At 41.0% G+C, this 64,133-nt stretch overlaps 2 long non-coding RNA genes across 2 annotated transcripts; both read right to left on the bottom strand.

The window, feature by feature from the left end:
- Positions 1-23,578: 23,578 nt before the first annotated feature.
- On the bottom strand, positions 23,579-34,440 carry LOC106726728. Its single transcript, XR_001362825.1, has 3 exons — positions 34,322-34,440; positions 23,881-23,982; positions 23,579-23,790 (listed from the first exon to the last, which is right to left on the bottom strand). It is a non-coding gene; the product is annotated as an uncharacterized LOC106726728 (long non-coding RNA).
- A 1,899-nt stretch (positions 34,441-36,339) lies between these two features.
- LOC106726727 lies at positions 36,340-48,696 on the bottom strand. The gene is made up of 4 exons (XR_001362824.1): positions 48,617-48,696; positions 46,242-46,442; positions 41,192-41,233; positions 36,340-36,432 (listed from the first exon to the last, which is right to left on the bottom strand). It is a non-coding gene; the product is annotated as an uncharacterized LOC106726727 (long non-coding RNA).
- Positions 48,697-64,133: the final 15,437 nt, after the last annotated feature.

Here is a 64,133-nt window from a genome sequence, read left to right as displayed (position 1 = left end):
AGTGGTTAGGGAGTGATCAGGCTGGCAGGGGAGTGGTTAGGGGGTGATCAGGCTGGCAGGCAGAAGCAGTTAGGGGCAATCAAGCAGGCAGGCAGGCGAGCGGTTGGGAGCCAGCAGTCCTGGATTGTGAGAGGGATGTCTGACTGCCGGTTTAGGGCCAATTCCTGTAAACTGGTTGTCGGACATCCCCCGAGGGGTCCCAGATCAGAGAGGGTACAGGCTGGGCTGAGGGACAACCCCCCCCTCCCGCACAAATTTCATGCACCGGGCCCTAGTTATTATAATTATTATCCTTTTTTTTTTTTAAGTCTAAAGCCTCCCCTTACTAGAACATAGATGTCAACATCAACTTTATTTAGAAAACTTGCAATATAGTGCTTCTGTTTCCATTTATTCTTCAGTATTTAAAACATAACATTCTTACAGTATTTTCTGTTCGATCTAAGTTGTTTTTTTAAAAAATATATATATTTTTTATTAATTTCAGAGAGGAAGAGAGAGGGATAGAAACATCAATGATGAGAGATCATTGACTGGCTGCCTCCTGCATGCTCCCCACTGGGGATCAAGCCCACAACCCAGGCATGTGCTCTAGACCGGAATCAAACCCCAGACCCTTCAGTCCACAGGCCAACACTCTATCCACTGAGCCAAACCGGCCAGGGCCAATCTAAGTTTTTGCTGGAGAACAACTGCATCTGAATGGATAAGGAGATTAAAAAAGAAGAGGGTTGACTTGAAGGTGTTTATACTTATGGCTGCTCTGTAAAGGGAATTACCACTCTTGCAGTGACATAAAAACCTTGGTGGAAATGAAGGGGAAATGGCGCCGATCTTCAGGAAAGCCAATTTAGTGCTTGAATTGAGATAAAGCCTAATTTTAAAAAGCCTAGCTTTTTCAAACACCTAATAAAATGGGGTAAAAGTGCATAGTAAAAATAGTGAATTACTCTTCTTCCTGTCTAACTTAAAGATGCAAAATAAATCAATGTTTAAAGTTAATACCGCAAAGTACACAAACTAACATTTATCTAGTGTTTGACTCTGCTGATAGTAATTATCTGTTGCCTAAGTCGTCCTCCCATCAGAGGATAACTTCTTAAGGTCAGGAGCTGTATGGTCTTCTCTGTTGTTTTCCCTCCAACAAGAACCATCCCTGACACCCAGGCTTAATACATAGGTGAAGGAATTTTGTGACAGCATATTTCCATCACAGAGTAAATCACTCCCAACTAAGGTTTTATTAGAACAATTTGGATGGGTTCACTACACATTAGAACATATGAATAAATATAGTAAAAGTTATTTTTTCTCTCCCTATATAAGGAGTCTATATTCCAAATTTTATAGATCGTGTGTTTTTCTTTGGTCTCCAAAACCTCATCAACTCTGTCCTCAAAAATTTTTATATCGCCCAGCTGGTGTGGCTTGGTGGTTGAGCATTGACCTATGAACCAGGAGGTCATACACAGTTCAATTCCCAGTCAGGGCACATGCCCAGGTTGTGTGCTCAATCCCCAGTAAGGAGTGTGCAGGATGCAGCCAATCAATGATTCTCTCTCATCATTGATGTTTCTCTTTCTCTCTCCCTTCCTCTGTCTGAAATCAATTAAAAAAAAACATACTAGAAAAAAACCCCACATTTTAAAAAATTCTTCACCTGAGGATAGTTTTCCATTGACTTTTAGACAGAGTGGAAGGGAGGGAGAAGGGTGTGGGGGGCGGGGGGGAGAGAGAAACATTTATTAGTTGCCTCCCACATGCATCTTGACTGGGCCAGGGATAAAGCCTGCAACTGAGGTAGGTGCCCTTGACTGGAAATCAAACTTGAGACCCTTCAGTCCAAAGCTCGACACTCAGGGATCAAGCCTGCAACTGAGGTAGGTGCCCTTGACAGGAAATCAAACCTGAGACCCTTCAGTCCAAAGCTCGACACTAATTATTAAGCCAAACCACCTAGGGCAGAAAAAAATTTATATCAATAATTTATACCTTACTGTGGTTGTTTCACCTTCTGAGACTAGGTGAGAGGAGGCAACATTTCATTTTAAATTTTGTTGCTAATGGTAACATGAAAAAATTTTTAATAACAAAAGCAAACAAGAGTATTAAGTAAATTTGGGGTGGTTTTCTAATCATGCAAGTAACCAGTTACTGTGTTTTTTTACAAAAAGTTGTCTTTAGACCTTGTAATACCTATGCCTGCAGGCAATAGTAAGTGTGTTGTCTGAAGACAGATTAGAAAAGTTAAGTGGTGGAAAAAGTGAAAGAAATAATTGGATATAGAGTTATAAGTTTGAACAGAAACTATCATGTATATTTACTGTAAACTGTATTGTTATTATCCATTTTAGCATATACAATTATCTTAATCCAACCAATGGCTCATCATTGTTTTAAAAAGAAACTGGAGTTTAGAGAGTTAGGTGGCTTTTGACTGGCCACACATACAATATGTACAAGAACCAATGTTTTAACTCAAGTCTCACTTCAAAGCTCATGGTTTTAATTATTATGTAATCTCCCATTAAGAAACTTTGATGCTAATTAAAAACTTGGCCAAAAAGCTAATTCTTACAACAGGCTGTACTTGACAGCAATTTTTTTTTGAAATGACTGTTTCATGCAGAAATGCACGCCTCAGCTCAAGAAGCTACCCTTGAATTAAACACTGTTATTCAAAGACCATCGCCCTAAGGGTCCTGCGGGAAGCATTCCTTTGTCAGAGTCCTGTCTGCATTGTATGACCTGCCTTCTCCGATTATGGACAGTCTGTCTTATCCAACTTGGCTATGGAAAAAAAGTAACACTGTCTTATAGAGGCAACAGAAAATCCAGAGCTTTGACAATACCATTAGGGTTAAGTGTTGAGGGAAATACTTCCCACGTTAGGATAATCCTTCTATAGGAGTTAGGACCCAGTGTTCTTCCCATACTCCATACGAATTTTCTTTCAAACTAGATCTGCCCGGAGAAAGGAAGATTTAGCAGGTAGGACAGAAGATGATAGTAGGTCATTAAATTAGAAAAATTAGCCTACTTAATGTGACGCCTGAAGACCTGGGTTTAGGTATTTGCAGCTACAGACCTAGAGAAAATGGCTTAATTTCTTTAGGCCTCAACTTGCTTTTCTGCAATATGGAGACAATACTATCTACCTCTCAAAGTGGCTAAGATGAGAATGCAATAATATACCCGAAGGTGTTTCCTAAACTGGAAAGGACTAAGCGAATATGTTACCACTACAGATAAAAAGTCTTATCAGCATATTATTCCCAATGATGCTTCAAACATGTCCACTAAAGTACTGCTCAGCTCCAGGAAAGTTACACATATTGTGAATTCCAACCAATTGTTTCATAATCTGCTCAAAACTGAGTAGGAGGTGGGTGTGTACCAGAGAACATTTTAATTTTCCATAATTTCCACATTTGGAAAAATTGCAAAGATTTATGGAAAATGAGAGGGGGAGTCACATGCTGAGTTTTAAACTAAAATGTAGGACAAAAAAGAAATAAATGTAAAACAGTTGTCAGATTGCACTGTTCAGACAGACATTAAGATGCTGATTCTTAGAAGTGAGAGTGAACACAGACTCAGATGAAGAAATATTGATCTCAATTTTGATTGGTAGTTGAAATATTAATTTTCTTAATTCATAATCATCACTATTATCTGTACAGTCTTATGTAGTTGATTAATTGAATAGTTGAACTGAGAAGAATCTATATTCAAAGGTTTTTTATGATTTCAAATACTCCCTAAATTATGCCAAATATTCCTTTCCTGCCCATAACATTCTGTCTAGCATCCATCATTTCCTGTTACTTTAAATCTCAATCTGGTCCATTCTCAAATGTAAACCTCTAATTTCAAATCTTATTTAAACCTTATCTACTTCTTACTCCCAGGCAATCCTACCCCAGGGTAGCTAGTCTCCAAAGATGGCCCTTCGTGAACCATGCCCTCTGTTGTCCCCTCCCATATTGAATCTGAGCTGGGCTTCTGGCTCAGGAGGAAGGATGCAATGGCAGTTCTGAGCCTAAATCATAAGGAGGCCTGGCAACTTCTTCCCATCATCACAATCAGTGATGTCACATTATAAGCTTAAAGTCATCCATGGTGGGAATCTTTACACCACAGAAATAAGCAAATATTATAAATCAGTGCCTACCCTATATGGATTGATTGCTGACTGTTAGACATTTTCCAACACACCACTGGCTATAATCCACACCACAGTTCTGTACTGTCTTGGGTCCATCCTGGCTAGTGGGTGATGTCTTAGCTGCATTAGGCATGAAAATCTTAGCCCTCTTAAGGGGTAAATTCATGAGGTTTTGGAGGGTGCCCTGTGAGACCTCCTATTATCACAATTCCTAATGCAGGCAGCTCCTGCTCCACCTCTTCACTTTGGCCTATAGAAGAAAACACTCAGCCTCTTGCCACCTGGTTCTTTTTGCTAGTGGATTCCCTTATTTGTGTAGCAATCTAAAGCAGATCAAGCCCACCATCTTCCCTGATGTCCATCTGACCCACCAGATAAGCAGAGCCTGAAGATGAAGGAATGTGAATACCTAAAGGGTTTTCTGCCAGTTTAAGTGAATGCTCTGAGTTGGGTTCTCCAGAAGAAATTCTGACTTGGGGTTAGCACACAGCAAGTTTATTAAGGTGGAGGTTAAAGAGGAAGAAAAGTTGGGCAGAGGAAGTTGGGTTGGGGTTCCATCACAACAAGGCCTCTCCCTACACTGTGGGGGCTCTGACGCTGGGATGCCCTTCCAAGTTGCTCTGACTGCACTGCTTTGTGGTCTGCCCAGAGGGGCACCTAACCTGGGCCCAGGGGACCCTCTTCAGCTCAGGCAATTCCCAAAGAGCGCTGGCGGTCGACAACCTTCCCACCAGCTCGGGGTGGTGGTGGTGGGGAATCTTTCCATCTCCAGGGAGGATCTGACTATGGCATTGCTCTCACCACAGCTCTTTCCTTGCGCTGCTTGAGTCTCCTTACTCCACATGAATTCTGGGGCAGCTCCTACAGGATTCCCGTGGGCCACTAAGGAAATTTACAGAAGGATGATGAGTGAGACACACTGCTGCCCCACCGCTGCAGTTAGCTCCAAGGCCACAAATGATACTCGTTCTCTCCCGTCTTTGCTAACCACTCAAAATTCCTTTCACCCTTGGCTAATGCTTCTGGTCTATGGGTCTAATCTAGTGGGCAATTCCACATTCTCAGGCTGTGGTTGCTGCATTTATAATGGATAAGTTAACTATATACACTGAGTGGCCAGATTATTTTGACCACCTGACGTTTGTAGGCAAATTAGCTATAATTTCCCGCTGAAGTTGCTAGAGGGCCAGACCATTATAAATAGGGAAGCAGGTTGTTTACCATGACAGTAGAAGTGATATTTTTTTCTGAAGATATGGGTAAACAACGCAATTTAACAGCCTTTGAATGTGGGATATATTTGAATGTGAGTGGCCAGATTATTATGACCACCTCATGTTTGTAGGCAAATTAGCCATACACTGCATCGTATGGGATATGGAAGCCGAAGCCCTATTCAAACACCTTTGCTGTCTGCAGTTACCAAGATAAAACGTCTCCAATTCTCACAGTAAGACAAGGATTGGACAGTCGAGCATTGGAAAAAAGTCATGTGGTCCGATGAATCACGTTTCCAGTTGCATCATACAGATGGCAGAGTGAGAATTTGGTGGAAACAGCATGAAAGCATGCACCCCACATGCATGAGTACAACCCTTCAAGCTGGTGGGGGCAGTGTTACGGTTTGGCACATGTTTTCCTGGCATGATTTGGGCCCTTTAATTCGTGTGGAACAATGTCTGAATAGCATAACATACCTAAGTATCGTTGCTGATCAGGTTCATCCTATCATGTTGATGGCGTATCCCAATGGAGATGGCTTCTTCCAACAAGACAATGCGCCATGCCACGGTGCTCGTATTGTGCAGGAGTGGTTTCAAGAACATGAGGGAGACTTTACCTTGCTTAGGTGGCCCCCACAATCACCAGATCTCAATCCAATTGAGCATTTGTGGGACGAAGTTAAAAGAGCCATCAGGCAGCTGGTTCCACAACCATCAAATCTCACAGAACTGGACAGTGCTATTCATCAGGCATGGTGTCAGATTCCTCGCATCACCTTTCAACATCTCGTGGAGTCAATGCCAAGAAGAACTGCCACAGTATTGAAGGCAAAAGGTGGCCCAACGAAGTACTGATGGGGTGGTCATACTAATCTGGCCACTCACGTTCAAATATATCCCACGTTCAAAGGCTGTTAAATCGCGTTGTTTACCCATATCTTCAGAAAAAAAAATCACTTCTACTGTCATGGTAAACAACCTGCTTCCCTATTTATAATGGTCTGGCCCTCTAGCAACTTCAGCGGGAAATTATAGCTAATTTGCCTACAAACGTCAGGTGGTCATAATAATCTGGCCACTCAGTGTATGTTAATATAGTTGGGCAAAGGAATACTAAGAAAAGCCCAAACGGATCACCTTTGTGCCAAACATAGTCCTCTTTGGCCTCTTGGGGTAACTGCAGTTCCTCCTCATGACTGACAACCAGGGTGGTTACCTCTGCCAAGATGGTGACTCCCCCTTTCACTTGCTAGGCTAGTCCTTTGGCACGAGCTGCCAGCAGCGGTTGGGCAGCAGGCGCAGCTTAGCATGAAGTGGGATTCCTGCTAGGTCTCCTGGTGCACGCGTTCCCTCTTTGGGATCCAAAATTCTAAACTCACAGAGGTCACACTTATGGGGACCAGAGAGTGACTTCCCTGAGAGAGCATTAGAAAGTGCAGTTAGACTAATAAGTAAATCAATTACTTATTATATATCTTCTGTTGGGTATCACCGTGCTAGAAGTATAAAAGAGAATTTTTGCTTTATATAAAATGACAAGTAAAATATATACGCAAGACTCAGTTCCTAAACCATTTATAGCTAGTAAACAAGTGAAATATAAAATAAATCAGTTCAGTGGTCAGTATCAGTGTGAAATTTTTCTGAAATGAATTTGAGCAGATAAATTGGCAACATTAGGATTCCAGTACATTGAGACTTAGTTCTTCCCTTAGATTCCTTCCTGTTTGACTAAGAAGTTGGCCCTGTGTGGGATGAGGAGCCTCTGAAGGAATTTTCAGAGAATTAGGAGCACACAGACTGGAAAATAAAGTACATTAGGTGTGCTTCTTGATATTTGCAACACAAGTTTTCATTATCATTGGGCCCTAAATTTGTAATTCACTCTGACCCACCTTAACACACTGCTCTGCTTTTTCACACTTTTTCTGATGAAGGAAAGAGAGCAACAGCAGCTGCCCATATACACCCCACATTTTCCCCCAGGCCCAGAATGACACTGACACTAATACAAACACTAACAGTAGACTGCTAATGGCAAATTTTAATGTGTGGGATGTGCTAAGCAATCTACATATATAGCTAATTTTAGTTCTTACAGCCATACTATGATGAAGACTTCATTGTTATTTTTATTTTACAAGTAGGACATGGGGGCATGGAAAAGCTAGGAGGAATGATTACTACCAGAAGGAGGAGGGAAAAGGGGAGCTGTATGATTTCTGTTGCATCCTTTAGCTGCTTTTCATTAGCTGCATTGTCTGAGTTCTTTTGCTCTAGTGATTACAACTTCCAAATAAAAAAATCAGGACACAGGGCTTTCACAGATGCTTTTTGTGCCTCCTGAGGGAATACGAGGCAGCCAGAGCTGTGAGACTGAGGAAGTGGAGGGGCTAAGTGTGCAGGCATGGAGGCAGGCTGTCCTCGCCACACCCTGCTGTCACTGTGGACCACCTGGGGACGCTGGGCAAGCCTTGGTTTCCCACCTGCAAAATGAGGTTTAATGAAGTGTAGTTAGGACAGTTAAGCATGATAGCCAATGCAAAGCACTTAACCTGATGCCCCAGTTATGTAATTTCAGTGTCAAAATAGTTCTGCGCTATATTTGAGATGTATAACCCCTGAGGATGCCGTGTGAGCTCTGTTCTAGAAAATGTAAGACCACGATTGTTCTTAAGCCTACCTGAATTTTGTCTCATTCTAGCCCACAGTTCAAGACTGTCACAGTACCTTTCTTTTCTGTCTTATTTTTTTATCCTAAGATCTTATTTTCCAGATTCCCAGAGCTGCTTCTCTCACCAGCTGTTTTTTTTTGGGCCCAGCTGATAAGATAGCGCTTTTTTGTTTGTCTGGATTTTCATGATTTGGTGGCTTCTGTGCTGATTATCTGATTAGAACTCTCTCATTAAAGGCCTTCCCTTTAGCTTGTCGACAAAGAAACGCAGAGTTTTTCCACGTTGAAGTTCGCCCTAATGATTAGTTAGAAATTCTTGAGGCTGAGGCAGTGGTCGCCAAACTCATTAGTCAACAGAGCCAAATATCAACAGTACAACGATTGAAATTTCTTTTGAGAGCCAAAATTTTTAAACTTAAACTATATAGGTAGGTACACTGTTATTAACTTAATTAGGGTACTCCTAAGGCTTAGGAAGAGCCACACTCAAGGGGCCAAAGAACCGCATGTGGCTCGCGAGCCACAGTTTGCCGACCACAGCTCTGGATGGTCATTCTACGGTTCGGTCTAATTAACATATTAGCTCTTTACTATATAGCAGCGGTTCTCAACCTGTGGGTCGCGACCCCTTTGGGGGTCGAACGACCCTTTCACAGGGGTCGCCTAAATACATCCTGCATATCAGATATTTACATTACGATTCATAACAGTAGCAAAATAACAGTTATGAAGTAGCAACGAAAATAATTTTATGGTTGGGGGTCACCACAACCTGAGGAACTGTATTAAAGGGTTTCGGCATTAGGAAGGTTGAGAACCACTGCTATATAGGATATGAACTCTACCTTCATACTAAATCAGAACACCTAACTGACATTGCAATTCATAGTCATAACTTCTGAACTGCGAACCCCTGGCTCTCTGGAGCAGGCTGGGAATCCACACACAGGAGTCTCGGGTTCCTCTTCAAGAACATCTAGGGAAATATTTATGTTCAACCAGATGCAGGTTCTCCCAAAGGAAGCAAAGCTGGGCATTATCATGAACTTCACTTGCTTCTCCTTCTTAAGAAAATAGTCACTTTGGACAGTCTCAATGGAGGTTGCTTACACTCACTGCCTGAGTGAAAAGTCCCATTGTGCTGGATGTAGGAGCTTTTAATTGCACACTATCTCTCCAAAAGAAATTAAAAGCAAACTCTTCTCATTCTCAGTTTTACCAATTTGGTTCCTCTTACAAAACATATTACATAATGTCTACTCAACAGCCCTGAGAAAGACTTCCAAGTAAGGTCACGGAGTAAATGTGGTGCCCTGGTGCCCTGTGGTTGGTCCAGAAGCCCTGGGTTCTAAGCCTTGCCCTGTTATTTACGAGTTGTGAATAGGAAAAGCAATGACATGTAAGAAAGAGACTGGCAGGACCTGGGACAGAGTAGGTAGGTCTCTAGTAAATATTTATTGTTAAAGTAACTTTTACTTTGTGTGCTTTAAAAACCTTACTTAAGTTCTTATCATCTCCCGGAATGGAAGAAGCACGACCTGTTACTTTATAATTTGATATCATATTTAGGATGATAACTTATTCGTGTTAATTTAATTGCATATGTATTGGTTGAATTTTGCCATTTTCTGTACAAATTTCCCAAGAAGCAACCATGGAGATTGGGATTTCCTGCCAGTAAGTTCTAGTCGGCTGTGTGTCTGAGAGCCTCTCTCCAGAAGCCACACGACTGTGGATTCTCGTGGCTCCTGGGGTGCTCGGCAAAGAAGCGCACGGCCCTCCTCACCAGCCGAGATTTGTCCCCCGTCACAGGGCGAGCTGCCACCGAGCATCAGGAACTCACAAAACTGAGTCAGAAAGCGCACAGGGCTCCTTTTAGGGCGGGGCAGGGGTCCCAGGTCTTGAGTGTTTTAGGTGTTAGAGGGCTGTATGTAATCAAAGTATCCAAGCGAAGAAAGCTTCCCATAACAAAGTAAATTTAATAATAATGTAGTAAACAGTCCATATGAGTTAGAGAGCTATTAATTTCTAGGGGGGTGAACAAGACTCAGCTGTTTCTGACCTAAAACATAGCAGGTTTATATGAGCCGCTGATGCTAACACTCACACACATTTACCGTATAACAATCTGTTTTACTAATGGTGTGTATCGGCTGAACTCTAAAAGTAGACGTGATTTCAGTATACTTTCCATATTAATCATGCCTTTGGACAGGAAACATGTCATTGCATTTTGCACTACATTAGGACACCTAGTGCTTTTTGCTCAGAGGAGGCATTCTAGTGGCACTAGTTATTGACTAATTGAAATGATTCACAATCTGATCATATGGAGCATGTGGGAACTTCCTGTTATGTCCAGAAGACTGTCTATAATTTGACCAGCACCCTCATTGCCGGCCTTGCTAAATGAGGGATGTTCAGAGTCCTGGAAAGTTCCAAGTCCTTAATGTTTTGAACTGTTCCCAGAGTGATGATTACTCAGCCAAGGGCCATCTGATTCGAGGCTACACAGAACAAAGCTATTTCCACTGGATTTATTTTTCTTTTACTGATTAAAGAGCCAGGAAAAATGACACCCCTATCAGAGAATCATTGCACCATTAGCCAGAAAAAGCATCTACCATTTTCAGGATGTTGGCCAGTTAGGGCCTTTCACTGGTGCCAGAGGCTTGGGACCCAAAGCAGTCTTTGTGTTTTCTGTCTCTGATGTTTCCTTTTAGAGACAGTAAAGCTTAGTCTTCTCCTCCACGGCTAAATGCATTGCATCAGTTATCCCAAATATTGGGCTGATGTTATCAGCAAGGTCTAAAGACAAACTGACAGCTGATTTCGCTGCGGTTGCTGCTTCACACTACCCATCGGGTTATGTAAAGACGAGCGACCGCAATGTGCCACCTGGAAACGGAACTGCTGTATTGTTATTTGCATTGGGAGGCCCTCGATGAAAGCTTCATTATTTTACAGAAGGAACTAGAGTTCCTGCCTGCCAGCTCCAGGGAATAAAGTTTTCTTTGCTTTTTGTTTCCTGTGGCTTGATTGTCACCAAATGTCTGACCTTGACTCTTGTACAGCTGAGAAAATGAGAAGGTTAAAGGAGGCTGGGAGCTTAGAAAAGGTTGGTAAGGGTAGAGAAAAGGCTTGACTTTTCACCCCATACATTCATCTTGTAATGCAGCCCCCAGCACGTTTTCCAGTCCTTGGCATCTTATTGTCAGAAAGAGAGATTAACAAGAGGGACAGTCAAATCAATGTGTCTTTTTCTGTCGACAGAAATGTGGTGCATGGGCTTTCAAAAAGAATATGCACACAGAGAAGATAATCTCCATGGTATTAGACTGTATTTACACTACTAATAGAATGTAGCTGTCCAGCCTCAGAGAGGCACTTAACCTCTCTTTGCTTCAATTTCCTTATCCCTAAATTGAGCTACAATAGTACCTACCTCATAGGTGACTGAAAGGATTAAATGAGCTAATATAAGTAAAGTACTTAGAACAGGGATGGTACTGAATTTGAAACTGGTTATATAAAGTACCTTTATATATGGTTACATCTATATCCTCAATTTTGCTTCTTGACCTCTAGAGCCTAAAATGTTTACTATCTGACCTTTTAGGAAAACATTTGCTGATCCCTGGCACAGAACAGAGCCTGAAACATCATGAGTGCTTTAAACCTATAGGACATTGTTAATAGTATTGTTTATTACACTATAGTATGTCATACAAAACTATATTCTCACGCTCTCTGAGTTAACTACTTACGCCAAAGAAAAAGACCTCAGTGTTAGCAGAACACTTTCTGCAGCCTGTCCTGTAGGCTCATGAGAGTCCCGGTTCTCAGTCCTTTTAGGGGAACTCTGACTTCACGGTTCAAGGAGGGTTCATTCAAGATTAATGAAGGCCCAGACTCCAGAGGTGAGGGTCTGCCATCCTTACAGATCATCTATTTACTCAAAACTTGGGAAATGGTCTCTGTGTCCTTTTGAAATCTACCAGGAAACAGAATTCTCCAGTGTTCACAGCTGGACACAGTAGTATTTAAATTTTATCCTTAGGTTCTTTTACCTGATTCATTTAAGGGTGGAGAATGCCTCTAAAGGAATTTCGCCAATTCATGTTTTTCAAGTTTCCCCATGGAGTCAATTTCTAACCTTCATCATGCTGGTGAATAGATCACTATTTCTACTTCTCGAAACCTATTTCTGATGTTGCACATGCAAATTTACAAAGCACTGGTTGTAGATCAAGATATAGAAAAAATATCACCTCACACCAGATAGAATGGTTATTATAAAAAAGACAAGAAATAAGTGTTGGAGAGGATGTAGAGAAAACTCTTATACACTGTTGGCAGGACTAATTGGTGCAGCCACTATGCAAAACAGTATGGGGGTTCCTAAAAAAAAAAAATCAATAGAACTACCATATAATCCATTAGATTCATTAGAAGAATATGAAAGCACTAATTTGAAAAGATATATGCACCCCATGTCCATTACAACATTATTTACAATAGCCAAGACATGGAAGCAACCTGTGTCCATCAATAGACGAATGGATAAAGATGATGCGCGCACGCAAACACACACACACATACATACACACACACACATACACACAAATATTACTCAGCCATAAAAAAATATTGCTATTTTCAAGAACATGGTTGGATCTTTAGAGTATTATACTGATTGAAATCAGTCAGATGGAACAGGACCAAAACCATACATTTTCACTCATGTGGAATAGAAAACAAAAAGAAACAAACTCATACATATAGATAATAGGTTGCTGGTCACCAGAGGGTTACCAGAAGGGAGCTTGAGGAGGGCAAAATGGGTAAAGGGGTCAAATATATGGTGATGGATGGGAACTAGACTTTTGGTGGTGAACATGCTATAGTGTATCCAGATATTTAATTAAAATGATGTATACCTGAGACTTACATAATGCTTTTAACTATGTTACCTTAATTAAAAATACAAATTTTAAAAATATATAATGATCACTAGCATGAGCTAAAAAAAAAAAAGAAAAATAAAGACAGAGAACATACCTCTTGTAGCACCATCTTTGGAAAATGGGTTTCCTGATTAGAACACTAGTATATCGGCCAATCTATGGAAAACAGGGTGGAACTTCCTCAAAAAAACCTTAAGAATAGAGCTACTATATGAGTCACCATCCTTCTGTGTATTTATCAGAAAAATGTGAAAACACTAATTTGAAAAGATAAATGCACCCCTATGTTCTTTACAGGATTATTTACAGCATATCATACCGATTAGCATTTGGGTTATGGTTTAACCTAAGTAACATGCTCTTTGTCACACTGCATATGCTAAAGTGTTTAAGCTAAATTACTGACATTGAAAACTAACCTTTTAGAAAATATTTCTCTATGTAGTTTGTGTCTAAACTGGCAAGCTTCTAGATTTCTGCTAATTTCTGTGTACAATTTCTAAGTTTATTAATTTACAATGACATTTTTATCTAAAAAAGAAAGCAAGAAAGCATTGAGTAGTCTCTTTTAAAGTTGACTGATGATTATGTATTTAAAAATCGATAGTTAAAGTGCACTGCACCAAACTTGGGACATAGAGTATATTTTATTTATTTTTAAAAATTTGTTGTTGACAGTATTGCAGATGTCCCCTCCTTTTCCCCAAAGAACATGCCATGCTCTTCTCTGAAGAGGATATGTTATTATTTCCAAATATATTTTATCTTCCATTGTGTGTGCGTGTGTGTGTGTGTGTGTGTATGAGGGGGGTGAAGGGGGAAGTGGGTTGGAGGAAGAAAGACAATAGAAAAGACCCATTCAAGAAGTGAGATTGTTAAAATCCTGTGAACCAGAAAGAAATATAGCAGGAAAGGGAGGAGGAGGAAGAATAGAAAGCTGGGGTTTTTCATTGGTGTCCAAACTGGCAAATATTTTTTTTAATCAATTGAAATGTTTTAGACATGATGCATGCATTGGAGATGAAGTTATGAAATACTGAAGACAGGATAGTCATTTTGGTCATATTTTCATGTGTCTGCATTATGCCTCACCCAGATTATGAGTTCCGGAGGCCAAGAATCCTGCCTTATCTTCTTTTTACCTCACAGTCTCCAGAATAGTGCTCACTCACCTGTGATGCTCAGTGTTATTGTTGATAGCTTTCACACTGACTATACAAAAAATAGTTTATATGGATTTAGTTGTCATTCTCAGACCTCTTTCTTCACCCCCACCCATCCCCCTTTTTGGGCAAGAAGTCATCTGGTTTTATTTGGAAGCTTCTGGTCATATGGTGCAAAGGCATATATGATACAAAACTACAGCAGCTTAGCTCATTCACAAATCGTTAAGTCTTTGCAATTTATTACGAGTCTGAACTTTCTTGAATTCCCATTTCATGTGTAGCAAATCAATATCATTCCCAAGTCAAAGTCACTTCTTTATATGTGAACCCATCACATTTATAGAACTCCACACAAAGCAAAGATGTTCCAACACTCCTCACACAGCTAGTGTCGGCAGCCTGGCAGAAGGCATGATGGACTTTTTTGAGCGAAAGATGCGTGTGGCACATTCAAGTCAGTGTCTTGGGCATAAAATACAGGCTGCACTTTCAGTCCCCTCAGGTAAGACATGACAAACAGGTCCGTGGCACTACTTGTCTGAAGGGCCCTGGAAGCGACTGCACCCTGAGGTGCAGGCCCACAGGCAGGGCTCTGCAAGCAGGGCTAATCTTAGGCAGGAAGATAAATACTGACGAACTTCTCATCTCTTTCATACACAGAGAAACAAAGCCAAGAGGAGAAAGTGAAGATCTAAAGGCATGTCAAGCTTTTTGACTCTTCAATGATCTGGTTCACAGCTCAGTTCTCTCCCTAAACGCACAGGCCCTTCTCTGAGGCCCTGGCCACACCCACTGGCCGGGTTTCTTGGACATCCTGCTCCCTCTGGCCAGGCCTGGGCACCAGGGGCTCCCACTGCCGGTGACCATGAGTGTGCAGAGTGGGAGGCAGAGGCCCAGGAGGGTCCCCGCCCCATCTCTGCCTGTCTGGTTAGGGCCCTCCCCGCCCCATAGCTGCCTGGCATTGCCTGCCTGGTATCACAGCTGCAACCACAGACCAAGCTCTCCTTCCCTGGACCAGCGTCCATGCTGCACCTCCCCTTCGCTGTCCTACTAAATCCCAGAGCCCAGGACCCTCTAGGAACCATATCCTGAATTCTGAAGCTGATACTTTATTTAAAATGCAGTCTGTTTATTAGTAAGGCGAGAACAGAAGACAGCTAAAATGGAGCCTCCCTGGGTCTCCCACTCTCACACTACTGCCAAGCCGACACCATTGGTCACATAAGTGTGGGTCGTGGGGACTGCCTGGGCTTGTTGCTTTAGTGACTGTGCCTGCTGCATGTCAATGCTGTTCCACTCACAAGTTGACATTAGTCTGCACCAAAAGGGGGAATAAAAACAGTAGCCTGGAGCAAACAGGTTCCTTCGGATGCGCACTGCTCCCTCCCTTCCCCGCCGCGAGGAGGAGGGCTTTTCTGAGCTGCCCAGGAAGACAATGGACTGAGATAGACTGATCCTAGGAGCAGCCTGCAGGGCACCCTGCTGGAGACACACTGGCCTAATGGATGTGCAGGTTGCAGAACAAGATGACAGGAGAGTCAGAACTGCAAACCCCTGCACCCTTGCAAGGGTCCAGCATGACCCCCACACTGTTATGCCAGAGGCTGCCTCACCTGCCCTGGTGGGTCATGGTGACCAGATGTCCCTAGATGTACCAGGGACCCCTGACAGCGATGCTGAAGGATGGGATAGCCCAGGGTGGGCAGACCAGCCTCCCCCAGCCCAGGGTGTGCCTACATGTTGACCTCCCAGCTATAGAAACAGCACACCCAGAACACCAACGGGACAAACATGTCCTCTCTAACACACTACCAGGGCAGAGTCCCAAACACGCTTCAGTCTAAGAAAACCCCAGGCAGGCGGAGTGCTGCGGTTCCTGAGAGCAGCCACAGAGCTTTCCTCCTGGGAGGAAGGACACCTGGGCACGTGGCCTTCCCTTCCAGCTGAAAGCCGTGAGCAAGGCTGTCCCAGCCCAGTCCGCTGGGTCAGCTGCTGAAAGTCTCGGCAGATTCCACGCAAAGCTGAGGGAATGCCAGGGGTCCTTCCCTGGGAAGCAGAGGCCCTGGGAAAGGGTGAGGCAGGGCTAGCGGGAGAACCTTAGGCAAAGGGAACTGGAATGTTTAAGCGCAGAAAGGGAGGCTGTGTTGGGCTGTCCGAGAAGGTGAGGTTGGGAGAAAGAGAAGGCAGTGATCCTAAAACCATTTCAACTTATAGGGCTGCCCTGAAGTACGCACTCAAAGCTCTTCCATGTGTCCTGTGAGCTCCAGCTAACACTCACCTGTCCAAGTCACTAATTCCATTGCACTCTATTCCATTTACTAGAGGTACCGGTTAATAATGCGGATTTTTTTCAATAGATGGAGTTACACATATGTTGATATATATGCGATTTGATATGTATGCTATTTTGTTGTATTGACAGCAAGCTTCAAAACTTCATATGTCAATCTTTCTGAAGGTATTAACATCATAGATATTTTTACACTTAAAAATGTCGAATTTCGTGCCAAAAAAAAGAGCATTTGTGGGAAGTTTTAATTCATTACTTTATTTTGAAGAAAAAGTTATCGTTTACTTCGGGAAGCTTATGGTGAACATGCTCAATCTCAAGATACTTGTGAACACTGGTTTAAATGCATTAAAAGTGATGATTTCGATGTGAAAGACAAAGAATGTCCAGGTCAACCGAAAAAGTTTGAAGACCAACAATTACAAGCATTATTGGATGAAGATGCGTGTCAAACTCAAAAACAACTTGCAGAAAGATTAAACGTTGTTTAGCAAACAATTTCTTATCCTTTTTAAGCAATGGGAAATATTTTAAAGGTAGGAAAATGGGTGCCACATCAACTGAATGAAAGACAAATGGAAAACCGAAAAGTCATCAGTAAAATGTTGCTTCAACGGCACGAAAGGAAGTCTTTTTTTGCATCAAATTGTGACTGGCGATGAAAACTGGATTTATTTTGAGAATCCCAAATGCACAAAATCCTGGGTTGACCCAGGTCAACCATCATCATCAGCTGCAAGGCCAAATTGCTTCGTAAAGAAGACAATGTTCTGCATTTGGTGGGATCAGGAAGGTGTGGTGTATTATGAGCTTCTAAAACCAGGTGAAACCATTAATACTGATAAGCTACAGACAAGGAATAATCAATTTGAACCACGCTTTGATCATAAAACAACCAGAATGTGCCAGAAGACACGGCAAAGTAAGTTTGCTTCATGATGACGCACCATCACACACTTCAAAACCAGTTAAAGACACGTTATAAGATCTTGCCTGGGAAGTATTAACCCACCCGCTGTATTCACCAGACCTTGCTCCTTCAAATTACCACTTGTTTTGATCGATGGCACACACACTTTCTGAGCAGCACTTCAAAATGTACTAAGAAGTGGAAAACTGGGTCTCTGAATGGTTTGCCTCAAAACAAGAAAAGTTCTATTGGGACGGTATCCACAAATTACCAGAAAGATGGGGGAAATGTGTAGCTAGCGATGGACATTACTTTGAATAAAGCACTTTTGATGTTTCTCTTGAAATTATTGTGTTTTCTTTGATTACAAAATCCACCATTATTAACCGGTACACCTAGTATAGGAAGCCATGGATAAAGAGAGAGTTCACATCCTCCATTCCCCAAGTGACACCATGTTTCAGGGCCGATGGGCTTCAACAAGTGTCACTAAGTAAACAGGGATCACAAATGCCCAAACAGCCTGCCCTTCCTACAGCGTCTGCATTCCAAGGAGCTCCGTACACAACTTTCTGCCCAAGCGCAAATCTCTAACTGCAAAAACGACATTTAAAGGGAAACTTCTGTGCTGGGAAGGAGGTTAAACAAAAACGCAGAGCCGAGAATTGACAACACGTAATTCAGAGGACACATGCCCCAAATGCAGGTATCCACCAATATGCCAGCTGACGACACGCAGTAACAGAAACTAGTGCCAGCTTGCCCTGGGCAGGGTCCCCACAGACCTGGGGCTGTCCTGCCAGGCCCACCTGCCCTGTGGCAGGATTCTCCCTGGAAAGCCCTCTGGGAGGGGAAACCACCAGCCACATGGACACGCTCTTGTCTGGCCGCGAGACTGAAGAAAAGGAAAGGCACCTACCTCTCAGGCCAGCAGTGTTGGGCCGGCGAGGACACTGGAGGCAGCTGTCGCGGTGGGTGTGGGGAGCTGACCACTTGGGCCCCTACCAGGGAGACCGCGCCACCCTCCAGGTATCAGCCCGCCTCTCACTGAGGGCAGCCCAGGGCCAGCATTTGCTGGGTGTGCTTGGGGGCAGCGAATCCTCATTTGAGCACTGGGTTAAATTAGGAAAGCCTGGCTGATTGTCTGAGCCGCCAGGTGAGACGGTGCGGTTTACTCAAGCGTGGTCCACGGGGAGAGCTGCAGAGGGGCTGATCACTGGTAAACAGCTGACTGCTAGGAAGCTGGGCCGCAGGCAGCAGACAGGTGATCACCACAAGCAATTCATGGGAGCTAGTTAACCTGCTCTCCTTCCTGGCGGGACTGAGCCAGCAGCAGCTGGGGAGCCCAGGGATGCTCCCTGCAGGGTTCTGCTCCCCAGCTGGGCGGCAGGCCCCACCAGGGGCAGGGAACCTGGCACTACCCCTCCTGAGAGGCCTCACCTTCCGAACCCTCCACAAACCAGAGGTTTTCCAACAAAAGCTTTCTGGCTGCATTTTGAAGAGTCTACTGTGAGAACTGAGAACAGGCAGGCAAGAGGGCTGAGTGCAGACCAGGACCCAAGGCTTCTGGCCTGAGCTACAGGGCTGCGCTCTAGGCTCTTGCTGCCCACGCAGGCACGTGAGGCCCACAAGGCTCTCCAGGTGACAGGCAGGGAGAGTGGCTGGATGTTTAGCACTAGGTCCTAGGGCTACTTCCTTAGGAAATAAATAAACAGAAGCACTGTCAGAGCGAAAACTAAATGATAATTTTATTTTGTATTTTTGTTGAATTTATTGGGTTTAATAATATTATATAGGTTTCAGGTGTACAATTCCAAATACATTATCTGTATGTTGTGTTGTGTTCACCACCTTCAAGTCTCTCCTTCCATCACCATTTATCCCCTTTACCCTCTTCTATCTCCATCCCCCGCCCCACTTCCCCTCTGGTAATCACCATGCTGTTGTCTGTGTCTGTGAGGTTTTTTCCCTTAATCCCTTTAACTTTTTCACCCAGCCCCCTATCCTCCCTCCCCTCTGACAGCTGTCAGTCTGGTTTCTGTATCTATCAGTCTGTTTCTATTTTATTGTTTGTTAATTTTGTTCATTAGATTCCACATATACGTGAAATCATATGGTATTTGTCTTTCTCTGACTGGCTTATTTCACTTAGCATAATATTCTCCAGGTCCATCCATGCCATTCACAACAGTTAAGATTTCCTTCTTTTTTTTAACGACCAGGTAGTATTCCATTGTATAAATGTATCACAGCTTTTTTATCCACTCATCTACTGATGGGCACTTGGGCTGTTTCCAAATCTTGGCTATTGTAAATAATGCTTCAATGAACATAGGGTGCATATATTCTTTCGAATTAGTGTTTGGGGTTTCTTTGGATACATTCACAGAAGTGGAATCACTGGGTCATAAGGCAGTTCCATTTTTAGTGTGTTTTTTTCCCCCAGAAAACTCCAGACTGTTTCCCAGTCTGCATTCTCACCAACAGTGCATGAAGTTTTCCTTTTCTCCACATCCTCACCAGCACTTGTTTGTTGATTTATTAATGATAGCCATTCTGACAGGTGTGAGGTGATATCTCCTTGTGGTTGTAAGTTGCATTTCTTTGATGATTAATGATGTTGAGCATCTTTTCATATGCCTATTGGCCACCTATTTGCCTTCATGTCCTCTTTGGAGAAGTGTCTATTAAGGTCCTTTGCCCATTTCTTACTCAAACTAGCCAATTCTAAACCTGTTCACCCTGCTTTGCCAGATCCTGCTCACAGATACCACAGTAAATGTTGTTGCTCACAGTTTCCTGCTCCACCTGCCTCTTGTCCTGCCTAGAACTTTCTCCTGGGTCCACGCTTTCCCTGCCCCTGCACCTGTGGTGTGCATGCTCCCTTCTCTTGGGATCTGTGATAATAAAACTATCTTTTCAATGTCAGTAGTAATCATATGAAAGGTTTTACTTTCCATACCTAAATAATAATAAAATCTATTTTAAACACCCTGTCTAACAGAGCAAAGAGTAAACCTTCCCTGGAGGAAAATCACATCATCTGTAGCCTCTGCATTACTCCTATATACAATGAATCACATACAACAAACAAACAAAACGAGGCAGGAAAATGTGACTTATACAGTATTCATTTAAAAATTAAGAACTAACTGATGAACAAAAACAGATCCAGAGACAGACCATCAAACCTTAGAGGGAAGGTAGGGGATGGTGGGGGTAAGGAGGAGAGATCAACCAAAGGACTTGTATGCATGCATATAAGCCTAACCAATGGACACAGACACCAGGGGGTTGGGGGGGGGGAATGGGGGATAAGGACACATATGTAATACCTTAATCAATAAAGAAAAATAAATTAAAAAATAAATAAAAAGTAAGAACTAATTGAATGGGATTAACATCATATTGGGCACAGAAGAAAAAAGAATAAATGAAACTGAAGATAAGTCCATAGAAAATATCTCACTGAAGCACAGAGAGGAAAATTAATGGAATGCATAGGGCAGAGTGTAAGAGACATGTGTGACCCAATAAAAAATTAGTAGGCGTGTAATTGAAATCTTAGCACAAGGAAGAGAGATTATAGGAGAAACAATGTTTAAAGAAATAATAGCCTAGATTAAAAAAAAACGTGATTATTAAAACTAGTCAGTGAGATTCAGTAATAAATATTTATAAACAGTGGACTAAAAGTTAATTGTGGTATATTCAGATAATAAAAAATGAATAAAATATGATTACACACAACAATAGGGATGAATTGCACAGAGATAATGATGAGTGAAATACATTAAAATTTCCATTTATCTGAAGTTCAAAAATAGGCAAGATTAATCTAAAATGATAGAAGTCAGGTTAATGGTTAACCCTCTGGGAGTATTAACTAAAGTGGGATATAAAATACCTTTCTGGGGTGTTGGAAATATTTCATATCTTGATCTGGATGGTGGTTACATTCATGTGTGTACATGTGTGTATGTACATATTTGTGTGCATATACATGTATATAGTATATTTATTAGTATTTATGTTTAAGATTAGGGTGCTTAATAAATTTTGTATTTCAATAAAAACAAAACAATGAAAAATGAAAACATATTGCCTATGATGATCTAGGGTTGTGGTAGAAAAACTGCTGTGAATAACACATATGGAGAAATGATATATTCTTATTGAAACAGATGGTGAGTTGAATAAATGTGATACTTCAAATAAAAGGAAGATATTGGAAAATAGACTTACTTCAAAATGATTTCTGGAGATGAATTAAACATTGTTGGGCTGAAGACTTCCATTTTAAAGATATGTAAATGAATTATTAATATCTAACCTAATTTGTTGTTTCATAGATAAGCAATAATACAACTAGAAGGTAAACAAAAGCTCATTTATAACTTTACACAGTGTTGCTTAAGATTCTAAGTGGAAAGTATGTTGAGTTTAGGAGGCTGAGAATAAAACATTGTATGTTCTGGCAACGGGACGCCAAATGATTTTACCTGTGCTGTTTAAAGGGCTTGTTTTTATAAAGATAGTCCTGAAGAATATTTAGAAGTTCATAGAGTAATGAACTGAAGATTATTTTAAAACCTGAATTTGAGCAAGAATCAGCAAAAACAGGCCAAGAATCACAGTCATTTAACTCAATTAGCAGATTTGGTCAGGAGCGGTCTTTCAAAGACTTCCTTCTTTGGGCTTGTTGGCATTTGTGTATTCCAATTGAAGCTTGTTAAAGTCAAACAACCACTAATAATCTAAGGAGGATTTGGGTCTGCCCTATTTTTTTTTCCTAGAAGTAGTTATTGCTTTAACTCCTTAATGTAAGTACAGCCATAGTATGTGGAGCCCAGTACAAAATGAAAATGCAAGGCTTCTTAAAAAATTAAAAATTTCAAGAGGGTAACAGCAGAGCACGAAACCAGGTGGGCAAGGAGGCCCTCTCAGTGTGGGCCCTGCTTAGCCGCACGGGTCACATGGACATGGAGCTGGCTCCGCTCCTTAACATGACATTCAAAACCCTCCATGACTACAGCCCTGGCAAACTCTGCAGCCTCATCACTAACCTTCTTTCCACATGTTTTAGCCATAACACTCGCCTTGCAGTTCTTAAGACATTTCATGTTGGCTCATGTGCTCATTTCATTATGCATAGTGTTCATTTCCTTTCTAGAATGTTCCTCACAACCTAGTCTCTCTGATATATTCTATTCATTTTTATCTACTGATTCCCCTGAGCCATCGATGACCTTGTGGAATCTCTATTATTATTATACAGTAAGTCCTTACTTAACATCCTTTATAGGTTCCTAACACTGTGGAGAAATGACATATAATGAAACCAATTTTGCCTAATTGATATAAACAAGAGTCAAGTTCCGACGGCATCTCATAGATGTTATAATAAAACAACTTTGAACCAAAGGATGTTATTTGAGAACTTACTGTACTTCATATATTTTATTGCCATTTTGTTTACTTTTTTGCCTTTTAAAATATCAGTTTATTGTCAGGAATTGTTTTATTTATATTATTGCATTGCACAAAGTGGATATTTAATACATATTTATTTGTAAATGGACAAAAGTAGAAATCAAAAGATACAAAATGGAGAAAGTTCAGCTACATTTAAAATAATACACACCATTACTTTTGTCCTATTGAAATAATGTATGACTTTTTAAAATATATGCAAAAAAAACACATAAGAAGAGTGACTGGACTTAGTGTTTTCTATTCCTCTTTATTCCCTCTTTAATTAATCTTTAAGAATTTTGATATTCAAACTGGTAAAATAATTTGATCTCATTCCTACACTCTACTTAAACCAAATATATTTTACTTACACATTTTTGTCTTTCTGTGCTAGAATTAGTGGATCTACTTCACATAAATAAGACAACAAATGAGTTATTAGGAGTAATGTTTTGGAATAAACTTTCCCCAAAGAGATTATAATATCCTGAATGAGCAAAAAAACCAATGACTGAACCCTACTAGTAGTTGGACTACTAATAATTGCTTTCCTTTATTTTTTATATGCAGAATAGTTTTTTATTGCTATTTCCATACCACATGGCCAAATTCTTTTTTGTTTCTTCACAATAATTTCCATCAACTGCTGGAAAGTTAGCAGGTATGAGCTGAAATATAAATTGCAGTTTTTCTAAAGTTTTATGCTGCCTTTTCACTCAATGAGACATTACTTTCCAGCCCCAAGGGTCAAGACCATGAATCATTTTATTTTATTTTATTTTCAGAAAAAGTAATTCATCTGAGAGGGCTGACAGTCTGGGTACTATATAAAGCTCTATTTAATAGCAGGCAAGATGAAGAAAGGAGGAGACACCATTAGCTGAGTAAAGGGTAGACTTTCTGGCCTTGACTGGAGTCTGGAAGAAAACCAAGAAACAGAGAAAGTGGAAATATAATGAGGAATAAGCACCATTCAGGCCATGGTAACCTAGAATAAGGATACTCACATAGAGAGCCTTAGTCCTTCCAGCAACACAGTTTCAAATCATATTTATTGGGCATCCATGATTTTCAGAAGACATGGTCTCAGACCTGTTGGAGCCTAATTCCTAAGAAAACAGATGGATAGAGTGACTATTACATGATGTCTTTTCACATTTACTTCATCCTCTGTTCCAGGGTGGGGAAGATATATTGATTCTGGTTATGGTAGGTAGGAAAATACTTTTGCTTTCAAGTTATTCAAGGTAACTCTATGAGAGAATTGAGGTGGTTTTTGAAAAAAAAAAGAGGCATTGGAGAAAATTATGACAAGCATAATGTATGGCATGTGACTATGTGTTTGTTTATTTTTTAAAATCATGTTTTATTTTTCAATTATAGTTGACCTACAATGTTATGTGAGTTTCAGGTGTACAGTGCAGTCATTAGACATTATAAAACTAAGTGATCATCTGATAAATCTTGTACCCATCTGACAATATACATAGTTATTAGAATATTATTGACTATATTCCGTAAGCCTGTAGCTTACATCCCCATTACTGTTCTGTAAAAACGAATTTGTACTTCTTAATACCTTCACCTTTTCCACCCATTCCCTATACCCCCTTCCTATCTGGCAACCATCAAAATGTTCTCTGTATCTATGAGTCTGTTTCTGTTCTGTTTGTTCATTTATTTTGTTTGTTTGTAGATTTAAATATTGATAGATATGTATTTATTACCATATTATTGTTCATATTTTTTATCTTTTTAATCTTTCCTTCTTCTTAAAGAAAAGACTTACATTTCATGTAATAGTGGTTTGGTGGTGATGAACTCCAGCTTTTTCTTATCTGGGAAGCTCTTTATCTGTTCTTCAGTTCTAAAAGATGTCTTTGCTGGGTAGAGTAATCTTGGTTGTAGCTCCTTGCTTTTCATTACTTTGAATATCTCTTGCCATTTCCTTCTAAGGAAAGTTTCTGTTGAGAAATCAGCTGAAGTCTTATGGGAGCTGCCTTGTAAGTAACTAACTGCTTTTCTCTTGCTGCTTTTGAGTCTCTCTTTGTCTTTAACCTTTTGCATTTTAATTACAACGTATCTTGGTGTGGGCCTCTTTGGGTTCATCTGTTTTGGGATTTTCTGCTTCCTGGACTTGTATGTCAATTTCCTTCACCAAGTTAGGGAAGTTTAATGTTATTATTTCTTCAAGTAGGATTTCAATTTCTGGCTCTCTCTCTTCTCCTTCTGTGCACCCCCATGATGTGAATGTTGGTATGCTTGAAGTTGTTCCCGAGGCTCCTTACACTCTTTTCATTTTTTTTGGATTCTTTTTTTCTTTGTGCTGTTCTGATTGGGTATTTTTTTTTTGCTTCCTTGTGTTCCAAATCACTGATTTGGTTATTGGATTCATCTACTGTACTGTTGATTCCATGTAAATTATACTTCATTTCAGTTAGTGTATCTTTCATTTCTGACTGGTTCTTTTTTTGTTTCCATGTCTTTTTTTATGGTGTTGAAATTCTCAATAAGTTCACTGCACATCCTTATAGTGTTTTGAACTTTCTACCTAGTAGATTTCTTGTCTCCATTTTTCTTAGTTCTTTTTCTGGAGTTTTGTTCTATCTTTCATTTGGGCCATGTTTCTCTGTATCCTCATTTTTGCAGCTTCCCTGTGTTGTTTCCAAATACAAAGTGGCCTAATGTAGTAGGTGTCCTGTAGGGCTCAGTGGCACAGCCTCTCCATTCACCCGAGCTGGGAACTCCAGATCAGCCTCCTTGTGTGGGCTGTGCACACCTTCTTGTAGTTGAGCCTTGGTTGCTGTTGGCACATCAATGGGAAGGATTTACCCCCAGGCCAACTAGCTGCAAGGACTGGCAGTGACTACTGTGGAGGATCAGCTATGCAGGGACCCACCTCACAGAGCAGAATTTACTTTAGCAGGGCTCTTGTGCCTGCTGAGTCTGCCAATTGAGTATGTTGCTTGTGGAGGTGCTTTGACATAGTCTAAAGCTGTCCACTGCGTGCACTGGCTTGGGGCCTCCCAGGAGGTGCAGGCCAAAGTCAGCCACCACCCGTGTTTTGCCCAGGCAGTGGTCGGCAAACTCATTAGTCAACAGAGCCAAATATCAACAGTACAACGATTGAAATTTCTTTTGAGAGCCAAATTTTTCAAACTTAAACTATATAGGTAGGTACATTGTTAGTAACTTAATTAGGGTACTCCTAAGGCTTAGGAAGAGCCACACTCAAGGGGCCAAAGAGCCGCATGTGGCTCGTGAGCCACAGTTTGCCGTCCACGGGCCTAGGGTCACTGAGGATGAACTATAAAGCTATCTGCAGATGGCTGCTACTTGTACTATGCTTGGAGATGCCAAGGAGAGACCAAGCTGGGAACCATGATCAGCTAGTGCTAGGTCTGGGTCTACTTAGGGAGAGGTATGGAGCATGCTGAGGCCAGATACTACTTGTTTGAAAGATTTTAGGAAAGTCTGAAGCATGAGACAAGACAGGCCATTCATATAGAAAAGCCACTGGAAATACCTCTGGTGGCCAACAATTTGGTGGGGTGGGGTCTCAGGAAATCACCAGGATGGGATGAAGTTGTGAACCAGGTAGATGGAGACTCAGCTATGATGCCCACCTGCCGGCTCTGTGGGGGAAGGGCTCAGAAAAGGAACAATGGCCTCTGCCAACACTTCTGTCTGGGAGAAAGCTGCCCTTTAGCTCTCCCTCTGATGTCAGACACTTCAATTCCTCTCCATATATTCCTGGTGCCTTTCAAGCTGCTGCCCCAGGGCTGGAACTCAGAGGAAGTGAGTCTGAGTAAGTCTGTGAGTGGGTCCATTAAGCGGAACTGCCTGGGACTCCAGCAGCCCTGTCGCACTCAGCTATAATCCCTGCTGGTTTTTACAGCCACAAGTATGGGAACTTCTCCTCCTGTCACTGGAATCCTGGGCTGTGGTGCCTGGTGTGGAGCTGGGACCCCTCAGTTTTCAGGCGGGGACCTCTGCCAAGATAGCTCTCCCAATTTTTATCCACCACATGTGGATGCGGGACCAGCTCGTTTCGAGTCTCCATACCTCCTACCAGGCTTAATGTGGCTTCTTCTTTAAATTCCTAGTTATAGGACTTTAATTCAGCTGGATTTCAGGCAGTTCTGAATGATAGTTATTCTGTAATTTAGTTGTATTTTTGATGTGGTTGTGGAAAGAGGCAATTATCATATTCACCTATGCTGCCATCTTGAATGGAAGTCTCTGTGTGTGTGATTTTTTAATTTTTAAAAATATTTTAAAATTGATTTTTAGACAGAGAAGAAGGGAGAGGGAGAGAGAAACATTGATGTGAGAGGGAGACATCAATCAGCTGCCTCCTCTCGTCCCCCACGAAGGATCAAGCCCACAACCCTGGTATGAGCCCTGACCTGGAATCAAACTAGAAACCTTTTGTTGCATGGGATGATGCCCAACCAATTGAGCCACGCTGGCCAGGGAAGCCTCTGTGTGTTTTTTTAAGTATAATATTTGTCTTGTGATCAATTCAAAGACTTTTCACAAGTGAGCCAGTATTTGAATAGGAAGTTGAAAAAATGGTATGGAGGAAAATGATATTAACAGAAGGATAGCCTGAAAACTGACTGAGACAGCTAATATTCATTCATTCATTCATTTATTCAGTCAGTCACTCATGAGACTGCCTAATGTTTGCCATGCAGAGCAATAGATTCCAATGGCCTTTGTTCCCTATTTTTTAATGAAATATCAAGAAACTAGAGCTGTATTTAACTTCAGCTCTGTAAGTCATCTCTGCTAGAATATACAGGTTGGCAATATAAAATTAAAATTATAGGTATAATTAAAGATATAAAAATACACTGCATATTTTATATATTTATAATACATTTTGCATAATTAGCCAATATATAATTCAATATATATGTGTGTGTATTGAGAAATAAAAATAAAATATCTGATGAGTATTTTTATGAAGTTTTTTGTCATATCATAAGTATCTGGATGATCAATTTCCCCCTGAACTTAGGAAAATTGATTTGAAAATACAAAGATTCCTATTATATTTGGAAATAACTATTACTGATGTGATAATGATAGTAATAATAATAGCTAACATGTATTGTGTACATACTATGTGGCAGGTACTATTCAATGAACTTAATCCATGCAACTCTGTGTTATTGTTCCTATTTTCTAGAGGAGGAAACAAGCTCAGGGTGTTTGAATCACTTGCCAGGGTCACAGAGATAGAGAGGAGCTTGGATTGAGATGTAGTCTGGCTGATTGGAGAACACAAATCCCGAAATCCCACATGTTACTGAATACACATTGTTAGAGATGTGGCAAAATATTTAATAGATGCATAATTTCACTGGAGGATGCTGCTACTTCATTCCAATTCATCGGTAGGACTTCACAGCAGATAAATGTATCCTATGCATTACCACACAGAAAAGTGGAAAAACACAACATGTTGCATTCTTGATCTTTCCACTCTAGTCATTTAGAAATTTTACCATTTCCTTCTCTGGTCTGTGGACCATTGTTATTTTTCAGACTTACAATTCAAATTCCCACAGGAACCATATTGGGAGATTTTTCTTTTCTCTGGTAGATAGCCAGACAGCTGACAGGAAATGCTAGAAGAAAACCTAAGAATTTGAAGAAATAATTTCCCAAGTTACCTAGCATTCCTTTCATTTAATTCATTTTTTTTCTTAAACACTAATTTTTCTCTCTCTCCCTCCATGCTCCCCCTTCCCTCCAATTTAAGACCTGTAATGGGGAATTCCCCCTCTTTTTACTTCCTCAGTCTCCCTCAGACACATCTCCTTTAGTTTATCCCAAAACATTTTCTTTATTTTTATACTATTCTGAAGAAAGGAAAATTGTGCTCTACGTGGTGTAAATATCATGGCAATATTTCTCCTCTTTCAAACTTTGGACGACTTTGGGAATGAGCGAATGATTCACAGGCTATGTGCAGCCTCAGCTGTGCTAAGGGCAGTGGAATGCAGGCTGGTCATTACCAGGGAGCCCAGAGATTCGGGCTTTGCTAACAGGCACCGATGACCATGATGCAGTCAGGGCCAGTGTGTGCCAGACAGGAGCTGGCTGTCTCTACAGCACACACACACTCACATCCTGCAGGGCCCAGTCGTCAATGCAAACCATGCCCCTTACTTACTGTACTGAAAGAATTAGTTCTACTTCATTTCTCCTTTCAGTTGTGAGTTCCCTTTGATTCTTTCATTTGCACAGCAGTGCATCAACCTCTGTACCTCCACCTGCCTCCCCATCTGCTAATTCCTCTGCAAGTTGGTATCTTGGAAAGTGCTCCCTTAGAAGAGGCGAGTTGATAACAAATCTCTCGTAAGTGAAAGGTCAATGAAGAAGGTTGGTGACTTGAGCAGACAAAGCTGCACAAATGTGAGCCCCATGCAGATGCCACAGGGGCTGCTTGAGTGGCCCTCTGAATTCAGATTTAAAGAACAGGACTTGGATGTGAATCCTTTTGGGGATATGGAACCATGTGCCAGAGGATTTGTAAATTCTTAAATATTGTTTTTGATGTTGTCAAAGCATCATATGTTGTCACCTTCCTCAGTGAATGGAGTTTATTTCCAAAGTGGTATACTAGTAAAAGGAGCAGTGTTTTCTGCTACCTCTGCTTGAGGCTACTTCAGTAGTTAGTCATACATTTTATAGACTTAGCCATAGGTTATGTGACTTCTGGTAGAGCTGTAAATCCAGTGTGTGTGTGTGTGTGTGTGTGTGTGTGTGTGTGTGTGTGAGATATGCATCCTTCAGAAGCCAGTATAGGATAGTTTTCAGGGCCTGGGGTCCCAGCCACAGATTCTGTCTGAGTGCACTCATTCTAAAGTGGTGTGTAAGGAATCATTGCTGTGGGATGACCTCATTTATGATGTGGATGGGAAATGGAAATTCCAGTTCTGTTTTTATTTCAGAATATTTCTGCTTTTTTGGTTTCCATTTAAATATGAAAACACTTAAATGCAAAACGCAAGCAGATTTCCCCTCCCCCCTGATATACTTTATTTCATATTTACCATGAATATCTATACTTGGTAATAACATATTACTGAGTGAAATTGCTGCTCAGTTAACTTGAAACAGATTTTATTACCTGATGATCATTTTACCCCAGTCACATCAGTAGTTAAAATTTCACAGGTAGAATAAAATTTTGCTTATTTGACTTATTTCTAATTTTTTTAAAAAAAACCATTTTAAGTGGTGAATATTGATTATTGTCAATAAAATCATATACTAATGTTATTTATTTTTTTCCTAGAGGATTCTGAATGTGCCTAAAGAGCTATATTTAGGAAGGGCTTCATGCAACATCTGGGTAGTTGTGTAGCAGCTGGGTAACAGCACATAAGAAACGACTCAAAGCTCAGAACACTAATTGAGAAAGAGCCTGGTGTTTAGCTCCAAAGCCAAGGGGAAGGCAATGTGGGAGGTAATTATCCAATTTGGGATATTGCATGGGTAAAAGAGTTACTGTGTTAATAAAAATATAATCAGGCCTAGTTGCCTGGGGTTGCCGTTTATTTTTGCCTATCTCCCCCAGGAGCTATCTCCAGGTGCAAGGTGGCTCAGTGAGTCCACATTTTACTTTTGGCACTGACTCAGATGGTAGGTGTGTATATCCTGAGAAACACCGAACCCAATACTGACATGATTCTGGGTACTTAAATGATGGACAAGGATCCCAAGATAGTCCTCCCACTATTTTTGGCATTGGTGAGGCTTTTATGTTATATTCAGGTTTAGGCATTATATTTTAATTTTCAGAGAGATGAGTGAGGTGGGGGAGTGAGGGGATTGAGTAAAAAAGAAAAAATCTTATGGACACAGACAACAGTGCAGTGATTGTTGGGGGTGGGGAGAGGGGGAGTGGAGGAGGGTATAGTGGGGATTAAATGGTGATGGAAGGAGTCTTGACTTGGGGTGGTGAACACATAATACAGTGCACAGTTGATGGCTTGTGGAATTGTGCACTTGAAACATGTATAATTTGGTTAACCAGTGACACCACAATAAATTCAATAAAAAGGAAAAAAAGAGAGAGATGAGTGACAAGGAAGAATAATAGAATGAAAATAACCAAAGATTATAAACTGCAGGAAGGGGTGTCAGAAACATAGCCTCTGGTATAGGAAGAGGCATCTACATGTTCTACCATTACTTTTGAAGTGAAAGTGTGTTATGAATGAGATGAGAATCACCTCTAAAGATGGGACAATTGCAAATTCGCTTGGAAAAAAAATTAGCCTTCCTGTTTTTCTGTAAAGTTGAACAAATAAATAGCTTTTAAAGTCCGTAAAATGACTTTTTAGTATAGGAAATAATGGATTAGGAAGTTGTTGGTCCATCTCAAAGGTTCTCTTCTAGCATGATTTAAAGTCCAGTGGGAAGACTTCTGCCCCCTGGTCTATTCTGGTTTTCAGTATTTATAACATTAAGATTCTTTGGGTTTCTTTTCATTGTCCCTCTGGTACTCCCATAGTCCTTCAACTCCCAGCCAGTACCCTGGCCTTCTAGCCATTGGCCCCACCACCCCTCACTATCCTCCATCCCCTCCATGGCCTCCCTCCCTTTCTTACCAGCCTAAATTCCAGGGTCAATCATTATGTCACTATCCTGTGTGCATCCTGGGCCACAGTCTACCTCTCTTGTTTTCTAGAACTCATAGCAAACTTGGAACCCTGGTTAAATCCAAGAGTCGGCCTGCATGCCTGCTTCTTTGCAGCTGAACTTGGCTGGTAAAAACACTCCACTAGTGCTGACTGCTTTCATCTTAAATATATCACCACAAACATCAAATGTACCTTCACTGCTGCTGGACAAACATTCTATACTTTCCTAGCTATTCACTCGCCCAATTTCCTGGACATTTATTTCATACCATCTCCTCTCTGCTCCAACCTCCAACACCTTCTGTCCCATCTTAATTTTCATTTCCTGCTGCATGGAGCATATTGAAGTGAACAGAAGAGAACATCCCCAGAATACATCCCCTGACTACCCACCCACCAGCATCCACATCCTCTGCCTTCTAGTCTGTGTCTAAGGAGAACCCGCTGTGCCAATCCCTTTACCCTTGCACTGGATCCAATCTCATTGGACATTGCTTCAGCAATTCTACATTGTCTTTTAAAAATCGTTTTTGCTCTTATAATGAATACTATCAGCATACGTACATTCTCTTTTCCTTGCAATTTCAGAAATCATTTTTAAGCCTCATTTCCTTACCAGTTACCATCTCATTTCTTTGCTCCCCTCTGTGCTAAATTCCCCTAAAGACTTTTCCATGCCATCTCCAACTCCTCTTTCCTCATTCCCTCTTAAGCCAACTTCAATCAGGATTATGTCCCTAAAATTTCACCAGGAATGTTCTTGTAAAAGTCACCAGTGACCTTTATCATCTTAAATTTATCACCACAAACATCAAATGTACCTTCACTGCCGCTAAATCCACTGAACAATTCTCAGTCCTTGTCTAACTTGTCCCAATCATGTGTTTGACATAGGTTAGTCACTCCTTCTTTGACATACTTTCTTCACTTAACTTCCAAGATACCACATTTTGGGGGGATTTCTTCTTGTCTCATTAACTAATCCTTCTTGGCCTCCTTTTTTCTACTTCCCATTTCTCCTAATGCTAGCATACTCCAGGTTTTGTTGTTAGTCCTCTTCTCTTCTTTGTACTCACTCATTTGTTTGATCTCACCGAGTTCCATGGTTTTGAATATCATCTGTGGGCTGACATACCCTAATTAATATTTTTGGGTCATACACAACTGGGTGCTTGACATCTCCACTTAGATATTTAATAGACACCTCAAATTCAACATGCCCTAAATGGCATTCCCTTGGGCTTCTTCCCTTCAACCTTTCCCATCTTAGTCAATGACAACTACATTTTTCCATTTGCTTACATGGAGTCATCCTTTGTTCTTCACTTTCTCTCATACTCTAGGTCCAATCTACCTAGACATTCTATTCTCTCCACCTGGAAAATATATCCACAATCTACCACTCCTTGTCTCCAACACTGTTGCAGTACTGGCCTGTGCTATCATTTTCTCTTGCTTGTAATAGCCTCCCAACTGGTCTCCTGACTTCTATGCTTAGGGCTTTATAATTTATTTTCAGCTTAGGAGTCCATAATCTTTAAAAAATGTAAATTGGATCATATTGCTTCTCTGCTCTAACCCTGCATTGGCTCCCTCTTTCCCCCAATCCTATATAATAAAAGGCTAATATGCAAATCAACCAAATGGCATAACAACTGGTTGCTATGATGCACACTGACCACCAGGGGGCAGATGCTCAACACAGGAGCTGCCCCCTGGTGGTCAGTGCACTCCCACAGCGGGAGCGCTGCTTAGCCAGAAGCCAGGCTCATGGCTGGCGAGCACAGCGGCAGAGGCAGGAGCCTCTCCTGCCTCAGCAATGCTAAGAATGTCCGACTGATGGCTTAGGCCCGCTACCCGCTGTCAGTCGGACATCCCCCGAGGGCTCCCGGACTGCGAGAGGGTGCAGGCCGGGCTGAGGGACCCCCCCAAGTCCATGAATCTCTGGGCCTCTAGTTAAAAAATAAAGTCATTACAATGTCCCAGAAAGACTATTTAGTTTCCTAGGGCAGCTGTAGCAAAGTACCACAAACTTGATCACTTAAAACAACAGAAATGTATTCTTTCATTGTTCTGGGGCTGGAAGTATGAAATCATGGTGCACCCTCTCCGGAGTCCTTAGGGGAGAATCCTTCCCTGTCTCTTCCAGCTTCTGGTGGCTATAGGTGTTCCTTGGCTTGTGGCTGTATCACTCCAATCTCTGCTTGTTTTTGCGTGGCCTTCTTCTCTTCTCTCTCTTATAACAGTACGTATTATTGTATGTAAGCCCATGAGGATAATCCAGGATGAGCTCATTTTGAGATCATTAATTTATTTGCATAAGCAAAGACTCTTTTTCCAAATAAGGTCACATTTACAGGACCTAACGGGTTAAGATGTGGGTATATATTTTGGGGGTCTACCATTTAACCCACCAAAAACCCATCAATTATAAACCCCTGTTACCTCTTGGATCTCTTGTTCTATCACTCTTTCCCTTGTTGCAAACTAGACTGGATTCTTGGATTTTTCTCAAATATGATAGCCATGCCTGGATTAGGCTTTCTCACTGGCCATTTCCTCTGCCTAGGACCTCTTCCTCCAGATATCAACCCATCTCACTCCCTCATGTTACATTCTCATGAGGTATCACTTCATTACTGTATTTGAAATTGCAGTGTTCAACTTCCTTTTCACCCTGCTCTTACTTTATATTTTTTCCTCATTCTGGTTGAATGGGCAACTCTGCTTTGTGTAGTGCTAGCTGGGGTACTAGGAATGCTTGAAGGTCAAAAGGTCTCACCCATATGTCTGGAAGTTGTTTCTGGCTGCCAGATGGGAGTTCAGTTGGAGCTGTTGGCAAAGCGTCTTGGTTCTCCGTGTAGCCTCTCTGTGTAGCTGCTTGGGCTTCCTCGCTGGTTGGTGGCTGAGTTCCAAGAGGGAGCATGCAAAGAGGAAGGAAGCAGAAGCAGTCAGTCTTCTTAAGGTCTGGGCTCAAAAGTATCAGAATATTACTTCTACTGTATTCTTTTAGTCAAAGTAGTTGCAAGGCAGTCTAGAGTCAAGAAGAGGAAAAATAAACTCCACCTCTCAGTTGGAAGAGTATGTTTGTACATAAAGGCCAGAAACTTGTGTAATTGTCTTTGGAGTATTTATGGTAACTATCTACCACATGGAACTTCCTGCGTCATTAATATATCATGGTGTGGCTGCCAACCAAAATGGACGTCTTTTTTTTTTTTTAAGTTTTTTTTTTTTCTGCATTGTAACTTTTCCAAAAAATCCTCCTAATAATTAAATCAAAAAAAGGGGGGATAGTGGAAAAATACCATGTAAGGAAAAATATCCTGTAACTAAATTACATCTAGAAAAATTTTTTCATTTATGCTAACAGCAAGACACCCAGGAAAACACACATGGTGTCAAAATAAGCCAAAGGAAAATCATTTGGGCAAATATAAAAAAGACCCCAAGTAAAACTCCCTTTATTAACCTTCGGTCGAGAATATGTTTGTATATTTTCAGAAAACAACTCCAAGACCATGTGGATTCCTGCAACAGAGAGGAATTATCAGGAATGCTCCAGCCATGAAGACAAGAGGAAAAACAATCCAGAGATGAAGGACGCTGACGTCACTTTGCCATGCTAGCAGTCAGCAGCTGTGCGTCGCTGCAGGTTGCCCAGGATCAAACCAGAGAGGGTCGGACCTGCATTGCCACCATTTGTCCACCATCCAGAACTGAAATATCATTGCTGACATCTACACATAAGGAACTGTCGGACATTGAAACTTGGACTCAGAACTCTTGGACATTGAAATTGGGACTTAAAACATTTTTTGTTCTTGAAATGTTATGCTTAAGTTTTAAAATGTTTTGGGTTAAAAAAAAATAGAAGCAGGGGCATAGAAAGGGAATGGACTGATAATTCTTGGGGGGAAGGAGGTGTGGGGGGTGTGGGAAGAGACTGGACAAAAATCTTACACCTATGGATGAGGACAGTGGTAGGGGGTAAGGGCATGGGGTGGGGTGGGAACCTGGTGGAGGGGAGATATGGTGGAAAAAAGAGGAACATCTGTAATAATCTGAACAATAAAAGATTTATTAATTAAAAAAAATATGCTTGCATTGAATTTTTTAGAGGGAGAGGAGAGAGAAACATCGATTGGCTCCTCCTGCATGCCCCCCTACTGGGATTTGAGCCCACAACCTGGGCATGTGGCCTGACCTGGAATTGAACTATGATCTCCTGGTTCATAATTGAAGCTCAACCACTGAGCCATGCTGGCCAGGCTAAAGCACTATGTTTAAGAAGGGGAGGATTCCTATTGTGCTGGAAACTTTAATGACTGCTAAATCTTCAGCTCCAGAGTGAGGACCAATGTGTTAATTTAGAAATCCTCTTTAGGAAGAGCTGCCTTCAGTGGCTCACAAGTCAATCTGGAGTCCTGAGTAAAGCCACACCAACAGGCATACTTACCTCATCTCCCTTTCATCTCTTCTTTCCTCTGTGACTAGGAATATGCATATTCTTGAAAAACTAACCAGGTTGCCACTTGGGTTTCTCTGCTTTGTCACACATAACTCATTTAGTGTTCTCTCACATATCCTGCTTCCCATCCATTAGTCCACATTCTCCATTAAGGTGATGTGGTTTTGAATTTTTATTTTTCTTATTCTATGTACATCCAAGATATTTGGTTGTGAAGTGAATATTCAGGGTAGGTACTAAACAGACTTACAGTCTGGGTTCTTGAATATTCCACTTTTATCATACACAGAAAATTCACAGAATATAATTCATTGAGGACTCACCTCCATCATGTGGTCCTTTCTTACCTCTCTGACTTTTAAGATGTAGAAATGGAGCACCAACTCTAAGTGATTCTGGTATTGTTGCATTGTTTTAATTACCTGAGAGCAAAAATAAGCAGCCATAAGTGGAACTCATTTAAAATACACTCAGGAGTTTCAGGGTGTTTTTTTTTTTTTCCAGATTAAAAACAACAAAAATTGACACCAATCATAAAAACGTTAAAAAAGGAAAACATTTTCCAATTAATATTTTATGCTGTGATGCACCGAGAAGCACTTCAGTTTTTGGTAAATGGAGGAGGAATGATACTGGAATCATGAGGGGGGTTGTTTCACTTCAGGCAGATTATTAGGAGTAAAGGAAAAATTAAAATAAGAGTATTTGCCGAGCAGTAGTACAGTGAATTATCCTCCATCAAGATTGAATCCAGGCCATGTGACTGCTTTTTGTGATTACGGACACATAGAGTCTCTCTGAGCTTCATTTTCCTCATCCATAAAGTGGGAATGATAATGATAATACCTGCTCTACCTCACACGTGGCCCAGGGGAGAGATACTGTGTGTGTGAGAGTAGAAAGTACTTTATTAAACATGAAGCATCAGGTATACCAACACATTATAGGTATCAGTACAAGAAAAACGTTTTAGTTTTTATTATTTGTTTAGTTTAGTGACAGAAATTATTCTAGCCCTTCAAAAAATATGTACTGTTTATAAATTTTTGGTACTTATTGTTGCTTTTTTGTGGTAGACGAAAGTGTTTCAAAAATATACTTTCTGGATTACAAAGAGGTCAATTAAAATTAGAAATGCAAATATTATATATTAAAATGTACAGTGTTCTCCATGAACTGAATGTTTTCATGAAAATGCAAGTTATTCATGTCTAACTGATTTTTTAATTCCTCATTGTGATATGTAGAAAATGATAAAAATTAGTATTTGCATTTTAAAGAACTTGGATTGTGGAAGGAGTTAAGTAGCGAATTATTGAAGGGTACCAACCAAATTGGCACTCTCGTTGGGGCTGTTCAGAAATAAAATGGAACAAAAAAATGAAATGCATTGGTGCTTTAACAAATTCAAAGATGAGTTCTTGATTATTTTATGGGGAATGAATTCTATGCATCCCTGGAGGCCTCCAGTCAGCACTTGCCTCCACCTCACAAAGAACAGCAAACAAAGCATGCTTGCCTCCAGACATCTTGGAGCAGAGCCTGTGGTGTGGGGGGTGAGGCACTGCTGAGCTCTGATGTAAACACAAATTTGTGAAGGTCTTCCTACACCCTCCCCTTATCTCTCTTTACAGCGTACTATCTCTCTTGAGTTTGTTTTACTCCTTGACATCACTTAGGAGGTTGTGACAATGAGAACAGGGGCTGTCCACCTAAGTCTCCAATCGAAAGGATATCCCTAGAGCAGCCGTTGGTGGTGGAGGAGTTAAGTCCCAGCTCTCCACCATCCACCACATCCTCTCCGCTCCTGAGAACCCCTATACTCCTGAGTTTGGTTGTGCCCCTTCATGTGTGGGCAGAATCTCGTCCTCTGACCTAGGCCAGTAACTGTACAGATGTTTTTTTGTCCTTGATGCCGTGTGACCAATGCCTTCTCTTACTGTCCTCCTTCCTGTGCTTTACTGACAGTAAGGAATTTTAGTCAAAACAAAGCACAGGGATAGGTGGGTGGTATTTGTGGGAGTGATGTTAAGGACTTCAGTACAAACTGGATAGTTCTGGTTCTCCTACTAATTTGTTAGCTTCTGGAGGGCAGGAAGTTTCCTTTTAATCTATATATCCCTCATACTAATTGGCACCGTGCTTTGCATATTGTTGATGATGAATATTATGGAATGGATCATGCTTCTGTAAGTTGTGTAGCAGTACTTACGAGTGAGGTTAAACACTTCGTTTTTGGAGTCAGATAGCTTGGGTGGATTCCTGGCTGTGCCATTTAATAGCCTGTGACCTTAGGCAAGTCACCAAACCTCCTGGGCTTCCTCATCTTGAAAATGGGTATAATAATACCAAATACCTCATACACTGTTGTGGGCATTAACTGAATTGATATACATAAAGTTGAAACATGCTTGACATGTGATAAAAGCTCCATACATGTAAACTGTTTTATTATTATTATTATTATTATTATTATTATTATTAGCACTTTACCGTTTACAGAGGGCTCTTCCATATAGCAACTCATTAAATTCTCACAAGAGTCCTGTGAAATGTGGACATATATCTTTATTCATCTTGCAGTTGGAAGGACTAGATCTTATAACTGATCAGAGATTGATCTTACAACTGATCAGAGATTGTTGGGTTGGGAGACACACACACAAATCTAACCTCCAAAACCAATGGTCTTGTTACTGCCCTGTCTCAACCATCATGCTCTCTCTATCATCTGAGAAACATTTAAAAATACATGAATATTCAATTATATTGTTACAGGGGAGAATCACAGAGGAGTCAGAACAGTGGATCTTAAAGGAATCTCATTCCTGGGGCATTGGGCAGAGAAAAGGCCAGTAACTGTACAGATATTTTTGTCCTTGATGCCATGTTACCAATGCCCTTTTTTACTGTATCTCCTTTCTGTGTCTGGTGCCTGATTTAGTACTTTGCATATAGTAGGTGCTCATTTAATAATAGCTGAACAAAAACACAAATGACTGGCATGTATATGGGTACCAAAATAATACAAAAAAGCTGTGAAATTAGAAATACATTTACATTTTACATAATCTCTGGTAAAAGATTTGCTTAGAGGAAGAATTAGGCATCACTACTAAAACCAGCCTTGGGAATTACCAATGGACTTAATGGATGCCTCCCATCCTGCTTCACCATTAGATTAAAAACAAGCAAATGACTAACTTTTTAAAATATAAATATTTACCCAATTTAATTTTGTAAGATGCACCCCACCCAGTAATCCCAGTCCCTTTTACCCTACCTTACTTTTCTTTGTGTAGAACTCCCTACCTCCTACCACAATGTATAATTTTTATGTTCATTATTGATCATTTAACTGCCACCACCAGAACTCTACCTGCTTGAGGACAGGAACCTTTGCCTGAGCATTAATTTACCTCAGGGTCCCAGGACAGATCCTGGAATGTATTAGTGCTCAATAAATATATTTTGAATGAGCATTAATGACTCCTTTCTATGTGCAAGACAATGTGAATGCTATTGTATATAGGATTAAATAATCAATGAAAAGCTGTTTAAATGAATGTATGTATATATGTACATTTTAAGATATCAAATATATATATATATATGTATGTGTATATATATATATGGGGGGTCCCTCAGCCTGGCCTGCACCCTCTCGCAGTCTGGGAGCCCTTGAGGGATGTCAGTCGGACATCCTTAGTGCTGCCATGGAGGTGGTAGAGTCTCCTGCCTCTGCCGCTGTGCTTGCCAGCCATGAGCCCAGCTCAGGGCTTCTGGCTGAGAGGCACTTCCCCTGTAGGAGTGCACTGACTACTGGGGGCAGCTCCTGTGTTGAGCATCTGCCCCCTAGTGGTCAGTGCGTGTCATAGCAACTGGTCATTCTGCCATTCAGTTGAATTGCATATTAGCCTTTTATTATATAGGAGATATATATCTATAATAATAAAAGTGTAATATGCTAATTAGACCAGACAGCCGAATGACCTTCCGGACATCCTTCTGGATGGAGCTGTGGCTGCGAGGGCCAAGGCAAGCCACCGCAACTGTGAGGGCCGAGCCCCTTGCACGAATTTTGTGCATCAGGCCTCTAGTATATATATAACTTAAACAAAGGGCAGTGCTCATTTTGACCAGTCTTGACCTACTCAAAGTGCATCTTTGCTCCCCTGGGTCCCCCCACCCTGTGGATGACACACTCTAGGGTGTGCAGGTCACCTTTGCAGGGCCTCACCCAGCCTGCTTCCTGCCCCTCCCTCGACCCTCCTTCCCATGCTCTAGATGTCCGCAAACAAACTAGAAGTCTGAAGGCAGCATCTGGCCTGCACATGTTCATTGTTGGGCTTGCTAGGAGTTGGAAAATTTTTTCAGTGAATTGCCAACTTTTAAAAATCTGGAGAATTCTCATAAATATCCAGATTTCCGCTTTCTCTTGCAAAGCCTAAGAGTATCTGTCGACACTGGGCTGGCATTGCCACCCGGCCTTGGTAGGCTGGGGCTGAGCAGCAGCTGGCCTGCAGATAAGGCGTGTGCCCTTCTAGTTACCAGCATCCCAGCCCTGCTCATCTCACCCACTCACCACCCTGCCTGGCCCTGGAGGGGCTGGGTTTGCAGCCCCTGCCCCATCTCCAAAGATAGGAATTTGATACTGCTGCAAGCTGCTGGGAAGACGGGACTATATAGCTACACACACTGTTTACAGCTGGAGTCCATCCTGTGTATAAAAACTTGCTAATTCAGAAAATGGGCATATACTCTTTTAACAAATACTTAGCTCTGACTGCCCTTTGACCAAGGTTTGCAGTTCCTTCACTGTCCCTCAATACAATGTGCTCATTAGCTAAATCTCAAAAATAGTGTTATTTCTCTTTGAGGAAAAACATGCCATTAAGGAATAATGGCTCAGCATGCCACAAAACTTCTTCCTGATGAGTTTCCTTTTTTGGAAGATAAGCCTGCCACTTGAGCTTGTTTGAGTTTGTTTATTAGGCAAGCGTGCCTTTTTACTTTTAAAATAATCCCCCATGTATGTCACTTTGGACAAAACAGCACCACAGGCTGCCTCACTCTGTTATCACAGAGGAATTATTGTCTGATATATGAAGGCAGGGAGATGGAGCCCAGCACACTTGTTGATCCAAATGAAAATGCATCAAAAGAAAGCAGATATCTCACTGTTAGTGGATGAAAGGAAACCACTCCTCTTGCTTCTCCACTCTGGAAAGAGAAAACATGATGTGAATAAATCTCCTTTGGTTGTTTTTCCATTGTTTGCTTTTTTCTTCCTGCTGTTCCTGCTGACAAGGATGAAAAACTATAATGTGAGAGCTAATTCATGTCAGGTGCTACTGAGCCATCCATAGGAAAGCATGTAAATTTCCGCTGCTTTGAAATGGCATTGCTAAGCAATTAATTAAAATGTTGTCACTGCTACCCTGAGTGCAGTTTAAATAACCCAGCACTCAGTAAAGGGTAGTCAGTTTTAACTAAACGATGAAAACAAATGGCTGGAATCATTTGTTTTGAAAACAAAGAACCTGCCAATATGTAATGAGCCAGATGCCGGGGTGTCTCGAGTGGGCTGGTGGGGAAGGAGGGACCAGGAGGGCCAGGATGCACTGCCTAGTTAAGGGGCATTGTCCTAGCATTGCGTCCGGATGAAAGTGGCCCAAATCTAGTGAAAAGGATGCCTGGAAATTTCAGTTCCTGTGGGGAATATGATCTGGTGAGTGGGTTGTTGAAGTTAAAATTGCAAAAAAAAAAAAAAAAATCTCATGAGCACAGTAGCCAAGGGGTCAGGGCATAGAGTCAGAGGCCCAGGAAGAAGGGGACCACTAGCAAGAGCTAGCTGAGTGTTAGGCCTCAGACAAGAGTTTGAGTGAAACAGGGTTCCAGGTCTTGAATGGGAAGTGAAAGTACAAATAAAGAAACTCAGGCAATCCAGCTTCCCAGTCCTATGGATTGCACAAACTCAATGTGGGCTGGGAAGGCTGTAGCTCCAGATACTCACGAAAGTCCAAGGGTTGTCTTGGTCACCAGAGAAACATCATAGTAAGGTGAGTTCCAGGCCTTACCAGCTGGTGGGAGTTGTACCTACTGTTATGTTGCCAGTGTTGGCTCCAGGGAGTTAGGAAAAGGTGAGGGCAGGACTGAAAAGGCAAGAGCTTACAGGTACCAGTACTGTCAAGGACATCTGAAAACACACATACACACTCACACATATACACACACCCCTTCTCAAAGGATGCAGTCCAACACACACACATACACACACACACACACACACACACACTCCTCACACCCCTTCTGGGAGGATATTCTCTCTCTCTCTTCTCTCTCTCTCTCTCACACACACACACACACACACACACACTCACACACACACTCATACTCACACCCCTTTTGGAAAGATATACTCTAAAATGTTAGCAGTGATTATCATTAGATTGTAGAATTATGAATGGATTCTTTGTTGCTTTCATAAAACTTATTTTTATGTTCCCTTAATTTTTCACCATGAAAATGAAATTACTATGAAAACTTTTATAATAAGGAAAAAAGGTTCTTAAGTTATGTTTCCCTTTAATTGAATTTATATTTGAAGCTGGTTTAAAGGTGGATCCCTTGAAAACAAAAACAAAGACAAAAAAAGAAATGGGGGAAGTTTTTTTCACAGAAAGTCCTGATTATAATTTAATCTTAATCACATGCTATCCTCAAACCCTCTCTTTCTACACTTCCAAGGTAGAGTGGGGATAAGAAGGGTACAAAAGGAAGGACAGAGGGTAAAATATCATTCTAAAAAGGCCTTGAAATGTTAAATTGGGTAATAAAGTGAAAGCTGTCAAAATAAGAATAAAGTGCTCATACTTGAACTAAGAGAAACTCTTATCAGTTAATGTTTTAGTCTCTACTTCCAGGAATATGTATGCCCTTATTCCCTTTATAGATTTGTTTTTAGTTTTTCAATATGGAAATGAGTATCTTCATAACATCTTAGTAATACACTATCTAGCTTTCAGGAAATACCAGGCTCTGTTTATTCACTGATTTATAATCTGAAGGAGGCAGAGAGATGCAAAAGTTGTTCCCTGGGGTCTCCAGCCCATTTCCTTCTATTCTTGCTCTTGCTAGAATTGCAGTGTTCAATTATAGAAATGGCAACAATTACTCATAATTATGCTTCTCACATGCAATGAATGATTTCAGATGTTGTTAGCACAGCTCAGTATCTTAGTATTAGCTCATTATGAAGGTTGCCTATCACAATTTATTTGTCATTCTGTTTATGTGAAGAGACTAGAGACTGGCTAATGGATGGATTCTATGATTAGCTTTTTCAAAGGGAGAAAAAAAACCTCTTGTACTTTTGAGAGGTGTAACTATAGGTAAATTGTTCAATCTCTTGGCATCAATGTCCTACTCTGTAAAATGAGTTGGATTTAGTGATCTCTATAAAATTCCCCCTACCTTAAAAAATATATTGATTTTAACTTGCCAAGTCTGAAATTATCTGGGGGTGGAAATGGGACGTCTTTTTAGAGGTAGGTAATTCAACTTGTACATGGTGTTGGAAGAAAATATCAGAACCAAGAAAATATTTGATTGGCAGAGAGACAATGCATCTCAGTTGAAGATATTTCTCTAACTGCTACCGGTTGCTACTATGGCACATTCCTCCCCTTACTTTTTCCAATAGGGAGAGAGTGATGGGGAAAGGTGGAAGCAGGGAGTGAATGGTTCAGAGTGGGAATACCATTCCAAAACATTCTAGCTCCAGCCCTGCTGTTGATTAGTTTCTGGTCTTTTCTTCTCTCTTCTAGATTTTAGGGATTGACTTTTCCTCTTTATAGATTTGACAAAAGTAAAATTTATTTCAGCCACCTATCAGGAAGACAAGAGAAAAACTTGCAAGTGAAAGGATCCTTATTAGAACACAGATATTTCACCTACTGGGCAAAACTCAAGTCTTCCCAACACCACCTATTCTGTCACCACCACACAGCTATTGCACACCTAGAAGCTGGCTGCCAGAGGGCCACCAAAAAAGGCAAGTTAGAGGCGGATGCTTGCTGTAGTGCTGGATTCCATCAACACAATCTCTGACCAGGGGACTTCAATCGTTTCTCTTTTTGACCAGTTTCATTTCGGTAGAATTATTAAGGGCTGCCCTCAAAAAGGCTTCTAATCAGATAGTTTATGGAACATTCCTAGCATATGATACAATTGCTCCACTAATCACAGGTGAGCAAGAAGGAAGTAGAGGAATCAGTAATCGGCTAAACTTTAGGGATCAGGAGAAGTCTGGGATTGGCTCTTGCCACTAAAATTCTGATAATACATATTTAATAAATCTCAGGTGAAGCTTGGCCATTTGTCTTATTAAAAAGTTAGAGAATGTCAGGAAATGGCTAAAGGAGAAGGAAAAAGGGAAATGGAAGGTGAGATCTCACAAGCAGGTTATCATGGCCCTATGAACTATTCTGGGCTCTAGTTTCATCCCCTGGTACCCTTAGTTCAGTTGTTATTCCTTGGGGAGAATCAAATCTTTGTCTAAGGGCCAAGGGGTTTTTAAGCCTCTGTGGAAAGCAGTTTGGTGACTCTTTAGAGAGTTAAACACAGAATTACCACTGTAATTCCACTCCTAGGTATATACCCAACAAAATTGAAAACAGGTACTCAAACAAACACTTGTACACGACTGTTCACAGCAGCACTATTCACAAGAGCCAAAAGGTGGACACAAATATCCATAACCAATCAACAGATGAATAAAATGTGGCATGGACATACGATGGAATATCAGTCAGCCATAAGAGAATGAAGTTCTGATACATGCTGCAATGCAGACGAAGCTGGAAAACATTATGTTGAGGGAAATAAGGCAGACAAAAGGTCACATATGGTATGATTCCATTTTTGTGAAATGTTCAGAATAAGTAAGTGCAGATTGGTAGTTCCCAGGGGCTGGAGAAGGGGAGGACAGGGAGTGACTGTTGAATAGACACGGAGCTCTCTTTTCGGATAATGAAATTTCTCTTGGAACTACTAGTACATAGAGGTGATGGTTGCACAACAAGGTGAATGCAGTAAATGACATTGAATTATACACTAAAATTAAAAGTAATGAGTGACTTCTCTATATACCAATGTGGATGGAACTCAAAAACATTATTTTGAGCCAGAGCGATCAGATACAACAGTACATACCATATGATTTAAGTCAAAACTGTGGTTGCTTATGTGGGGGTTGACTGGAAGGGAGCATGAGAGAAGTTTCTGAGGGGATAGAATGTTCTGTATCTTGCTAGGGTTGTGATAATATAGATGTATGAATATATTTGTGAAGACTCATTGACATATGCACTCAAGTCCTGTGCATTTAACTGAATGTAAATTTTATCTCAAATAAACAAAATTAGAGAAAAAAATGAGCAAAAAAAGGCCAAAATCCTATAAAAATATGGGCAAAAACCATGAAAGGACAATTCATAAAAAACATGTTTAACCATTTATAATGATATATGAAAATTGAAACTTCACTGAGCTGTTTTTTATCTATCATATTGGCAAACATTTAAAAGCTTGATATTATACTCTGATGTAAGTGTGTGGGAAAACAGTCAGTCGTATACATTGCTATGGTGAGAAATTTGGCAATATGTAACAAAACTACATATGCTTTGACCCTTTAATCTAGCAGTTTTACTTCTAGGAATGTATCAATCTTAGTTAGTCGGGGTGGCTTATAAACAATAGAAACTTATTTCTCACTGAGATTAGGGTGCAGCCTGGTCTAGTGAGGACAGACATCTGTATCCTCACGTGGAAGGGACTATAGAGACCCGTGGTGTCTCATTTATAAGAGCACCAATCCCATTCATTAGGGCACCACCCTCATGACCTAATCACCACTCAGAGGCCTCACCTCCTAACACCATCACATTGGGTGTGAATTTTGGGGGAAGATAACCATTCATTACTCATGAAACACACCCCTAGTATACAAAAATGCGCACACAACAGGTTATTCATTGCAGCATTACTTACAGTCCATTTTTCTCCTGGGATCAACCACAGCCTCAGGTATCCTTCTAGCAACACTCCAGCATGCTCTGTGCTCATTTTCACCATCCAACCATCATGACCAGGTGATTCCCATTTAAACCAAGTAAGTGCATCTGACTACACTGGTACCAAACAATGATTAAAACCTTGGACTCACCTTGAGAGTTTGCACATCTAACAGTGCCTAGGCTCCACCCTCAGAGACCCTGATTTGGTCAAACTGGCTCCTGTGTTGTCTGTGACCTGCCCCATCATTTTATTCTGACTTTTCTATTTTCAGCTTCCACAGTGGCTGAGGTGGGGTACAGGAGTCAGCATTTTTAAAAAGCTTTCCAGATTATTCTTTTGTGCAGCCAGGCTGAGGACAAGGGGAATGAAAAATAGCAAATATTTCAGGATAGAAAGAAAAGCACAAGAATTCATCAATATTCAAGATCTTAGGAGAAACCAAGACGGCGGCATAGGTAAACACCGGAGTTTGTTGCCTCGAACAACCACTTCAAAAATACAACTAAAAGACGGAACAGACATCATCCAGAACCACAGGAAGGCTGGCTGAGTGGAAATTCTACAACTAGAAGGAAAGAGAAAAGCATACCGAGACTCAGAGGAGGCGCAGTGCGGAAGTAAAATACTAAGGTACAGAGGCGCACACGGAGCGGGCTGGCGGCTGAGGGCGAGGTTGTCTTTTTTAATCGGGAGGGAGTCTCAGGCTCTGAGCTCCAGTTCCGGGCGAGTCTCTGGGGACCCAGATTCATACGGGAGAAGCGGGACTGTCCACAGCAGCTTGCATTGCTTCTCAGCTGGGCCTCATCTGGGCACCCCCAAACCCCCAAAAAAGGAAGGGGAATCTGCATATCTCTTCATAGCTCCTGCTGGGTAACCTCAGGAAGAGGCTTAATTAGCACCTCCTTAGATCCAAGAGCCAGTGTACCCAGTGGTCAGAGTGGGACCACCCAGATTACAACTCCTCAGATTCATAAGGAACACACTCAGGGGGCAGACTCAGTGAGCACCAAAGCCCCACTGAAGCAAGTCTTGCCCCAGAAGGGTGTCTTCAGCACAGAAGTTCTCCCACTGCAGACACAGCTGATTCTCACTGCCAATTGGCCTGGAGGTCAATTCCTCCCAGTGACACCTAAAACAATCAAGGCATAACTACAACAAGACTGTGCACAAAGCCCACAAGGGGGTGCACCAAGAGTGTCCACCTCAGGTAACTGGGGAGGCTGAGCCACTGGGCCCTGTAGGACACCTAGCACACAAAACCACTCTACCAACACAGGGAAGCAGACAAAATGCGAAGACAAAGAAACAGGTCACAAATGACAGAAATGGAGGACAGCAAACGACTGGATATAGAGTTCAAAACCACGGTTCTAAGATTTTTCAAGAATTTTATGGAAACCGCCGATAAATGTATTGAGATCCTTAAGAAATCTAGTGAGACCCTCGATGTTGTGATAAAGGACCAACTAGAAATTAAGCATACACTGACTGAAATAATATTATACAGACTCCCAACAGCAGACCAGAGGATCGCAAGAATCAAGTCAAAGATTTGAAATGCGAAGAAGCAAAAAACACCCAACCGGAAAAGCAAAATGAAAAAAGAATCCAAAAATACGAAGATAGTGTAAGGAGCCTCTGGGACAACTTCAAGCGTACCAACATCAGAATTATAGGGGTACCAGAAGAAGAGAGAGGGCAAGATATTGAAAACCTATTTGAAGAAATAATGACAGAAAACTTCCCCTACCTGGTGAAAGAAATAGACTTCCAAGTCCAGGAAGCGCAGAGAACCCCAAACAAAAGGAATCCAAAGAGGACCACACCAAGACACATCATAATTAAAATGCCAAGAGCAAAAGACAAAGAGAGAATCTTAAAAGCAGCAAGAGAAAAAAAGTCAGTTACCTATAAGGGAGTACCCATACGACTGTCAGCTGATTTCTCAACAGAAACTTTGCAGGCCAGAAGGGAGTGGCAAGAAATATTCAAAGTGATGAATAGCAAGAACCTACAACCAAGATTACTTTATCCAGCAAAGCTATCATTCAGAATTGAAGGTCAGATAAAGAGCTTCACAGATAAGGAAAAGCTAAAGGAGTTCATCACCACCAAACCAGTATTATATGAAATGCTGAAAGGTATCCTTTAAGAAGAGGAAGAAGAAGAAAAAGGTAAAGATACAAATTATGAACAACAAATACACATCTATCAACAAGTGAATCTGAAAATCAAGTGAATAATCTGATGAACAGAATGAACTGGTGATTATAATAGAATCAGGGGCATAGAAAGGGAGTGGACTGACTATTCTTGGGGAGGAAAGGGGTGAGGGGGATGCGGGAAGAGACTGGACAAAAATCGTGCACCTATGGATGAGGACAGTGGGTGGGGAGTGAGGGCGGAGGGTGGGGTGGGAACTGGGTGGAGGGGAGTTGTGAGGGAAAAAAAGAGGAACAACTGTAATAATCTGAACAATAAAGATTTAACTAATCAAAAAAAAAAGAAAAAAAAAGATCTTACCTTGCTATATAAAGCATTAAAATTTCCATCCCTTCTGGGTGCTTAGTTCCAACCAGTTTCCTTCATGACTACATCTGCTGTGGAAAGGAAGATGGAGGTTTGATCTTTACCCTGGTGAGTCACATAACCTTTTTATTGGGGGGAGGATTGGATGCCTTTACCATTAGGTGCTCCTTTAACCATTTTGTGGTGTTCCCACCTACTCCCTTTCAGTGAGGTCAGTAACTGGGAATACCACAGATTTCTAGGTCATCATTGCCTTTACCGGCAGAGGCATGGCTACTTCCAAAAAATTGGTCTGTGAGTGAGGCAAGAAAGGAGAAACAAAGACAGTGACTAGTTCCATTGTCACCCTCCCATTTGTATGCGTATTGGTTTGGCTTGTTTATTATTGATTTCCAGGTCAAAACGTTCTCTTTACTTTTTTTACCTAGAGCACGGAGGGCCAGGAAGCATCAGACAGTGTTTTTAATGGGACAACTTTGATGATGTGATTTTTAAAAATTACTTAGTCAATAAGGATTCATTTGAACTTGTACAGAATGGTATTTGATTGGGACAAACATAAACAAGTATAAAATGGGTGTCATAGGTAATGGAAAAACAATTTTATGGATTGTCAAACCCAATGTTTCTTCAACCCACACACAATTGAATTAAAAACTTCTAAAGTTCATCTTTGTGAACTGTCACCAGGAAACCTGCCGTGAACTGCCCTCAGGGGTGATTTGGTTGCTAGAGGAAACAAGGAAGACAATAATAACTGGTGAAAAGTGAGGCTGCTTTTTTGCATCTGTCTAGTCCAGTGGTCGGCAAACTGCGGCTTGGCAAACCGAGGCTTGCGAGCCACATGCGGCTCTTTGGCCCCTTGAGTGTGGCTCTTCCACAAAATACCAGCTCTTCCACAAAATACTGACTTCTGCACATGGGCCACGAAGTTTCAATCGCACTGTACGTGCGCGCCCGCACATAGTATTTTGTGGAAGAGTCACACTCAAGGGGCCAAAGAGCTGCATGTGGCTCTCGAGCCACGGTTTGCCGACCACGGGTCTAGTCAATAGGTAAAGTCTTGTTCTAGTCACTACTAGGAGCTATTAGTTAGCTTCTTTCAAAATTTCTCTCTCCAGACATCTGTCTTCAGAACCTTTGAAGGAAGATCTATGTGAGTGAGCAGAGGTGGAAGGGCCTGTCATCTCCAATTGCTTAGTGAGATCTACAGTATGGCTCAGCCCTAAAATATGGCCCATCGTTTAAAAAGAGGCACAAGGTTTGAGGATCTGCCTTGTATCCGCAAGTTACTTTTTCAGTTGGCAGACTATCTTGCTAGCTTCAACACTTGTCCCCAGTCTGTATACCTTCTGTTTTTTCTCTCCATCTGGAACAATTGTCTCATCCTGCTTATACACTTCCTATTTTTTTCATGAGATCTCCCTAGAGTCTCCCTAGATCTCCCTAGGGCCTAGACCATTTTAGTTACTATTGCTCCTGCCTTCTCCTAATGCTTTTACAGAATGCACCCAAATCTAGAACAAATTCTGTGTTAGTGCTTATTGCTACTTCATGTGCATATGTCTTGCTTTCTAACAAAACGTTAAACTATGTTAAACTTTAAGCTGCTTAAAGAAAGGAATAACTTATAATTTCTGATCTCCCCCAGCTCCTAGCATAGCATTGCAGATACTTTAGGTAAAGACTTTAGCTAACAATGAACGGACCTTAAGCTACACAGATTTTGCTTAATAAATTATTCTAGTTTGAGTATGGTGTTTCCTGTTGGGATCTTGACTAATACAAAAATATATATTTTAGGTGTAAAAGGGACACCGTCATTTTAAATATATACTTTATTGATTTTTTACAGAGAGGAAGGAAGAGGGGTAGAGAGTTAGAAACATCGATCAGCTGCTTCCTGCACACCCCCTACTGGGGATGTGCCCGCAACCAAGGTACATGCCCTTGACCAGAATCGAACCTGGGACCCCTCAGTCCGCAAGCCGACGCTCTATCCACTGAGCCAAACCGGTTAGGGCGGGACACCGTCATTTTAAAAATACTATGCCTTTTTCTTTTGTGAAGCCAAGAATTCTGTTGTAAAGTGGAGAATCATCTTCTAATTTATCATTTATGTAACACCTATAATTTTTGAGTTTTTATATCATGAAATTTTACACAGAGCTAAAGAAAAATGAAAAGAGCAAAACCATGGAAAAGGATGATGTTTTCGAACAGCAGTTTTGGATTTTTTTATGCCATCTGAACACAGGTCTGGGTTTGGTGGTGGAGTTTATGAGTTGTTCAGTCCTCAGTTTCCCTCCTGCACTTCAATCTCAGCCAAAAGCCTGTCTCGCTTCCTCCCTTGGCTCCCTCTCCTCCCCATCAAGGACAGAATTGCAACTTGAGCTCTGAAAGGATATTGTGGATTTCAGACATGGGAGCCCCTTTTGGTCTGAATGAGTCATTACAGTTTCCACCCTCAGAGAATTAAAGTCAGAGGTGGTCTAGTTGCTTTCACTCTCTGACCTTATTCGGCAGTGCTCTGCATGATTCTTTGATGATCCAAGTCTTCTAAAATTTCTTTCCTGAGTCTTTCACAATTGCTGAGTTAACATGTCTGCTTAACGAAGTATGGTGCCTAAAATAATAGAAAGATGGGTACTGTATATGATTCAGCAATTTATGAAAATAGAAGATTACAAATTGTTCCAATCATTGTAAGCATCAGATGATTGCCATACCTTGCTGGAAGAAGAGCTGGAATCAGTGCTAGGTCTCTGATCTGCAGCGGAATCTGACATTGAGGTGAGGTCCTATAGAACCATGTGCTAGTTTTAATGTTGTAATACCTTCTTTGTAGCTTCCCAAGCTTTCTCTACACATAGATCTGCTGATTTAACACTCTTTGTCCTTTGCAGACATCTTATTACTAAGATTACTTATGATCATCTACTATCGTTTCTGTAATGGGTGACGGCCACTAAAGAGAACAAGGCTACTTGTGGAGCAGACAGTCCTCCATGGCAACTGAGACTGACAGAGCCAACAGCCAGTGAAGCTAATGCTTACCTTCATTTTGGGGACAGGGAAGGAGCTAGAGAGAGATTTAGGCATCAAGTCTCCCACCCCAGCACTTGCAATATAATCCAATGACATTTTCTCACTCTGAGATGGTTAGAGGCAAGGATACTAGGCAGTGTTGCTGGGTGAGAGGTATCTAGACTTGTGTCTGTCTGCCTTACCTTCATTGAAAAGTGGTCTAGAGTCCCATGAGAAGACAAATTCCTAGGGATAAGGCAGTCCATTCTTGTCTTTGGACCACTCTAACTACTGGGATATGTTCCTTTATATTTGGCTTTTATATTTACTGTACTCAAGCTTTCCTTTTGTATGCGTGCTTGAAACTTTTGCCCAGTTTGAGAAACTTAGAGGGCATTCTGGTCTGCATTTTGTGAACCGCTTCTAAATTTAGCCAATAGAACCTCTAAGGTGATGGGAAAAGAAGAGCTTGAGTAAGATTTGACAGCTTTGAAAGTTAGAAGGATTATGTATTTTATCAATTTCATAAGTAGTATATTTATGCCTCACCTCAATTTACAAGTGATTTTTACATCACACGATTTATAGCTCAAATAGGTAAAATTAAATGATAAAGTGTAAACAGGATCAAGGGAAGGAGAATACAAATATGGCACCCATACAGGGAACACAATTGCTGGGAAGGGGCATTGGCTCTGACTCTTGGTCAAAAAGGTGAACATAACCAATGGAGTGCTCTTAATTAGAGGGGGAAAGTAAGAGTCTTCAGCAGAAGCAAAGCTTTGTTTAGCACTGAGATTAAAAGAGATTCACTTGAGGGCTCTATATTGTGAACACGGAGTCATATAATAAACAATGTCCTCAACAACAACTTTACGGTAAACAAGCAAATATATTTTTTATGGTTGTTTCTCAAAGCAACCTTTGATGAAAGCTACCACATTCATGTTAGTGCTTGGTGAAGTCAATTCTTAAAGGAGCTAGACTTAACTAAGTGCTTACTTAACTCTATAATTTTTGAAGGTCCTAATTCATTCAAAAATAGTATTCATGGTTCTTAAAACAGTTTTCTTACTTTTTCTGATAATCCTTTGTGGTCCACTCATATTTGGCATAAGTGGCTGGCAGTCATGTCCTCTGAAATTCAGTTGACTTTAATGACATAACATTTATTGATTTTATTTGGTCACAAATAAATGTATACCCATTGTATAAAGTATAGAAAACACAGAAATATAAAAGAAGGAAAAATCATGCCTAAGTCCATTACCTAGAAATTTCCACTGTTAACCTTTTTTTTTGTATTTTCTTTCTCGCATTTTCTTTCTCTCTCTCTCTCTCTCTCTCTCTCTCTCTCTCTCACACACACACACACACACAGTGCCTACTTCTTGCTATTCAAAATCCACTGGCACACTTTAGGAAAGATAAGGTCTCTGCCATTGTGAAGGTTATAGTCTAGTAGCAGTAAAAGATAGAACTAAAATAATCATATAGATTAGGGCATTATTACAAATTGCTCTAGGTACCATAAAAAAAGACATAGTTCTAGGCTTTCATATATAAAGTAACAAAAGAAAACAGAGCTGAACTGGTGTGACAGGGACACCCTCCTCTGGGAATTGAGATTATGTCCTAAATAGGAGTTAACTAGATGAAGAGAGGGAGAAGATACTTTGAAACAGAAGAAACACATATGAAAAAGTGCTTTGACAGGGGAGAAAAGTAGCTTTAAAGAAAGAGAAAGGAGCCAGCATGCTAGAAGCTGGAGAGAATCAGTTAGGGGAACCTGAAAATGTAATCAGAAGTCAGGCTGTGCAGAGTCTGCAGGCTGCATTAAAGATTTTTGTCTTTATCTTAAAAGCAATTGCAGGACTTAAACAGGAGTTTTGGCATGATAAGGTTTAAGTTTTGAAAAGGTGATTCTGACTGCAAGGAGGATAACTCATCCTAGGAGCAGAGAGGGTGTTAGGACACACCACACACGTTAGGAGGTTATTGCGGGGGTCCAGGTGAGAAATGATGATTGCTTAACTTGGTGTGGTGACATGGGAAGCAGGGAGAAGTGGTTAGAGGGAAATGTCAAGGATGCCTCTGAGATGTCTGACTCACACACTAATGGATGGGAGTGCTACCTACTATCTGGGGTCAATAGTTTGTGGGAGGTTTTTTTTTCTTTTTTTTTTTTCAAGAGAACATTTATTTATAAAGACATGGAGGTGGAAAAGGGGGCTGTAGAAGAAATGGGCTCAAGAAACAAGTTACAAAGGCAAAAGAAGGGTGCTTGGAGCTTAAGAGAAAGAGAGAGGCAAGGGAAAGGGCAAGTGGGTGGGGAAAGATGCTGGCATGCTCCAGAGAGAGCCGCCTGTGGGAGTTTTGGAGTTCTTTCTTGCACATGTTGGATTTGCAGAACCTTTAGGATAGCCAAGTGAAGACGGTTCATATTCAAAGCTTCAAGAGAGGTCTGAGCTGGATGGGCCTAGAGATGGGAACTGAAGCCATAGCATACGTGATCAATGGAGTGTCATTCAGAAAAGAAGGCACGAGTTTATAACGCATAAATAGCATAAGGGTGTCTTTCCCCCCACACTTTTAAAAATACGTTGCATTGTTAAATTGTTTGATCTTTTCCAGATAGAAAGGGAAAACATAGTAGATTATGTTAGGTTGGCCTGACATTTTTAGTGAGATTGAGCATCTGTTTCAATGTTTATTAGCCATTACATTTTTTTCTGTGACAATCCATGAAGTGTGAAAGCATATTTTTTCTGGAGAGAAAGGCTATATATTCATCAGTTCTTAAACTGACCCTCAATGAATGGTTCAGCATTATTCATTTGGAGTTGTTCCAAACAAGAAGTTTAATTTTCCACATGTCAGCCTTACAAATATTTAATCACTGCTATTACTGTCCCCTCAGGCCATCTTTCACAGGTCCTGTACCCTCAGTACACTAAACCTTAGGATTTCTGTGTTCGTAAGTTAAACTTAAAAGTGGTAGTGATCACACTATCTCAGTCTTGGGATCAGCAGTGCAAACTGGGACATGTCTAGCATATTCCATTCCTTTCTTCTCTCTTCTCCTTTTTATATATGCAGAGTCGTCCTGTTTCTAACACCTGCCTCCTCATAAAACAAGGAAGATATAGTGCTGTCTCCATTACAGCACTGACTAAATGCATTCCCTCCAATCTATTAATGTTTACATATTCAGTTCCACAAATACTTCTTCCTGTTCACAGAAAGAAATGTTAGTGTATGTGTCAGGCGGGGAGTGGGGGCAATAAAGGTGCACTTTCCTGTAACAATCAACACTTCAGGCTGGCTCTTTCTCTTTGCTATCAATGAGGTATGGTTATGGTCATTGAAAGACATTCCTAGGGCTGTCACTAGGGGGAGTGTGAGTCAAATTTTTCACTTGAAAAATGTCAGAAAGGGGGATTAGAATGCTGGGGCACAGAAAACACTAAACATTTAGGAAGGAATTCGTGGGGTTGTATCCTGCCTCTGACACGGAGACTGGGCTAGATCTTCTGGAAGCTTAGCCCTTGGTGAAGGATTCACCCGCAACCAGGGCTGACAGTGGAGGCCAGGAGGTGGAGGGAAGAGCAACATTCCCTGCCCTTCCTGAGACAGGAGAGATAGAAGGTTGGTGGGCTTCCTGCATACACTTGCTAAAGTAGGTGCATGCCTCTGTGATCTTGCTTTGATATGTGCATACATTGTCTGTTCTTGCATATCTTTTTGTCTGGGTCATGTGACACTTAACATTTAATGAAGGGAGATATTCCAAAACATGAGTCCGGGCACCATGACATCAGATGGTAAAAAAAAAAAAAATTAGTGAGTCCGACTTGTTACTAACCACTATTCTAAAGACAATAGAGGGTAGTTAAAAAAGAAAAGAAAGAAAGATATAATTCCTGGATTTTCCTTTTTAAATCTTGTTTGGAAATTTGCAATATTTTCATGTCTACCCTTGTCTTATAAGTATCTGCTTTATCCTATTATTTTTCATCTGTGTCTGTCCGAGCTCAAGTCTGTTCCCCAGTTTAAAAGAAACTTCTTGATCTAACACTGCTCCCCACCCCCACTCCAAACCATGTCCTATTACTCTCCCCCTGCACAACCAGACTCCTTCAAAGTGGTCTCATGTCCTGCATGTCCAATCAATCCAGTCCTCAACTGCACTATGGGTTCTGCCCACATCACTCCATGAAACTCTTTGGGCAAAGGTCACAAAAGGTGGCATCCACTGAAAAGAATCCCTTCTATGCCCACCTCCCAGCCACTCAGGTCCCTTCCATACAGACAGTCATGTAAGAACTTTTGTTATTCCAGAGATATTTTATACACACCATACAATAAAATATAATATGTCTTCCTTTTTTACATGAAGATACTATGATTTGTTCACGGTTTTGTATTTACTTCTAAAAATAGATGATGTATCTTGGTAACCTTTCCATATAAAGAAGTTATTCTTTTTTATTAAAGTGCAAGATTTTCTATCATATTGAGCTAATAAAACGTAGTTAGCTAGCTTGCTTTTAATGAACATTTAGTAGTTTTTTGATATTTTGCTATTACAAACAATGCTGTAATGAATATAGTGGTATATATGTCACTCTATACTAGTGGGAGAGTAATTGCAGAAGAATTAGAAGTGCTGGGTCAAAGGTATGTGTGTTTACGATTTTAATACGTTGCCAAATTATTTTTACTCCTGCCAGAAATGTGGCAAATGCCTATTTCTCTACCCTACTCAGACACGATTTTGCTAGTTTGATAGGTGAAAAGCAGTGCAGTACCTCTGAGTTTTAACTGATCATCTTTTCTTATGTTTAAGAGCGATTTAAGATTATGTTTTTAGACATAAATCATATCATGTAACACTTTCTTGATCTTTCTGATAGCTCCCATCACCTTTGGCCATACAGCTCAAACTCCTGAGATGACCTTTCTCTCCCCGCCCGGCCTCCTTTGTCACTGCACACCTACCCACACAGCACTCCAGGCACTGAGCTTCTCTCTGTTCCTGAAACGCTACACTTTCCGTTGCCTCTGTCAGCAGTGTCCAGCACCCCAGACCTCATGTGGTTAATAAGTACTGTCCCTTAGGATTGAGCTCCTCAGAGAAGTCCTCCACGCTCTCCACTTCCACCTGGCCTGCACTTAGCTCAATCGGCTCCTTGTGATTTTTCTATCTTTAGCCTAATTCTTGACAGGATACTGGCCCTCAATAAACATTTGTTGAATGATTGAAGGGCTTAATATCACTGCAATTAAACAGGCATGGTAATTTTGTAACTTATACTAGTATATATATTCTGGTTTGTATTTTTAAATATATTTTTATTGATTTTTTACAGAGGGGAAGGGAGAGGGATAGAGAGTTAGAAACATTGGTGAGAGAGAAACATTGATCAGCTGCCTCCTGCACACTCCCCACTGGGGATGTGCCTGCAACCAAGGTACATGCCCTTGACCGGAACCGAACCTGGGACCCTTGAGTCCGCAGGCCGACGCTCTATCTGTTGAGCCAAACCGGTTAGGGCTATATTCTGGTTTTAAAGCAGAATTTCAGCTGCCAAATGAAAATTTCCAGATACACTTATCCTTATTCTATTGCTATCCATGAATTTTCTCTCCCCCCCCCCGAATTAAAAACAGTCAGAGAAATAAATGCCTCTCAGAGTTCATAAAATTCAAAGTTATTTTGCTTAGCGATGTGATGGTTCAAGGGAAGTATGCTCTTTGTAGTGGCTTTCATTAAAGAAAAAAAATCAAAATTCTGAGTCACTGTATACTAGTAGTTCTAACTTTCTTTTAATGAGAATGGAAAATAGTTGGCTTGTTCATGTAAGAGTCGTTAATGCTGACTGGCTTGACCTGAACATCATGGCTCAGGGCCTGATTCCCTTCAGTATAGACAGACTTCTTTTCTTGTTCCAGCTTGGCTCCAAACAAAACTGACTTCCATGTCATGCTTTAGGAGTGTCTGTTCTGGTACAGAGAAGGCTACAGTCCTAGGCCTCAGCAAACCTGGTTACTGGTCCCAACTCAGTCAAAAATTAGCCACAAGCCTGGAAAGTTCTCTCTTCAGCAAAGCAAGGGGTTCAGATTGGTTGCTAAACTCCCCGGTAATTCTGTCACTCTTTAATTAATTTTTTTTTCCTATTAGAATTTACTAAAATATTTAACACCTTACAAGGAAAAAATGATTTTCTAAGAACTCAGTTTTTCATTCATTTCTCAAATGGTTCCACACATATTCTTGGGCAAATGATGTCATGTTAAATAGTTAAAACCAAATTTTATCAGCTAATTAGAGCCACCTTTTTATGTAGTTACGCTATTTCCTTGCATATATCCCATGTGTATATTCCTACGACACCCTGAGAGGTGTCTCCCTTTAGTTCAGGATCCCTGAGAAACATTCCAGGCCTCACTTCCAGGCATGAAGGGAGCCCGAGATTCTCTAGTATTGCTGCCCCGTCTCTAAAAATCTTGGAATCCTTTTCCACAAGCGTCTTTATCTCCCCTGAACTTAAACCTGAGAAAGCAAGATGCAGTGGTTGCCACTTGGAGCAGAGGTGACACAGTGGCCATCATCTCTCCTAGACCTCCATAATTCAGCCTTCCCGTAATCTTCGCAGTCACCAATACCTTACTACTCTGAGGCTGAGGACTAAAGGCCTCTAAGATGAGGTGATTAAAACCAGCCAAGAAAAAGTTCAATTGGGCCTGCATAGGTTACAGAATTTAGAGTTTGTTTGTTTTTTAACACCCACTATGAGCCAGGTTCTACTTCACGCACTGGAAGTAAGGCATGGACATGGTTAGAGTGTATTTTTCAAGGTGACTGTCAGCCGCTATGTATGACTGTGGTATAGACCAAGGAGTTGTAAATGGGGCAAGGTTCACTTACGTTCACTTCCCAGTTATATTGAATTTTAGTTTTGGCTAGCCAGGACCCTTACTGTAAATTCATTCAATAAATGTCTTCAAAGTGTTTTTATAAAAATATCTATTAGTCCCAGGTCCTGTTTTAAGGCACAACAGGGTACACCAAGATATATAAAATGTGGCTATTGCTCTCAGCATCTTATGTAAATGTTAAATAATCATAATGAGAGACAGAGAGTGACAAATGTCAGAACAAAAATAAAAAATTAACGTTCACTTAGGGAATCCTGTTAGCAGTAGCTGAGTGAAAAGGGGGGTTAGAGGGGGTAACCTAGTGCAGGGGGTCAGGAAAGCTGGGAAGAACTCAGGTGTGGAAATGGGGACCAGAGCCCACAAACATGCCCTAGAAAGGCTGCCCGTCCAAAAGCAAGGGATGGAAAGAGATTTTGGCTAAAGCCGAGGGCATATGAAGATAGGGGTAAGAGATCTAAAGGAAATACAATGGCACCCGATGTTCTTAGTGAACAGGAGAATATCACAATGCCAGTTTGTTAACAAGGGTAAAGTTCTTCCAAGAAATACAGAAAGCATGGGAGAGTGTAATAGCACTTCAGATGTTATTTGATCAAATTAATCATATGTAAAAGTATTTTGATACTTGAAAAATGTGTCTTGTTTTTCTGGAACATTCACATATATAGAACCACTGGAAAATACAGACTATACATTGGGTTTTACTGTTGTACTATTTCTGAATCGTGCTGGGTCATTTTCCTAGTGGGTTTCCCTAAACTTCACATATGTGGTATTGACCATCCCCTTGGGACTCTAAACAAGAGAGTGCTCTAAGTGGGCAGTGGCATCTTGACCCACGCTGTGGCAGAGGCCGGGAAGGCGAGGCATAATTGCGGTGGTCTGGGAGACACAGGCTGTCTCTTGTGGAAGGGCCATGGCTATCACTTAGAAATGGCATCCCTCCAGAGGCACTAGGACATCACCGCTCAAAGTTGCACATTCTTCCAAAGCCATTTGGGAGTACAAAGGGTTACTCTAATCTAATCTGTGTCATGGGTGCTGTGTTTCGAATGGAGATTTTGTTCCTTTGGGCTTCCTGTGATTGGTAGTGTCTGCTGCAACCTTTTGTGATTTGGTTCTCCATGGATTTTGCCCCAAGAAAGTGCTATCGTTGAAGTCCTTTTCTGTGAACTTACCATCCCATTGCAACAGAGTTACACTGAGAGAATCTTTTTATTTCAAATTTATAATTTTTATATTACACAAAATATGTTCATCAACTATTTTTTATTAATTGCCTTTGAGGAGTTAAGAAGTTAAAATCTAACAAAAGATAACATAAAAGCAAATGTATATACATATATGGTATATATGTGTATGTATATAGGTGTGTGTATATGTATGTATGTATATATATATATGTATATGAAATTTTCACATGTAAAATCAAACTCATGGGAACAGAGCCTTTTATTCCATAGTTGGAATCTTAGCCACTAATAAGAAACTGTATCTTCCTATGACTTACAAATGTGAAATAAGAATCTTTTATATTTTAGTAGGATGTTGACGAGAATTCCAAGAAAATTTTCCTGGAGCCTGTGTCTTACTCACAGGCAATAGGTCAGAGCCTATTAGACCCCACAGAAGAAGAATGGGCGCTTCTCCCAACCCCCTCCAAGCTGACCCAACTGCAGAGAGTAATTCTAAACCAACATATATGGAAGCCGTCAACACCGGTCCGAAGAAACATGTAGATGCTATTTCAGGGCGTCTCATTCCAAGAATGTGTTTTCGTTCTGTATGTGGTTTCTTTTAAATGTGCAATACTTTACTGCTCAGGTTTTCAAGAAGAAAAAAAAAAATAAAGAGGGATACATGTAATTAAAATAAAACCAGGGCCATAGGAGACTGTTTATAGAACAGTGAAATGTTTTCACTCGTAAAAAAAAAAATCAGAAAATCTCAGTCCCCCAAAGGAGAAGCCATTTATTTTTCTTCTATATAATTTATGCAGTGCCGAAGCTACGGGAACCCTGGCAGTGCGGCCTCCGGAGGCAGGCTATGCTGGCAGTGCTCAGACATAGGGGCAGTGTTCTGCCAGGCTCACCTGTTAGGAGTAGCTTTAATTCCTCCTTGAACTTTGGTGAAGAAAATCATTCTCAGCTAAGGTCGCTGACAGATTGAACTGAGATCCTGAGAATTTACTGCTCAGTGGTCTGAAAGAGAGTTTATTGGTAAGAAATGTGGGTCATCTTTAACAAACCAGACAAAAGCTAGCTGCCACTATCTGAACCCCCCATCCCACCCACCGACACTTGGATCGATGTAATCCTGAGGTGGTGATAAGGAACGAGAAAGAATTGGAAAGATTAAAATAACCAGTTGCAACAAGAAGTCAAAGATAACAATTTATCACTGCAGCATCAGAGGGTCAATGTGTTTTCCCTGAATGCTTTTAAAATTCAAGAGGCCAAGTCAGTCAAAGTCTGTTCTGCTGGACGATATTTGCTTCCATCATTAGCCAATTTTAGTGGGGCTTGTTTTCGCAGGGATTTAGGAGGGCCACCCAGGCGTGTTTGGTATTTCCTAGTCATTTTTAAGGTGTCCGGATAATCTTCTCTTCCTCCTCTCACTCCTGACCCCCCACCCCACATTGTTCATGAGTTATTCCTACTTCTTCTCTCAAGAGTAAATCATTACTTCCTCCCAAGAATGACAGGGTTTCCAGACCTCAGGGACCACTGCCAGGTCATGTGAAGCCGTTCTCTGCCGGCCCCTGTGCGTCACCTGTTCTCTTCCTCTCCAGCAGGCAGCCCAGAGCTGGGATCATCACACCGGAGCAAACTTCAGTGAAGCTCTGGTCGTAGGGGACATTTGGAGTCACTAAAAAAGTTCCATCTGGACCCCCACATGTTCCTGCCATAAGAATGTTTTCCCTTAAGCTCTGAGAGATGAGTCAGAGATAGCAAAAGTGAGAACTGGAAAAAATGATTCTCCCAGGAGACCTGGCAGTGAAAATCTGCCTTCAAAGCAAGCTCTTCATGGAAAATGTCCTTTCTCAAGAATACCAAATCTACTAATTATGCAAGAAAACTTTGGGCTGGCCATAGCTACCCAAATGCGTTAGTGTCTGTCAGCCTGCCAATGTGTGACTTTTGGAAATACCATTTGCTCAGTCTGTTTTTCTCATAGGACTTATGGACACACATTGCAGCAACTCTGTGGCCTTCCCAGCTACAGCATATATCAGTCAAACTTAGCATTATGGCTTGACCGCATTCCTATGAGTCTGGCTCTACATTGCTGAAGGGGAATGCAAACTTGGCCCACTGTCCCCTGCCTCTGTTACAGATGCTGTCACCTCTCAGAGCCTTCTATCCAAACCAAGTGAAGACCTTTCCACAGAGCAGGATAGTTGACTCGGCATCCAGCAAAGGCAAGTACATTTCATGCACAGTTTTGAGCGAGGCCCATAACAACACATCAAAGGTACCTTAATAGGTTTTGAATCTTGGAAGATAAAGTTGTGTTCAGTTTTGCTATTTAGTGTTTCTTTTGCATTCTTATTCTTTAAACTTTGATGATTCAGGTAACATATACAGTTATTTTCTATTCACAAAGCATTTGATTAACTGGTCTTTGATTAGATGATACCTTTGACAGCATGTAACTCATTATTGTCTGGTGCTTGATTTTACTATGGGGGAAGTATGTTTTCTTAAACAGACATTTAATTAATAAAAGAACCCAGATATTTAGGTATTTTTATTCTCTAAAAATAGGCTTTTCAAATGTCCAAGGGTTAGACAAGAAAAAGATGGTATAGCATCTTCTGGGCATCTCAAACTCACTCATGGTCCATACTGGACCTCCCACCCAGAAACCTGTTTTTCCTTCTGTGGTCCCTCTCTGTGACTGGCTCTACAGCAGGACTGAGATACCTCATTGGTTACCCAAATCTCATCAATTCCACATCCAAAACCTCTTCTGCCATGGCTTTAACTCAGTTCATTCCCATCTATTTCCCTGTCTATCCACCCACTTCCCCTCCAGCTCATATTTCCCCTCCACTCTTCAGCTGGAATCATCTTCCTGAAACGTTAATTTAAGCCTGTCACCGAACAGCTCAAAATCTTTTAATGCCTTTTTACTTCCCATAAGAAAAAGGCTTTGTTTACTAGAGTGACCCAGAACGCCCTTTGGAGCTGTCTCCTTCTGTTTCACCTTTGCTATTGTCTTCCTCTAGTATTTTGTTTCAGAAATATTTAAATAATTGTAATGTTCCAAATATTTCATTTTTTTTCTTGCTCCATGCCTTTAAACATTCTGAATGAAATGTTTATCCATTTTTGTGATGAGTAAACTCCTACTGATACTTCAAAACCCTGCCCCGGTATCACTGCCTCTTTAAATATTTTTCTTGCATCTTCTTACATTATTATATGTATTATTCTGTGTTATAAATAAACATTAGCTCATTTATATTGTCTTTCTTTAGATTTAAAAATTGTCTGGCAAGGTTTATTAGTTATTAATATGTGTTGAATTGAATATTGTGGAGAATTTTTATAAAATTTGCTATAGCAGAAAAAGTAGGTGAGAACTTAATCCTAAATCATGTTGCCTAGGTGGTATTATTAAACTTGGAAGCCAAACCCATATTCTCAAGCTTAGAAATTTAAGCAAAAAACACAGGTTGGGCTGCCTGCTGCAACGGAAAGCCTAACTGGTGAGACAGGCGCTGGTGCAAATGGAAAGAAGCTTTATTTAGAAATCGGGTCCTGGGAGAATGGTGGACTCCTGTTTGAAAAACCATCTTCCCTTCCTGCTCAAGCCTCCAGTTCTTATAGGCATAAGGAGAGGAGGGCTTTTGTTTCTCATTAGCTTTTGGGGAGTTTGGGCCCTGTCCATCTTTCTAGCTTTTGGAGGGCTTGGGTCCTGTCCATTCATATTTCTAGTTTTTGGTGCACTCAGTGTAAGAAACACCCATTCTCCCTCATGTCATCTTGGCCAATGGGGGAGAATCTCTGGCACTCTGACTATGGTAACAGAAAAATATTACACCTAAGTGAGTTTATAGAAATATTTGTAAATAGCTGCTTACGAAGTACTCATAATTTCATTGGTAATACAAAGCTAAAACTTTATAATAATATGGTAACTGTTCAATGACTTCCCTTTTATTTTTCATGAACCTCAAACAATCTTTGTAGATATTTGGCTTATTAGCCCATCTCCACTTACAGTACCTATTATTATTGTTTTAATCCATTGTTTTCAGTTCCAGTATTTTAAGCAGTCACCTTGGCTTTTCTTATTTTTTTGTCTCTTAAAGTTGAATGTTCTTATGCCTGTATTGTGTTAAAGTATTTCCTCATAATCTCCCTGTAGCTATTCTTCAGCGTGTCAATTTTTTTTTTTACTTAAAAAAAAATTTTTTTTTAATGTTCAGATTATTACAGTTGTTCCTCTTTTTCACCCCCATAGCTCCCCTCCACTTGGTTCCCACCCCACCCCAGGCCCTCGTGACTCTATTGTCTGTGTCCATAGGGAATGC

This window comes from Myotis brandtii, unplaced genomic scaffold, assembly GCF_000412655.1.
Source record: "Myotis brandtii unplaced genomic scaffold, ASM41265v1 scaffold31, whole genome shotgun sequence".
Taxonomy (NCBI): domain Eukaryota; kingdom Metazoa; phylum Chordata; class Mammalia; order Chiroptera; family Vespertilionidae; genus Myotis; species Myotis brandtii.
This window is presented reverse-complemented; position numbering and strand designations above follow the sequence as displayed.